This window comes from the organism of the source record quoted next, unplaced genomic scaffold (genome assembly GCF_019419815.1).
Source record: "Pyrus x bretschneideri cultivar Hongxiangsu unplaced genomic scaffold, Pyrus_bretschneideri_v1 Contig31, whole genome shotgun sequence".
Lineage (NCBI taxonomy): Eukaryota > Viridiplantae > Streptophyta > Magnoliopsida > Rosales > Rosaceae > Pyrus > Pyrus x bretschneideri.
The window spans coordinates 4,555,501-4,626,393 of record NW_025999624.1 but is presented as its reverse complement, the minus strand read 5'-3'; the positions used below and the strand labels follow the sequence as shown (position 1 = coordinate 4,626,393).

General features: G+C 37.0%; 5 protein-coding genes and 1 non-coding gene across 7 annotated transcripts; 3 read left to right on the top strand and 3 right to left on the bottom strand.

Moving 5' to 3' along the window:
* Positions 1-20,383: 20,383 nt before the first annotated feature.
* On the bottom strand, positions 20,384-25,396 carry LOC103963902 (1-acyl-sn-glycerol-3-phosphate acyltransferase 3). Its single transcript, XM_009376782.3, has 11 exons — positions 25,175-25,396; positions 24,159-24,281; positions 23,584-23,623; positions 23,353-23,426; positions 22,916-22,975; positions 22,501-22,578; positions 22,260-22,418; positions 21,985-22,110; positions 21,264-21,356; positions 20,967-21,053; positions 20,384-20,814 (listed from the first exon to the last, which is right to left on the bottom strand). The coding sequence occupies exons 1-11, from the start codon at positions 25,355-25,357 to the stop codon at positions 20,593-20,595; spliced, it is 1,245 nt and encodes a 414-aa protein (XP_009375057.3). The 5' UTR covers positions 25,358-25,396; the 3' UTR covers positions 20,384-20,592.
* A 2,170-nt stretch (positions 25,397-27,566) lies between these two features.
* LOC103963901 (polyadenylate-binding protein RBP47B') lies at positions 27,567-32,390 on the top strand. Its single transcript, XM_009376781.3, has 8 exons — positions 27,567-27,932; positions 29,529-30,012; positions 30,189-30,268; positions 30,359-30,489; positions 30,784-30,880; positions 31,041-31,202; positions 31,413-31,510; positions 31,941-32,390. The coding sequence occupies exons 1-8, from the start codon at positions 27,747-27,749 to the stop codon at positions 32,029-32,031; spliced, it is 1,329 nt and encodes a 442-aa protein (XP_009375056.2). The 5' UTR covers positions 27,567-27,746; the 3' UTR covers positions 32,032-32,390.
* A 2,439-nt stretch (positions 32,391-34,829) lies between these two features.
* On the top strand, positions 34,830-41,916 carry LOC103963900 (origin of replication complex subunit 1A). The gene is made up of 16 exons (XM_009376780.3): positions 34,830-35,794; positions 35,902-36,037; positions 37,467-37,619; positions 37,719-37,856; positions 37,940-38,091; positions 38,191-38,290; positions 38,401-38,523; positions 38,607-38,768; positions 38,926-38,983; positions 39,194-39,372; positions 39,469-39,583; positions 40,508-40,578; positions 40,679-40,774; positions 40,926-41,002; positions 41,464-41,547; positions 41,686-41,916. Exons 1-16 carry the CDS (start codon positions 34,950-34,952, stop codon positions 41,747-41,749), a joined length of 2,553 nt encoding a protein of 850 aa, XP_009375055.2. The 5' UTR covers positions 34,830-34,949; the 3' UTR covers positions 41,750-41,916.
* LOC125480078 lies at positions 37,527-37,604 on the top strand. The gene has a single exon (XR_007260487.1). It is a non-coding gene; the product is annotated as a small nucleolar RNA snoR28 (small nucleolar RNA).
* Positions 41,917-42,584: 668 nt separating the features above from the next.
* On the bottom strand, positions 42,585-55,414 carry LOC103963899 (GTPase Der). The gene is made up of 12 exons (XM_009376779.3): positions 54,982-55,414; positions 54,633-54,700; positions 53,882-53,965; positions 53,419-53,712; positions 52,492-52,631; positions 51,730-51,817; positions 51,233-51,415; positions 50,091-50,252; positions 49,112-49,305; positions 43,537-43,687; positions 43,127-43,292; positions 42,585-42,980 (listed from the first exon to the last, which is right to left on the bottom strand). Exons 1-12 carry the CDS (start codon positions 55,364-55,366, stop codon positions 42,913-42,915), a joined length of 1,983 nt encoding a protein of 660 aa, XP_009375054.2. The 5' UTR covers positions 55,367-55,414; the 3' UTR covers positions 42,585-42,912.
* Positions 55,415-57,378: 1,964 nt separating this feature from the next.
* LOC103963898 (tRNA-specific 2-thiouridylase MnmA) lies at positions 57,379-63,979 on the bottom strand. 2 transcript variants are annotated; one of them, XM_009376777.3, is made up of 11 exons: positions 63,436-63,979; positions 63,136-63,210; positions 62,686-62,739; positions 62,264-62,342; positions 62,039-62,166; positions 61,664-61,747; positions 60,794-60,877; positions 60,465-60,616; positions 59,081-59,231; positions 57,904-58,284; positions 57,379-57,718 (listed from the first exon to the last, which is right to left on the bottom strand). In XM_009376777.3, exons 1-11 carry the CDS (start codon positions 63,790-63,792, stop codon positions 57,656-57,658), a joined length of 1,608 nt encoding a protein of 535 aa, XP_009375052.2. In that variant the 5' UTR covers positions 63,793-63,979; the 3' UTR covers positions 57,379-57,655. The 2 variants fall into 2 exon arrangements, with proteins under 2 accessions (XP_009375052.2, XP_009375053.2); XM_009376778.3 differs by having other exon boundaries at positions 57,379-57,813; positions 63,436-63,977.
* Positions 63,980-70,893: the final 6,914 nt, after the last annotated feature.

Sequence of the window (70,893 nt, the reverse complement as noted above, 5' to 3'; positions counted from 1 at the left end):
ATGTACATGTAAAGACCGAACAAATATAAAACTAATTTATATTACTTACAATGTTTCATGAAGTTTTCTGAATTAGTGTGGTAGTTGTTTTATTGCTTTTGTTCATTCCTCAATCACGATGAAAATGGTTTACAACTCAACGCAACAAAGCGAAGTCGTAACAAGGCATCAAATCAAATATATCAAAATTTTCTTCTAACTCATGAAACATCCCACAAATTTATTAGCCCTAGAGAAGTTCAATTCTCTCTTTAAGATAGAGAAGAAGGAGGTGGGACCGAATTTACAATTATACAATGATTAAATACTCGGTCAGCCCTGGCTTGAATAGCGGTTCTGTTCCCGGTGTGTTCATAAGTAAAAGTGTTGTTCACGAAAACATTATGGCACGGTCTTCCCAATGCCACAAGAGCCCGGCAACTACCATCACCAATTTTCTTTCCTTTGAAAATATAGTTGTACACGTCGAATGCATACTTTATGCTGAAATGTTTTTTGCACTCAACCACGGCCGGTGAGTCATCCAAATGAGCCAAAGTTGGAGGTGTGCAACTCGCCAAAAGCAAAATGACCACAATTGGAAACATGTTTAGTCCGGCCATAATTGTGGAAAGAATGCTTAACTTTTGATTTTCTCAGAAAATGATCCTTAGATGTTGTTGGACTTCGACGCAACGAGTTCTACACTTATAATAGATGAGGCAACGGTGGGAGTTGTTCGTGAGATGAAAAACGCATTTTCCTTTAAAACTACTGTTGCAATGTATTTATTGGTGTGAGGTACCAAAGACGAGAGTTTCTAAATTTGGGATTTATTTCATACGATAAAAGCAACTTACCTGTTCCCATAAATTCTTTAAATACCAACAATCACATAGCTATTTATTATTTCACACAAATATTGCTTATTTGCAATTTAATTGATTGACTAGTTTATTACAATAGAGTTGCGAAAACTATGAACTGAACATGAACGCTTGTCCTGTTAGTGGCTATCATTGCGTGTAAAAGGTACGACAAGCAAGAAAAAGAACGTTACTGGCCTTAATTGTTCTGCTGTAAAAAGACAATAGCATTTCTCAGGCGTTATTATTCCTGCTATCGCAAAATGAAAATGTGATGTATGAGATTAAATTTGTTGAGAAGCGAAGAATTATTGAAGTACAATAGATTAAGAAAATGAGCCCTGCTTTCTTGTAAACACATTTTAGCACAAATATAATATCGCACCCTAGTGCATATGGCACAATACTAGTGTTCCACATTGTTGAATGTAACATTAACGAGCTGCAATGGTGTCCATGACAAATGTCAAATTGTTCAACAAATATTTTAGTTTTGGTTATTCAGAGAAAACATAAAGATTAAAAAAAACAAAAAAATATGCGGAGGTGTGTAGAATGAACACACTTTTACAAATGGCAGCATGTGCATAACAACTTGAATTAAAATTTTAAAAAGGGTCAATCAAGAGTCTTTCATAAACCTATTTCAGCATCGTTTTGTAAGAATGTTGAGCAATACGATATTGTGAAGTTTCCATCTTTCACGACTTTGATCCGGAAACAATAAAGAGGGCACGCATGACTATTACATGAAAGATTGCGATCATACGAGTAGCCATATACTGGACAACAGTTTCGCACAGGCCTGAATTTGGTCATGCAATATAATTTTTTAAAAGATAAGCATGACTTATCAATATGCGATGTAGCAGCAATAGCGGAACGTAATGTACATGTAAAGACCGAACAGATATAAAACTAATTTATATTACTTACAATGTTTCATGAAGTTTTCTGAATTAGTGTGGTAGTTGTTTTATTGCTTTTGTTCATTCCTCAATCATGATGAAAATGGTTTACAACTCAACGCAACAAAGCGAAGTCGTAATAAGGCATCAAATCAAATATATCAAAATTTTATTCTAACTCATGAAACATCCCACAAATTTATTAGCCCTAGAGAAGTTCAATTCTCTCTTTAAGATAGAGAAGAAGGAGGTGGGACGGAATTTACAATTACACAATGATTAAATACTCGGTCAGCCCTGGCTTGAATAGCGGTTCTGTTCCCGGTGTGTTCATAAGTAAAAGTGTTGTTCACGAAAACATTATGGCACGGTCTTCCCAATGCCACAAGTGCCCGGCAACTACCATCACCAATTTTTATTCCTTTGAAAATATAGTTGTACACGTCGAATGCATACTTTATGCTGAAATGTTTTTTGCACTCAACCACAGCCGGTGAGTCATCCAAATGAGCCAACGTTGGAAGTGTGCAACTCGCCAAAAGCAAAATGACCACAATTGGAAACATGTTTAGTCCGGCCATAATCGTGGAAAGAATGCTTAACTTTTGATTATCTTAGAAAATGATCCTTAGATGTTGTTTGACTTCAACGCAAGGAGTTCTACACTTATAATGGATGAGGCAACGATGGGAGTTATTCGTAAGATGAAAAACGCATTTTCCTTTAAAACTACTTTTCCAACGTATTTATTGGTGTGAGGTACCAAAGACGAGAGTTTCTAAATTTGGGATTTATTTCGTACGATAAATGCAACTTACCAGTTCCCATAAATTGTTTAAATACCAACAATCACATAGCTATTTATTATTTCACACAAATATTACTGATTTGTAATTTAATTGATTGACTAGTTTATTACAATAGAGTTGCGAAAACTATGAACTGAACATGCACGCTTGTCCTGTTAGTGGCTATCATTGCGTGTAAAAGGTACGACAAGCAGGAAAAGGAACGTTACTGGCCTTAATTGTTCTGCTATAAAAAGACAAAAGCATTTCTTAGGCATTATTACTCCTGCTACAGCAAAATGAAAATGTGATGTATGAGATTAAATTTGTTAAGAAGCAAAGAATTATTGAAGTACAATAGATTAAGAAAATGAACCCTGCTTTCTTAGTAAACACATTTTGGCACAAATATAATATCGCACCCTAGTGCATATGGCACAATACTAGTGTTCCACATTGTTGAATGTAACATTAACGAGCTGCTATGGTGTCCATGATAAATGTCGAATTGTTCAACAAATATTTTAGTTTTGGTTATTCAAACAAAACAAAATGATTAAAAAAAAACAAAAAAAGATGCGGAGGTGTGTAGAATGAACGCACTTTTACAAATGGTAGCATGTGCATAACAACTTGAATCAAAATTTTAAAAAGGGTCAATCAAGAGTCTTTCATAAACCTATTTCAGCAAAGTTTTATAAGAATGTTGAGCAATACGATATTGCAAAGTTTCCTTCTTTCACAACTTAGATCCGGAAACAATAAAGAGGGCACGTATGACTATTACATGAAAGATTACGATCATACGAGTAGCCATATACTGGACAACAGTTTCCCACAAGCCTGAATTTGGTCGTGCAATATAATTTTTTAAAAGATAAGCATGACATATCAATATACGATGTAATTGATATAGCGGAACGTAATGTACATGTAAAGACCGAACAAATATAAAACTAATTTATATTACTTACAATGTTTCATGACGTTTTCCAAATTAGAGTGGTAGTTGTTTTATTGCTTTTGTTCAGCCCTCAATCACGTTGAAAATGGTTTACAACTCAACGCAACAAAGCGAAGTCGTAATAAGGCATCAAATCACATATATCAAAATTTTATTCTAACTCATGAAACATCCCACAAATTTATTAGCCCTAGAGAAGTTCAATTCTCTCTTTAAGATAGAGAAGAAGGAGGTGGGACGGAATTTACAATTACACAATGATTAAATACTCGGTCAGCCCTTGCTTGAATGTCAGTTCTGTTCCCGGTGTGTTCATAAGTAAAAGTGTTGTTCACGAAAACATTATGGCACGGTCTTCCCAATGCCACAAGAGCCCGGCAACTGCCATCACCAATTTTCTTTCCTTTGAAAATATAGTTGTACACGTCGAATGCATACTTTATGCTGAAATGTTTTTTGCACTCAACCACGGCCGGTGAGTCATCCAAATGAGCCAAAGTTGGAGGTGTGCAACGAGCCAAAAGCAAAATGACCACAATTGGAAACATGTTTAGTCCGGCCATAATCGTGGAAAGAATGCGTAACTTTTGATTTTCTCAGAAAATGATCCTTAGATGTTGTTGGACTTCGACGCAAGGAGTTCTACACTTATAATGGATGAGGCAACGGTGGGAGTTGTTCGTGAGATGAAAAACGCATTTTCCTTTAAAACTACTGTTGCAATGTATTTATTGGTGTGAGGTACCAAAGACGAGAGTTTCTAAATTTGGGATTTATTTCATACGATAAACGCAACTTACCTGTTCCCATAAATTCTTTAAATACCAACAATCACATAGCTATTTATTATTTCACACAAATATTGCTTATTTGCAATTTAATTGATTGACTAGTTTATTACAATAGAGTTGCGAAAACTATGAACTGAACATGCGCGCTTGTCCTGTTAGTGGTTATCATTGCGTGTAAAAGGTACAACAAGCAGGAAAAAGAACATTACTGGCCTTAATTGTTCTGCTGTAAAAAGACAATAGCATTTCTCAGGCGTTATTATTCCTGCTACCGCAAAATGAAAATGTGATGTATGAGATTAAATTTGTTGAGAAGCGAAGAATTATTGAAGTACAATAGATTAAGAAAATGAGCCCTGCTTTCTTGTAAACACATTTTAGCACAAATATAATATCGCACCCTAGTGCATATGGCACAATACTAGTGTTCCACATTGTTGAATGTAACATTAACGAGCTGCAATGGTGTCCATGACAAATGTCGAATTGTTCAACAAATATTTTTGTTTTGGTTATTCAGACAAAACAAAAAGATTAAAAAAAACAAAAAAATATGCGGAGGTGTGTAGAATGAACACACTTTTACAAATGGCAGCATGTGCATAACAACGTGAATTAAAATTTTAAAAAGGGTCAATCAAGTGTCTTTCATAAACCTATTTCACCATCCTTTTGTAAGAATGTTGAGCAATACGATATTGTGAAGTTTCCATCTTTCACAACTTAGATCCGGAAACAATAAAGATGGCACGCATGACTATTACATGAAAGATTGCGATCATACGAGTAGCCACATACTGGACAACAGTTTCGCACAGGCCTGAATTTGGTCGTGCAATATAATTTTTTAAAAGATAAGCATGACTTATCAATATGCGATGTAGCTGCAATAGCGGAACGTAATGTACATGTAAAGACCGAACAAATATAAAACTAATTTACATTACTTACAATGTTTCATGAAGTTTTCTGAATTAGTGTGGTAGTTGTTTTCTTGCTTTTGTTCATTCCTCGATCACGATGAAAATGGTTTACAACTCAACGCAACAAAGCGAAGTCGTAATAAGGCATCAAATCAAATATATCAAGACTTTCTTCTAACTCATGAAACATCCCACAAATTTATTAGCCCTAGAGAAGTTCAATTCTCTCTTTAAGATAGAGAAGAAGGAGGTGGGACAGAATTTACAATTACACAATGATTAATTACTCGGTCAGCCCTGGCTTGAATAACGGTTCTGTTCCCGGTGTGTTCATAAGTAAAAGTGTTGTTCACGAAAACATTATGGCACGGTCTTCCCAATGCCACAAGAGCCCGGCAACTACCATCACCAATTTTCTTTCCTTTGAAAATATAGTTGTACACGTCGAATGCATACTTTATGCTGAAATGTTTTTTGCACTCAACCACGGCCGGTGAGTCATCCAAATGAGCCAAAGTTGGAGGTGTGCAACGAGCCAAAAGCAAAATGACCACGATTGGAAACATGTTTAGTCCGGCCATAATCGTGGAAAGAATGCTTAACTTTTGATTTTCTCAGAAAATGATCGTTAGATGTTGTTGGACTTCGACGCAAGGAGTTCTACACTTATAATGGATGAGGCAACGGTGGGAGTTGTTCGTGAGATGAAAAACGCATTTTCCTTTAAAACTACTGTTGCAATGTATTTATTGGTGTGAGGTACCAAAGACGAGAGTTTCTAAATTTGGGATTTATTTCATACGATAAACGCAACTTACCTGTTCCCATAAATTCTTTAAATACCAACAATCACATAGCTATTTATTATTTCACACAAATATTGCTTATTTGCAATTTAATTGATTGACTAGTTTATTACAATAGAGTTGCGAAAACTATGAACTGAACATGCGCGCTTGTCCTGTTAGTGGCTATCATTACGTGTAAAAGGTACAACAAGCAGGAAAAAGAACGTTACTGGCCTTAATTGTTCTGCTGTAAAAAGACAATAGCATTTCTCAGGCGTTATTATTCCTGCTTCCGCAAAATGGAAATGTGATGTATGAGATTAAATTTGTTGAGAAGCGAAGAATTATTGAAGTACAATAGATTAAGAAAATGAGCCCTGCTTTCTTGTAAACACATTTTAGCACAAATATAATATCGCACCCTAGTGCATATGGCACAATACTAGTGTTCCACATTGTTGAATGTAACATTAACGAGCTGCAATGGTGTCCATGACAAATGTCGAATTGTTCAACAAATATTTTAGTTTTGGTTATTCAGACAAAACAAAAAGATTAAAAAAAACAAAAAAATTATGCGGAGGTGTGTAGAATGAACACACTTTTACAAATGGCAGCATGTGCATAACAACTTGAATTAAAATTTTAAAAAGGGTCAATCAAGAGTCTTTCATAAACCTATTTCACCATCGTTTTGTAAGAATGTTGAGCAATACGATATTGTGAAGTTTCCATCTTTCACAACTTAGATCCGTAAACAATAAAGAGGGCACGCATGAATTTTACTTGAAAGATTGCGATCATACGAGTAGCCATATACAGAACAACAGTTTCGCACAGGCCTGAATTTGGTCGTGCAATATAATTTTTTAAAAGATAAGCATGACTTATCAATATGCGATGTAGCTGCAATAGCGGATCGTAATGTACATGTATAGACCGAACAAATATAAAACTAATTTATATTACTTACAATGTTTCATGAAGTTTTCTGAATTAGTGTGGTAGTTGTTTTATTGCTTTTGTTCATTCCTCAATCACGATGAAAATGGTTTACAACTCAACGCAACAAAGCAAAGTCGTAATAAGGCATCAAATCAAATATATCAAAATTTTCTTCTAACTCATGAAACATCCCACAAATTTATTAGCCCTAGAGAAGTTCAATTCTCTCTTTAAGATAGAGAAGAAGGAGGTGGGACGGAATTTACAATTACACAATGGTTAAATACTCGGTCAGCCCTGGCTTGAATAGCGGTTCTGTTCCCGGTGTGTTCATAAGTAAAAGTGTTGTTCACGAAAACATTATGGCACGGTCTTCCCAATGCCACAAGTGCCCGGCAACTACCATCACCAATTTTCTTTCCTTTGAAAATATAGTTGTACACGTCGAATGCATACTTTATGCTGAAATGTTTTTTGCACTCAACCACGGCCGGTGAGTCATCCAAATGAGCCAACGTTGGAAGTGTGCAACTCGCCAAAAGCAAAATGACCACAATTGGAAACATGTTTAGTCCGGCCATAATCGTGGAAAGAATGCTTAACTTTTGATTCTCTTAGAAAATGATCCTTAGATGTTGTTGGACTTCAACGCAAGGAGTTCTACACTTATAATGGATGAGGCAACGATGGGAGTTATTCGTAAGATGAAAAACACATTTTCCTTTAAAACTACTTTAGCAACGTATTTATTGGTGTGAGGTAGCAAAGACGAGCGTTTCTAAATTTGGGATTTATTTCGTACGATAAATGCAACTTACCAGTTCCCATAAATTGTTTAAATACCAACAATCACATAGCTATTTATTATTTCACACAAATATTACTTATTTGTAATTTAATTGATTGACTAGTTTATTACAATAGAGTTGCGAAAACTATGAACTGAAGATGCACGCTTGTCCTGTTAGTGGCTATCATTGCGTGTAAAAGGTACGACAAGCAGGAAAAAGAACGTTACTGGCCTTAATTGTTCTGCTATAAAAAGACAAAAGCATTTCTTAGGCATTATTATTCCTGCTACAGCAAAATGAAAATGTGATGTATGAGATTAAATTTGTTAAGAAGCAAAGAATTATTGAAGTACAATAGATTGAGAAAATGAACCCTGCTTTCTTAGTAAACACATTTTGGCACAAATATAATATCGCACCCTAGTGCATATGGCACAATACTAGTGTTCCACATTGTTGAATGTAACATTAACGAGCTGCAATGGCGTCCATGATAAATGTCGAATTGTTCAACAAATATTTTAGTTTTGGTTATTTAGACAAAACAAAAAGATTAAAAAAAAAACAAAAAAATGCGGAGGTGTGTAGAATGAACACACTTTTACAAATGGTAGCATGTGCATAACAACTTGAATCAAAATTTTAAAAAGGGTCAATCAAGAGTCTTTCTTAAACCTATTTCAGTAAAGTTTTATAAGAATGTTGAGCAATACGATATTGCGAAGTTTCCTTCTTTCACAACTTAGATCCGGAAACAATAAAGAGGGCACGTATGACTATTACATGAAAGATTGCGATCATACGAGTAGCCATATACTGGACAACAGTTTCGCACAAGCCTGAATTTGGTCGTGCAATATAATTTTTTAAAAGATAAGCATGACATATCAATATGCAATGTAGCTGCAATAGCGGAACGTAATGTACATGTAAAGACCGAACAAATATAAAACTAATTTATATTACTTACGATGTTTCATGAAGTTTTCTAAATTAACGTGGTAGTTGTTTTATTGCTTTTGTTCAGTCCTCAATCACGATGAAAATGGTTTACAACTCAACGCAACAAAGCGAAGTCGTAATAAGGCATCAAATCACATATATCAAAATTTTATTCTAACTCATGAAACATCCCACAAATTTATTAGCCCTAGAGAAGTTCAATTCTCTCTTTAAGATAGAGAAGAAGGAGGTGGGACGGAATTTACAATTACACAATGATTAAATACTCGATCTGCCCTGGCTTGAATGTCGGTTCTGTTCCCGGTGTGTTCATAAGTAAAAGTGTTGTTCACGAAAACATTATGGCACGGTCTTCCCAATGCCACAAGTGCCCGGCAACTGCCATCACCAATTTTCTTTCCTTTGAAAATATAGTTGTACACGTCGAATGCATACTTTATGCTGAAATGTTTTTTGCACTCAACCACGGCCGGTGAGTCATCCAAATGAGCCAAAGTTGGAGGTGTGCAACTCGCCAAAAGCAAAATGACCACAATTGGAAACATGTTTAGTCCGGCCATAATCGTGGAAAGAATGCCTAACTTTTGATTTTCTCAGAAAATGATTGTTAGATGTTGTTGGACTTTGACGCAAGGAGTTCTACATTTATAATGGATAAGGCAACGGTGGGAGTTATTCGTAAGATGAAAAACGCATTTTCCTTTAAAACTACTTTAGCAACGTATTTATTGGTGTGAGGTATCAAAGACGAGAGTTTCTAAATTTTGGATTTATTTCGTACGATAAACGAAATTACCAGTTCCCATAAATTGTTTAAATACCTACAATCACATAGCTATTTATTATTTCACACAAATATTACTTATTTGCAATTTAATTGATTGGCTAGTTTATTACAATAGAGTTGCGATAACTATGGACTAAACTTGCACTCTTGTCCTATTAGTGGCTATCATTGCGTGTAAAAGATACAACAAGCAGGAAAAAGAATGCTACTGGCCTTAATTGTTCTGCTGTAAAAAGACAAAAACATTTCTCAAGCATTATTATTCCTACTATAGCAAAATGAAAATGTGATGTATGAGATTAAATTTATTAAGAAGCGAAGAATCATTTAAGTACAATTGATTAAGAAAATGAACCCCGCTTTATTGGTAAACACATTTTAGCACAAATATAAGATCGCACCCTAATGCATATGGCACAATATTAGTGTTCCACACTGTTGAATGTAACATTAACCAGCTGGAATGGTGTCCATGATAAATGTCGAATTGTTCAACAAATATTTTAGTTTTGGTTATTCAGACAAAACAAAAAGATTAAAAAAAAAAAAGAAAAGAAAAAAAAGATGCGGAGGTGTGTAGAATGAACATACTTTTACTAACTGTAGTATGTGCATAACAACTTGAATCAAAATTTTGAAAAGAGTCATGATATGAGCATATTTATGCGACTTAGTTGGCTTGTTCTTGTGCATTTGTGTTGCTATTTCTTAGTTAATGTAGTATTTTAGTCATTTTCGTGTGTTTGTAGGTCCAGAGGGTTAAAGTACCAAGAAAGTGCATTTTGGGGCACTTTGGAGCAGTTTTGGGCACTAAATGGATAGCACATGTATGGGCCAACATGGATGGACGAATTTGGAGTTCAGAAGGCTAGAAATCTGATAAGAAGATGAAGAAATTAAATTAAAGACAAAAAGGATAAGGAATCAACTCAAAAGAGGAAACATTATCCAAAACCTTATCCAACCTTATCTTATCCAAACCTTATCCTATCTTATCCTAACCTAATCTTGTTCCACCTTAATCCTAGCTGCAAGTGGACCTAAAAACATGATTTCTAGAAGCCTTACTTGACAATAAAAGGGTGACGCATCCTTCCCCCTTTTATCTCTCCTAAAAAACCCAAAATCAGCCACAAAACACCTAGTTTCTGGAAGGCCCAATTTTGGACCAATTTCCTAAACCTTTTTCCTTTTGGATTCTGATTTGTTAGGCCTTATTCCTTGTGGATTTGGGTTATACAAATCCTTTTCTGAAATTAATTGGGCCAAACCCTCTCCTAAGTGGATTTTAGTTACTTGTGCCGAACCCTAGGGCCCTAATCCATAAAATATGCTAAGTTGTAACCCTAATTTAATTAACCCTAGGACTATATATACATATTTTCAGCCACAAATTCGCATATACCCCTTATGCCATTCAGAAAATCCTTGCCGTAAGACCTAGCCACCATTCTACATCATTCATTTAATCCTCACACTTCCATACGCAATCTGCCACAACCTTCCACCTTCATCAGCCACCAATCATCATCCTAAGCAAGAATACACCATTCAAAACCCCCAAAACCACCACCCATACCTTGTACCGCAGCAATGAAGAAGGAGGAAAGCCCTTAGACGTGCATGCCATTCAACTTGGGGTTGCTGGACGTTTTAGGTGTAATCTTTCTTGTGTTTTCAATGTTTAAATTCAATAATCTTTGTTTTGTGAGTATGAGGAACTAATCCCCTCTTAGCTGGGGGGGAATTTCGAAACCATGGCTATATTTGCATTATGATTTAATTACTTCCAGTTGTGATTTCTTGAATTGTGAATTCAATTTACTTATCTATTTGAATTAAAACTTGTTTGTGTATGTGGGTTGAGAGTGCACACTTAATTTGCATGCATAAATCTGATGCTAGGATATAAGGAAGCTTCACCTAATCGTTGTCAACTTATAATCATAAGTAGTAAAGGTTGTTAGTCACAATCATGTTAAGTAAATTTTTGGCATAAGTATCATGCGCTTTCATAGTTACGAATGCCTCGTCAACACTTATGATTTTCATAGAAATTAATGATCTTTGATTGTTTCTCTATTATGTGCTTTCATGTAGGGAACTTTTGAGGAATAATTTGATTGTAATGCGCTAATTCCATTCAATTCAATGACTTAAGGAAAATCTGAGGGTTAATTTAAGCGTACCTAATTAACTTGGGGTGTTGAAGATCATGGTTCGTTGAAAAAGCAACTGGAGATTGTTTTGTATGCAAGTATGTCATGTGTGGAGAGAGACCTCCTAGCTAGCCCATCATCCATCTATTTCCACGGCAAATCTACCTAGTTCTAATTTCTGTTTTGGTTACTTTATTTTCGTCCAAAACCAAATCCCCATTTATTTTAGAGTGTCTAAATAGTTAGAATCTGTTTTAGATTGTGTTTTCAAGTGATTTGAGTCAAGTTAAAACCAAAATTCATCCAAAATTGTGTTTAGAGTCAAATCTACCCAGTTTGTGCTTTTAGGCAATTTTGAGTGTTTTTAGCTTATTTTGAGTCTTGTGAACATGTTTTGAGTTTTTTTAAGTTGAGTTAAGTGTTTTAAAATTTAGTTTTATCTATTTGAGTCAGTTTAAAGTGTTTAGCAATCCCTCCTAATCACCGGTTTAAGAACGATCCCTACTTACTTATATACTACAATTGTCAAAAGAGGATTTAATTTGTGTGTTAAGTTAATTTTCGCATCAAGTCAATCAAGAGCCTTTCATAAACCTATTTCAGCATCGTTTTGTAAGAATGTTGAGCAATACGATATTGTGAAGTTTCCATCTTTCTCAACTTAGATCTGGAAACAATAAAGAAGGCACGTATGACTATTACAAGGAAGATTGCAATCAAACAAGTAGCTGTATACTGGACAACAGTTTCGCACAAGCCTGAATTTAGTCGTGCAATATAATTTTCTACAAGATAAGCATGACATATCAATATGCGATGTAGCTGCAATAGCAGAACATAATGTACATGTAAAGACCGAACAAATATAAAACTAATTTATATTACTTACGATGTTTCACGAAGTTTTCTGAATTAGCGCGGTAGTTGTTTTATTGCTATTGTTCATTCCTCAATCACAATGAAAATGGTTTACAACTCAATGCAACAAAGCGAAGTCGTAATAAGGCATCAAATCAAATATATAAAAATTTTATTCTAACTCATGAAACATCCCACAAATTTATTAGCCCTAGAGAAGTTCAATTCTTTGTTTAAGATAGAGAAGAAGGAGGTGGGACGGAGTTTACAATTACACAATGATTAAATACTCGATCAGCCCTGGCTTGAATGGCGGTTATGTTCCCACATGTGTTCATAAGTAAAAGTGTTGTTCACGAAAACATTATGGCACGGTCTTCCCAATGCCACAAGAGCCCGACAACTACCATCACCAATTTTCTTTCCTTTGAAAATATAGTTGTACACATCGAATGCATACTTTATGCTGAAATGTTTTTTGCACTCAACCACAGCCGATGAGTCATCCAAATGAGCCAACGTTGGAAGTGTGCAACTCGCCAGAAGCAAAATGACCACAATTGGAAACATGTTTAGTCCGGCCATAATTGTGGAAAGAATGCTTAACTTTTGATTTTCTCAGAAAATGATCCTTAGATGTTGTTGGACTTTGACGCAAGGAGTTCTACACTTATAATGGATGAGGCAACGGTGGGAGTTATTCGTAAGATGAAAAACGCATTTTCCTTTAAAACTACTTTAGCAACGTATTTATTGGTGTGAGGTATTGAAGACGAGAGTTTCTAAATTTGGGATTTATTTCGTACGATAAACGCAACTTACCAGTTCCCATAAATTGTTTAAATACCAACAATCACATAGTTATTTATTATTTCGCACAAATATTATGTATTTGCAATTTAATTGATTGACTAGTTTATTACAATGGGGTTGCGAAAACTGTGAACTGAGCGTGCACACTTGTCTTGTTAGTGGCTATCATTGTGTGCAAAAGATACAATAAGCAGGAAAAAGAACGCTACTAGCCTTAATTGTTCTGCTGTAAAAAGACAAGAGCATTTCTCAGGCATTATTATTCCTACTATAGCAAAATGAAAATGTGATGTATGAGATTAAATTTGTTAAGAAGCGAAGAATCATTGAAGTACAATAGATTAAGAAAATGAACCCCCCCTTTCTTGGTAAACACATTTTAGCACAAATATAATATTGCACCCGGTGCATATGGCACAATACTAGTGTTCCACACTGTTGAATGTAACATTAATGAGCTGCAATGGTGTCCATGATAAATATCAAATTGCTCAACAAATATTTTACTTTTGGTTATTCAGACAAAACAAAAAGATTAAAAAAAAAAAAAAAAAAAGATGCGGAACTGTGTAGAATGAACACACTTTTACAAACTATAGTATGTGCATAACAACTTGAATCAAAATTTTAAAAAGGGTCAATCAAGAGTCTTTCATAAACCTATTTCAGCATCACTTTGTAAGAATGTTGAGCAATACGATATTGCGAAGTTTCCATCTTTCTCAACTTAGATCCGGAAACAATAAAGAGGGCTGATAGGAGCATATTTATACGACTTAGTTAGCTTGTTTTCTTGCATTTAATTAGCTAAACTATGTTAATTATAGTGTTTAAAGTTATTTTCGTGCAATTTCAGGTTTTAGTGTCAAAGTATGCAAAAAGAAGCAATTTGGAGCATTCTAGAGCATTTTTGGGCCAAGATTGGATAGTGCAAGCATGGAGGCATGAGGATGGACGAATTTGAAAGGCTTGGATTCAGTTAGGGAGTTGCAAGGGGGCCTAAAAACCTGATTTCTAGAAGGCTACATTAGAGCCACATGCACTTCCATCCTTTAAGCCATTCCACATGCAATTCCAACCTAATCCACATGCATTCATCATCATAACCTAGCTGTCATTCCACCTTTGTGCCATGCTTCCCCCTTTGTTCCAGCCACTCCACATGCATTTCCAACCCACATGCCCCTTTAATCATTCAAACATGCACCCTTTATTCTTTCATCATTCCAGCCACTCCACATTCATCACCAACACAATCATCAACAAAAGAACTTTTCCTAGCTGTTTTGCACATGCATTCCCTTAATTATTCCAACCACATGCACCCATAATCATTCACACCTTGCAGCCACATGCACATTCACCCCTTTCTCTCCCTATAAAACCATGCAATGCATTCATACAAACCATTCTCATTCATTCACCATTCACGCCAGAAATTCATCCCCTCTCTATAACACATCCATACTTCACCATTCTTCATATTTTCTGCCCAAAAATAAGCCTTGAAGTCCCCAACATCCATCCCTATCCTAAACACATCATTCTACACCATCCATAACCCCCAAAACCTATCCTTAGACCTTATGCCGCAACAAAGAGGAGGAGAAGGGCCTAAACGTTCATACAATTCAAGTTTGAGTTGTTGGAATTTTTAGGTGTTTCTTTTCCTTGATTTCAATGTTTAATTTTAATTCTCTTTGTTTTGTGCGTATGAGGAACTAAACCCCCCTTGTCTAGGGGGGATTCGAAATATATGCTTATGCTTGCAATATGATTTGATTACTTCTAATTACGTTTCATAAGTTGTGAATTCAATTTGTTTAACTGTTTGATTGATAACTTATTTATGTATGTTTATTGAGAGTGCACGCTTAATTTTCATGCATGAATATGACGCTAGAATATAAGTGAGTTTCACCTAATACTTATGAACTTATATTCACAAGTAGTGGAGGTTGCTTATAAACAATCGCGTTAAATGAATTCTTGGCAAGAGTATCATGCATTCATAGTTACAATTGCCTCGTCAACACTTATAATTTTCATAGAGCATAATGATCTCTCATTGTATCTCTTCTATGCATTCATGTTGAGAACCATTGGAGAATGATTTGAATTGTCGCATGCATCATCCAATTCAATAACATAAGGAAAATTTGAGAGTTAATTAGTGCATCACGGTTAACTTGGGGTGTTGAGCATCATGGTTTATTGAAAAGCAATTGGAAATCGTTTTATATGCAAGTGTAACATGTGTGGAGATGAACTCCTTAGCTAGCCATCCCATCCATTCAATTCCATCAAATTCATCTTTAGAATCTGCCCTTTATTACAATCTGTGCATTTAGTTTAATTTCGTCAAAACCTCAATCCCCCTTTACTTTAGTGTCCAATTTAGTTAGAAAGTGTCTTAGTTTGTGTTTTTAAGTGTTTTGATTCATTTTATTACCCAATTTCGTCCAAAGTAGTCAAAGTGCTCAAAACTGCCCAGAAAGTGTTTTTAAGGCTGTTTTGAGTGTCTTGGGTGCTGTTTGAGTCTTTTGGTTTGTTTTAGTGTTTTAAGTGTTTAGTTTTGCATTCTTTGAGTCTAGTTTAGTGTTTTAAACTTTATTTTACGTTTTTGAGTCAGTTTCCAAGTGATTTTGCAATCCCTCCTAATCCCCGGTTAAGAACGATCCCTACTTTCATACTTACTACAATTGACAAAAAGAGGGTTTAATTTATGTGCGTATAATTCTCGCATCAAGGGCACGTATGACTATTAAATGAAAGATTGCGATCATACGAGTAGCCATATACTTGACAACAATTTCACACAAGCCTGAATTTGGTCGTGCAATATAATTTTCTAAAAGATAAGCAGACATATCAATATGCGATATAGCTGCAATAGCGGAACGTAATGTACATGTAAAGACCGAACAAATATAAAACTAATCTATATTACATATGATGTTTCATGAAGTTTTCTGAATTAGCGTGGTAGTTGTTTTATTGCTATTGTTCATTCCTCAATCATGAAGAAAATGGTTTACAACTCAATGCAACAAAGAGAAGTTGTAATAAGGCATCAAATCAAATAGATCAAAATTTTATTCTAACTCATGAAACATCCCACAAATTTATTAGCCCTAGAGAAGTTCAATTCTCTCTTTAAGATAGAGAAGAAGGAGGTGGGATGGAATTTACAATTATACAATGATTAAATACTCGATCAGCCCTGGCTTGAATGGCGGTTCTATTCCCGGTGTGTTCATAAGTAAAAGTGTTGTTCACGAAAACATTATGGCACGGTCTTCCTAACTCCACAAGAGCCTGGCAACGACCGTCACCAATTTTCTTCTCTTTGAAAATATAGTTGTACACGTCGAATGCATACTTTATGCTAAAATGTTTTTTGCACTCAACCACGGCAAGTGAGTCATCCAAATGCGCCAACGTTGGAAGTGTGCAACTCGCCAAAAGCAAAATGGCCACAATTGGAAACATGTTTAGTCTGGCCATAATGGTGGAAAGAATGCGTAACTTTTGATTTTCTCAAAAAAAATTCCTAAGATGTTGTTGAACTTTGATGCAAAGAGTTCTACACTTATAATGGATGAGGCAACAATGGAGTCATTTGTCAGATGAAAAACACATTTTCCTTTAAAACTACTTTAGCGACGTATTTATTGGTGTGAGGTATCAGGTACGAGAGTTTATAAATTTGGGATTTATTTGGTACGATAAACGCAACTTACCAGTTCCCATAAATTGTTTAAATATCAACAGTCACATATCTATTTATTATTTCGCACAAGTATTTCTTAATTACAATTTAATAGATTGACTAGTTCATTACAATAGAGTTGTAAAACTGTGAACTGAACTTGCGTGCTTGTCGTGTTAGTGACTATTATGGCGTGTAAAAGATACGACAAGCAGGAAAAAGTACACGACTAGCCTTAACTGTCCTACTGTAAATAGACAAAAGCATTTCTCGAGCATTATTATTCCTACTATAGCAAAATGAAAATGTAATGTATGAGATTAAATTTGTTAAGAAGCGAAGAATCATTGCAGTACAATAGATTAAGGAAATGAACCCCCCTTTCTTGGTAAACTCATTTTAGCACAAATATAATATCACACCCTAGTGCATATGGCACAATACTCGTGTCCCACACGCTTGAATATAACATTAACGAGCTGCAGTTGTGTCCATCATAAATGTTGAATTGTTCAACAAATATTTTACTTTTGGTTATTCAAACAAAACAAAACGATTAAAAAAAAAAAAAGATGTGGAGGTTTGTAGAATGAACACACTTTTACAAACTGTAGTATGTGCATAACAACTTGAATCAAAATTTTAAAAAGGGTCAATCAAGAGCCTTTCATAAACCTATTTCAGTATCGTTTTGTAAGAATGTTGAGCAATACGATATTGCGAAGTGTCCATCTTTCTCAACTTAGATCCGGAAACAATAAAGAGGACACGTATGACTATTACAAGGAAGATTGCGATCATACGAGTAACCATATACTCGACAACAATTTCGCACAAGCCTTTTAAAAATCCGTTACCCGGTGGATATGGTTATGGATAATCCCTGATGGTTAATTTGCGGTTATGGATATGGTTAATTTTCGTGGTTATGAGGATGAATATAGTATTTCTGTCCCCAAATCGAACCGTTGTCATCCCTAGTAATTAGGTTATAGCATACCATGATGATACCCACTGCTGTATTTTATTAAACAACACCAAAAGATTTAATTTTTCTGGTAATTTTGTGAGCTGGAGTTACTGTGCATTTGATAATTGGCCAAAAAATTGAAGTATTGTGGTCGGTGAATTTCGGTCAATTCGTAACTTGGTGCCCTTGGTGTGTAAATACATATTCCTATCCTTTTATATATAATCACGCTCAATAAATCATCCCGGATTCAATTATCAAATTTATCAAAGAGTAACCTAGTAATTATTATACGAGGAAAATTATCAAACCAAACAGAAGAGTGACAATGGTTATCTGCGGTTAACAAGGGTTAATTGAGTTGGTAAAGATCGTTCTCTTCACCAGACCAAAGTTTAGAAATGAGTCTTATTGCCGGCAATCTCTCTTGATGGGTGATTTGTAAAAAATCCAAAAAGGTACTAAGATCCCCTACTTGAGTACTTAAAGAGGCTTGTTGTATGCCCTAATCCTAGGATGGGGTAGCCCTCCCCACTCCTTCGCTAATTGGAACCTAATGGATCGTACACCAAGTAACGATGAATGTGAAGAAATATCAATGAGATGGATAAGGAATTAAATAGTTTAATTGAACTTGGTCAAGATTAATTAATTAGTTAATTAATCATACGAAAGGTTTGTATTGGCTTTTTAAGTTACTTTTGGATTTTGATCCACAAGGCACATAGAGTTTAAGTTGTATGACAACTAAAATGAAATGAGCAATTAACCTAACTAAAACGGGGAGACCGGCCATGCTAAAAAATTATTTAGTTAAATTTTTTTTTTTTTCAATTTGCAGAGGCTTGGATCGTCGGATTTGCAAATCGATTTCTATTGATCTCAGAAAATCAATGACAAACTTGCAAACGCATCTTCCTAGCGGAGTGCTTAATGGTGTCGAGAAGGATGCGATGGTCGAAGAAGAAAAGCTTAATGGTGGTGGGTTGGAGATCTGTGGAAGACGACTAAGAAAGTCGAAGCCTCAGCACGATGATGATGCGAAGCGTTGTTCTTAGCAATCCAACCTTTCTGCCCGGCCTCACTAAGCCCAGCTAGTGAAGAGTTTAGTTGGAACGAGTCCAAGCTAGTTACATTAAACTCAGTCCTGGCTTGCACCAAACACGGATTAATATTTTTAGCTAAGCCAGTCTTATCTAGTGAGGTTTAGTGAGGGCAAACAAACACGCTATTTAAGTTAATAACTTAAAAAATAAATTTTTACACTATTTATATAAAAACACGTGATGTATCACTCGTGTTCCAGTCATAATAAAGATTTTCTCCCCTATCACTAGTACTGTCATGATTATGACCGCAATTCTTGAAGCATATGTCATTTATGTCCTTGCAAACACAGGTTTTGTCATTATAGATACTTATTGTTTCTGAATCTCACTTATAATGACCAGGTATTTTCCTTTTTGTTATGTTTAGCATCCTTACAATCTTTGTCAACATTGGAGAAAGTGGTAACCACGACATTACCATAGTTCCCGGCAGCTTGGTAATAAACATAAGTACCAAGTCCTAAGATAAAACTCGCAACTAGATTTCATGAACTGTGGTCTCAGAGCAAGCAAGCCGCAATTTCTACAACGCATAATAAATCATTTTCATAATTTGATGTTCCAAAAAGTAAACTTGTCCCTTTACTAAATTGGATAACATTATGTCATATCATATCTCTCCGGAACTCTTTTATTGAAATGCTATTTAAGATGAAATGATATATTATTGGCACATCACTCACATTTAGAGTTGTCTGGAACTCTATGTTTCTAACCAATTAATGCCATGATAAGTTTTTGAGCTTAACAACATAGTGAATTGTTTGATCTCGTCTTAGGGTACGTAGGCAGTCTAATCTAAGGGTTAGATGCGGTCATGAGATGAAACAAACGAAGGGACGTTACATTGAAGTAATGGTTTGTTTTTTGGTACTTCACTTGGTGAGACTACTGGCCTTTTTTAGTAGGTGCTTTGCGTATTTATGTTACTGAAGTACCGACCTCACGAGATTATTCTAGATTATGATAGTGTTCTTGAAGACTTGATGTGACGACGTCTTAAGTTGATCCATCGCATGACACTCGGGTTAACAATTATTGTACCTGCTAAGAACGGACAACAACAACCGCCATCTCCAAATCAATGAAGACTTGATGCGACTACTTCTTAAGTTGTTCACACTCAAAGGGGAGTGTTGTAAATACTATTATTAATTAGGAATATGATTGTGGAAACTTCAAGTAGAATCCCAATAGAATTTGGAAATCAAATCCTTATAAGCTTTGTATTACTTATAAGGTAAAAAAGTCCATCATGATTAGTATAAACAAAAAGTACAAGGCCGGTGATGAATATACAATTCTCACACACCCGAGCCCCTCTCTACCGACCCTCTCTCTCTCACCACCTCTCAAAGTTAGTTTTACAACAATCTGTATATTTTATATTTATATATTTCCAAAAAAGAAAGAAAGAAATACATGATCATACATGTGGATTGGCTGTTGTTAGTCCTAAATATATATACACATGAAGATCATTTCTGAATGAGTCGCTGCTCTGATGGGTCTTTTGGGGGTACCGTGAGAGGTGTAGAACGCTCTGACTCAGATGACTGGATGAGAATTTGCATGACAATTACAACAAGGACCAAGAATGTTGCTGAAAATGCAATGCCTTCCCATGAGGCTAGGAGGGCAGACCACTGCACAAATTTGTAAATTCCATAGGCGAGGAGGATCGACCAAAGTACGACAACCTATATAATTGTAATAAGAAAATGTGAGTTATCAAGTCAGTTGGTCAAGACAATGTATCCCATTCGGTTCCTTAATTGCAAGAAGCCTCTTCCTCCATAGATTAAAAGATAGAAAGAGGGAAATGGTAATTTGGTCAGTTAAAAGATCTTACAATTAAGGACTTGATAGGTCTGCCAATGTTTTGAAGTTGTTGTTCACTGAAAGAACCTTTGGCAAAGTACTTCTCCAATAAGGCATCCTGGTAGTTGGAGAGTTTAAAAAAGAAGAAAATAACATCAAATATATAGTCACAACGAAGGGCATTGTAGCTCAATCATTCAGCCCTGGGCTCTAGGTCCTGTGTTCGTTTCCGCTCGCACCAAATATTGCTTGTATGAAAAGTTTCAAGCACGGGAAAATTCCAGATAAGAAGAGAAAAAGAAAAGAAAGGTTGCATCGATTACTATACCTTGGTAACAAACACATCTTTACACCATTGTCCAATTCCATCAGCCGTTTCTGGCAACTCCTGCATTGAGTGTCTCCTGATTTGTAATTTTAACTGCAACAATCGGAATTCCTTATAGTTAGTAACATTATTTCTGAACCTATTCCCACAACTGTTGGCCTCAGCTCTACGTGGAAGCAGATACAGTTGATAATATGTCAGCCCCATTTCATTTTTCCAGAAGTTATGGCCTAGAATTTTAACAGAAGCATAAGTCCCATAAACAAGATCATGCATAAGGATGCAACGGCACACCAGGCCAGCACGAAATGCCACCTTCTACAGAATGTCTGTCCTGTTTCTGCACACTCATGAGTACTTTGTATCTTCCTTTTTGGTTCCCCAGTTCTGGTAGCATCCTTAATGTTTATTGTGGTTATATGCTAAAAATTCATTTCACGTGTTATGCATACGGTTCATACATCCAATTACATGTCATGTTTACAACTCTCACGTACGTCCTAAATGATGGATTCAACTAATGTGATCGTATATTAAAAAGGAACTTATTTTAAAGAGAATCTGAAAACAGAATAAATGACATCTGCAGGTAATAAGGATTACAGAAAGTGTGATGTTTCCTATGAGAGACTAATGATGCAGTTAGGAACAAAATATGGTTAATATCATCTAATCACAAGTAACTTCATTAGCATATGAAGAAAGAGTTATGTGGTCCTACCACAGAAGATTGCCCTCTGAATATTCTCAACAATGTAGGTGGTGGCTGATTGTTGGGGACGGCCAGTGTACAATCATAAATTGCTGGAACGAAAGAGCGCATATGGATTACTGATGAAACAAACCCCTGCAAGTACAGAAAAAATTCAGAAAAGAAAAAAATGGTGCAGCTAAAAACATATAATGTGGCAAGGATGCATTGCTCTTTCTTTTACTTCAAGTAGGTCGCATATTAAGGATTCTGTCAGACTTCACTTCTAAATACAGCATATTTACCTTCGTCCGTGGAAGCAAGACGTTCCTAGGAATAGGCAACCCTCTAGAAGCTGCAAACTCTTGAGCTACCGTTAGCTTTGCCTGCGTAAATCGTGTTCCTTCTACAAAGAGAGCCAACCAAAAAGGCATGGGGAAGTCCTCTAGTCTTCGAAAACCTGACTGTAGTGGAGAACCGATGAGTTATACCATGACAAAGAAGAAGGCTGTGTCAACATATACATGTAAACAAATTTAAAGATACCTTCAATGTGCTTTCATCTTTTGTCCATCTTCTTTCCAAGAAGACATAATCAGAAAACCACATTGACCAACCGATGACCTGTGTGCATGTACCATGTTATCAACCCTTACCGAAAGATTTATCACAATACAAATTAGATGAATGAGTAGAAAAAGGGCAATCTGAATGAGTTGGTAACAGTTGGAATGAGGAGAGTGACAAGAATTCAACTAAATAATCGAATAAAAAAAATTAAGAAAGTTGATAAATCTTAGTTGGAGAAGCAAATAGCTTAATCTGGCATAATTAGTAATTCAGCAGAGATTCTGGTTTTCTTAATCCTGCTAATTATGGAAAGCGTAACTAAATACATGCAGCATAAATCCATCACTAACTTCAATAGGAACAGAAAGATACATGTTGAGAGAAAACTCACTGGGAGGAACATTATTTCTTTCTTTATGATGGCTAGTGCGCTACCAAGGCAACCTGTGCGCTGTTAGCAACATATTGATACCGATCAGTGAACTAGAAATAACACAATCGAAAACATATAGGAGGTTCATAAATTTCTAACTCTGCCAACTTCACTTCAAATCTCATTTTCACTATAGGGGTGCGGTCTGAGGTGTTTTGAATAAAGGAAACAAAAAGACACAAGATACAACATGAGTATATTGTTTTCTGAAAATTTTTGTTGAGGTTAACAGTTGAAAGACACAAAGGGAGGGAGGGAAGGTCGCAGACCCCATGATGGTAGCTTGTTTTTCATGAAGTCAGAAAATTATATGCTTTTAAAATACTGTCAACAGTTAATATGCTTGTTTAACATCATGCAAATGACTGCTAGAGATATATTTGGAAAATAAGCACCTGAGCTACAAGCCATCCAACAAGCCAATCAATGTCGCTTTTGTGATTGGAAATGACAAGTGCATGTTCTTTACCTGAAAATTCCTCAAACAAGGAAACAGTCAGTCGACGTGAGAGATTTGTAAATGTAAACAAAATTCAATTTCTCTTTCTTTTGCCATCAAAATCTTAATTCCCTCTCTTCAACTGAAAGAATTCTGGCATACAACCAATTAATAATTGTCACCTCACCCATTAATTGAAAAGTTTTTGAATCTACATACAACTCAACCTGCAGAAGAAGTTCCAACCAGTTAGACCGTGATTTGAGATTGCAAGGTCAGCACGGAGAAATGTAGTCACGAGTATGTTTCTTCTGCATATATGGCAATCCATGGCAACTTGGAGTATGTAAAAAGAAAAACCATTCTAAAATTAGAATATAGAACATGGTTTTCAAAGTAGATTTTGCATCATGGTGTACGTTAGTTTCCTCCTTCGCTGCTCATTTTGAAGCTTCAATAAATATTTAGCTTTTGCAGAACCACAAAGATTTAGATTTTCATACAATCGTTTAATTTGTCTCTATTCATACAATCATGCTCTTCCAATAACTCAACAATCCCCACAAATTGTAAGCATACTAAAATTTTGAGATTATCAATTTGTCCCAAGATGTGTATGTATTGGTTGATCAATCATATAGATCCTACCACTGTGCGTTTATCTCGAAAAAGCTACGACTGCCAAAAGATAGGTCTGATAATATTGATGAGCAAATGAGACTTAAAGGCATAAACATGAACAACTTTAAGAAGGAAGCATACCCTGATTCCTGCCCACCAATCAATGAGCCATATGAGCTCCAACCACAGCAATTCTGCTACTACTTTGTTGATCTTTCTATACATACTCTTTGACACAGGACGAACAAGGAGGAAACACACTATCTGCAAGCACATATTGAATAATCAAAGGAAAATGCCATTAATTAGTTTAGTGAGGTAAACCCATGTTCGAAGTCACTGGATGAAATGGAACGATCTATAGGACATAAAAGCATAGAGCATGTAAAAACGATATGTTTGTCGGATTTTCATCCAACATACTTGTATGCGTCTATGTGTGCGTGCATGTGGCATGGAAGTGCAGGGCCTTATATGCAGCAAGGATGCCATACTTTGAGCCAAAACATATTGGAAGCAAGCACCTATTGATGGCATTATTTTCTGACGGTGATAAATAGGTCGAAGGTTTAAGCCTTATGGTAGTTACTTCTGTTCAATTAATTTTCTCATTGAGATATAAATTAGTGTCCTAATAATTCATCTTTGCAATTTTTTCATGTTAAAACATATTAAGCAACTCATAATTTTGTACCATTGTCTTCCAAACTTGTACCATTGTGTTTCATACTTACAATTACGATCAAATTACTCGAAGTAACGGAGGCATTACAGAAACCCCACGGCTGTATAATGAATGCACATTAAAGTTGATTCTTGAGACCCTGGCATTAATTCATGCTTACTCCGATTCTTAGGTAGCAAACACGCCTTGATATCAATATTTTACGATTATCCGATCTATCAAAATTACGTGATGGGTTTGAACCTCGAATTCCTTTACATGAAATAGAGTCATTGAATTACCACAAATTCTCATCATTCACATCATGCGTTATGGCATATATTAGGTTTCAGAAATCTCAACATTCTCCATAACATGCAATTGGATCATTCAATTTCCATGCAACGATCAAAATGGATGACAACTTTTGTTTTCCTTAAAAGTGAAGCAAGTTTTATTTAGTTAATGTCATCAGACGGGTCTGCGTATGTACCTGCATGAGATTAACAATGAGGCCAGAGAGAATGAAGAGAACGCCGACAGGTAAGATGGCAACTACAGCTGGGATGGCCATGGATTGTGAGGCGGAGCCGGCAGCGGCAGTTTTGGCTTTGAATTTGGAGACAGAGAGACACAGATTCAACGGGAGACAGAGAGGAGACCGTTTTGGGGTCATAATGAAACAGGAACATGGCGTGAGACGCGAACTGGAAGCCGCTTCAAACGCTCCATGTCGTTACACAATTACAAAGGAACCATTATTATATGAAGCGCATGCATTTTGGCAAATTTCTAATCCAATCACTTTTCTTTTCCAGCAAAAATAAAATACAAATCTAATCATGGTTCTAAAGGGAGAATGACTTATATGAAACGATTCACCACTGTATGGTGTCCTAATTCAATAAAACAATACATCTGTCACCTAGGATAAAATTAATGTTATTTTAAGGGCTGGATAATTAAAAGGAGGAGATATTTAATCAAGAAAAGTGATTGAAGAATTGGTAATACACGAGTTAAAGGTTATTTGTTGTTAGCATATCCCGGAGGTGGATGTTTTGGACTTTTTAGGTTGTTCACATTAACGCAACTTTTATTTGGAATGTCAGTTTTGAGCCTATTACAAGACTTGTTGCAATAAGCCTAGTCAGAATTCGCCCCAATTGCAACTTTTACTAGTCCAAAACATCCACTTTGAAGAGATGCTAGCAACAAATAACCTCTTAACCCATAATTACCAGTTCTCCAATCACTTTTCTTAATTAAACGCAACCTCCTTCTTTTAATTTTCCCGAGCCCAAAATAACACCAATTTTGTCCCAAGTAACTTTCATTTGACATGTCAATTTTGGGCCGATTATATATGGATACGAAGAAAACGACCAGTCCAAAACGAGATTTTAGTATTTTAGGATCTATTTTACATTTTGTTATCTTTTTTCCCTACTTGGATTCCTAGAGTTTTAGGGTGCGTTTGTTGCACCGGATTAACTCAGACTGGACTAGCTTTAGGGACTAAGCTGGATTGGCTTAGACTAGATTAAGCTGGACTGATTTAGTGAAGCATTTAGTAGAGTGCCGAACTAAAAAAAAGAATAGTTAACAACTATAACTTTATATCATTAAATACACATTTAATAATATTTTGTTATTAACTCAATAATATTTTATTTTTTATTCAAGCTTTTTCTTTGTGTTTGTGCTTGGGACGCTCTCCTCTATCTGGACTTTCTCCTTGGGAGTTCATTCTTTTCTTCCTCGTTAGTGTCGTCCCCCAGCACTCATTTTTTCCTGCAAAACAATATCCTTCAAAGTGATTTTTCCTGCAAAATCGTCCCTAAAGCTACTCTCTCCTCCATCTTTCCATGTTTCTTTGTACCAAAGCTACTCTCTCCCTTTCTCTATCCATTTCTCGGGAATTTTCTGGGAAAATGTTTTTTTTTTTGGGAATTATTGGGAATAAGGAAGAATTTTGTATGGGGATTGTTGTTGTTTTTATTTTGAATTTTTTTTTTTTCAAATTTTGGTGTTGAGATTTAGGCAGTGGATGGGCTGGATTTCAAATCTGGGAAAGAGAGAAGCAGATAGATGGGCAAGGGAGAGAGAAGCAGATAAAGCAGATGAAGCAGAGCAAGGGAGAAAAGCGGACGAAGAGAAGCAGATGGAGTGAAGCAGCGAAGGTCTTTGCAATCCAATGCCTTTTGATGAGACTCGCTAAGACCGTCTAGCGACGTCCTTTGTCGAGGCGAGTCCCGGCTAGTTCCACTAAAGGTTGTCCTGCTGTGTAACAAACACGGTATTGCTCTAAGTTTTAGTCCAGTCCAGTCGTCCAATCCCACTTAGTGAGGGCAAACAAACGCCCCCTTAGGGTTAAGTACATTACAAATAGGTCATCTTGCCTTTAGGTTGTAATCCTATCATATTATTAATCAAAGTTAAAGAACTTTTCTCAATTTTATAGTGTTCCAGAAATTCAAGGGTGAACGTTCGTAATCTCTTGTATCTATAATTTCTTACGTGTCAATATGTAAATTTCTCATGTGGCTTTGTATTATTAATTTGGACGTCACATGATGATGAACATGTTTCATGTAAATTGATTTTCCTTTTAAGAAAATGTGACCTCGAGACCTGAAAATAATTATAAAAAAAATCCCTAACCCCTGACCTCTCACTTCGTTTCATTCTTCTTTGTGTATCACCGCTTAAATGAAATATATAATCACAAGAAAGAGAGAAAAAGATTATTTAACTTTTTATCAATCATAGTCAAAAATAAAAGATCGTAAATTTGATTCTCAACAAACACAAATTCGACCATATTATTACAACCCATTGTAAGACTCACTCTAATCTCATTCTTTCAAAAAACAAAAATAAAAAAATAAAAAAAAATTCTCCACCCTTCTCGTGGGCTAGAAAGTAGAAAGGGGTTCAGTTTTCGGAGGGGGAAGCAAAAACGGAGTGTGGATTGATTTAGTCGGGGCAACAACACGCTGTCGCCAAAGCTGTTATTACCGGGTGGTGCTGGGTCCTTCTTTGTTCCCGATACCGGTAGAAAAATGATGAGCGCTCAGCCTCAGCCGCCGAGTAGTATGATGGCGGCGGCTCCTACCACGTCTTCTCAGGGGTACCAGCATCATCATCAGCCAACTTCAGTGGAGGAGGTCAGAACCCTTTGGATTGGGGATTTACAGTATTGGGTCGACGAAAACTACCTCAATACCTGCTTTGCTCACACCGGCGAGGTCTCTCTCTCCCCCTCCCCCTCCCCCTCTCTCTCTCTTCATGTGTGTACTATCTGTTAGGGTTTTGGTTGGAAATTTTGTGTTTAATAATCATATTCACTTGGAAGAAAAATGGGTATTTCGCGTTGTGCTTGTTGTTATGTGTTGTTTGGGGTTGCCTGGAATTGCTTTCTTCCAAGGGTTGATTATATTTTTGGAGTATATAAGTATATATGTGTTACAATTACAGACTGGACTGATGTAGGACATGTCTTTGGTTCAAAAGTTGTTTGCTAGGTTATTGATAAACCATGGATTTTGTGAATACGTATTTCGGGCTTTGTGAATACATATTTCGGGCTAATTTATAGGTATAGGGTGGGGCATTGAATCTACGAGAAACACGGAAATTTATCGTCTTTGTAGCTGACTATTGTTGTTTTGTTAACTGAAGTGATGAGGGTGGGTGAGGAAAAGTGTTTGGATTAGGCTGGGTGAAGGGTTCGATTCCCTTCCGTTGTAACCCAAACTAGGGAAAGAAAAAAAACAAAAAATAGGGAACTGACATTTTTTCAGTGAGGATGAGGATATGTTGCATGTCGCTTTGTAATTGGAAATTAAGTTGGTGTAGAGCGCATGGCTAGTGTCTAAATGATTATCAAATCATATGTGATTGGAGTCTTGTGAGCACTAGATGGTTAATAGTCCATTTTTTGAAAAGGCCAAGTGAAATTGCCAATATGATTTCGACGGTTCTATTCAGTTTACTAGATTAAACTTTGTGGTTATGCTAGAAGAGTTAAGAGAGCAAGCCACACTTCTGATATTTAACATTTTGGCAATTGTTTCTCGATCCCCTTCATGCAATTTGAAGGGCCAAGGTACCTCCCAAGGTATAGGGGTTTGCTTGGATCATAGCTCATGGGAGGATACGTACTTGTAAATACGGTAAAGAGGAAACGGCCTTGGTGGTGTTCATTGTTCTATTGTTTTGATCCTTTGATCTTGTGGAGAAAACTGTTTAGGGAGGTCCATTCAAGCTTGTGACTCCAGCTTCTTGCGCTGCTTTACTGTGTTAAAGGTATAATTTTTTATGGAAAAAAGATGGACATGATGTTAGGGAAATGTCGGTCCTCGGAAATATTTTTGGGGTGTGGATGGAGAGGAATAGAAGGAATTTTTGGGAGTAAGAGAGGAGGAGGCTGGACCTTCAATGGGGTAGACTTCGTTTTTGGGCTTCCCCTTCAGCATCGGTAGCTTCAGAATTTAGTGATAGTTCTTTTCAGGCTATATTGGTTGAAATTCTGTGGTACACTAGTCTTGGATTCTGTTTAAATTTGTTTGAATGAAATAATAGAGTCTGATGATAGGGTGATGGAAGTGGATATTTTATATTAAAGAATTTAGTTTTGCAGGTCTCAACATAGCTGGACATCTCATCCATCTTTGGTTGTATTTCTTCTTTATATTGCTTAATGAAATTTTTTGTGTCCCACACTCCCATCCACAAAAGAAAACAAAGCAAGCTTGATAGGTGGCTTAATTTAAAGTTTAAACTAAGCATGCAATTCTATAACAGTGTGCTATTTTTTACTGTTAGATGATTACTTTATGCAGGTGATTTCAATAAAGATAATACGTAATAAAATCACTGGCCAGCCGGAGGGTTATGGGTTTGTGGAATTTGTTTCTCATGCTGCAGCGGAAAGGGTTCTGCATGCTTACAATGGGACACAAATGCCTGGAACTGAACAAACTTTTAGGCTTAACTGGGCTTCCTTTGGTATTGGGGAAAGACGTCCTGATGCTGGGCCTGAGCACTCTATTTTTGTAGGCGATTTAGCCCCTGATGTTACAGATTATATGCTGCAAGAAACCTTTCGAACTAATTATCCATCAGTTAGAGGTGCCAAGGTTGTGACTGATCCTAACACTGGACGCCCAAAGGGATATGGGTTTGTCAAGTTTGCTGATGAGACTGAAAGGAACCGAGCTATGTCAGAAATGAATGGTCAGTATTGCTCAAGTAGACCAATGCGTATCAGTGCAGCAACACCAAAGAAAACCACTGGTTTTCAGCAACAATATGCTGCTGCAAAAGGTAAGATCATATCATAATCTGGTATAGCAATAAATTCAAGTTGTGGCCAGGATGTGCTCCTTTTTGTCTTCATGGATTAAGCTCATGTAGTATTATTTCTATTGCCTCCACAATGCTCTCTTGAAAAAAGTGTAGTTAACCTGACTCAATGCACTTACCTGTAATTTTTCTGGCAGCGGTATATCCTGTCCCAGCATACACTACACCAGCAGTTCCCGTGCTTCCTACAGCAGATTATGACGTAAACAACACTACTGTAAGTCTGACATGCTTAACTTTATTACTTTATTTCGTTTTTGTGTCTAATATATTACTCTTACGACCTACACGATTATGTCCTGTGCAGATTTTTGTTGGTAACTTGGATCCTAATGTGGCGGAGGACGAACTCAAGCAAACTTTTATGCAGTTTGGAGATATTTTCTATGTCAAGATTCCTGTCGGCAAAGGATGTGGTTTTGTACAGTTTGGGACAAGGTTCGTTTAGCATTTAGGCCTTCCCTTGATTGTTCCATTTTCTTAAGAAATGCTTTGCCCTCCATCTTGGTCCCTCCTACTGATTCCAAATACATGGCTAAATAGAGTTACACTATTGGCTTATTTAGGCTAGCCCTTGTCGAGTTTCTCCTTTGCTTGAACAAACCGCATCGCATAAGTATGCGGGAAAGAGGCAAAAGAATGTTGCAATGTCTTTGTCTGGCCATCCAACTTCCCGAAGAAAGACAAAATGTTAGTTTTTGTTGTTTATTGGTTTCACTTCTGTCCATACAGGGCATCTGCTGAAGAAGCTATCCAAAGGATGCAGGGAAAGATGATTGGTCAACAAGTAGTCCGTATTTCTTGGGGCAGGAGCCCAACAGCTAAACAGGTGATTTAATTTTTGCCTGATATCGTTTTTCTCTATTTATTTCTTCTTTCCTCAATGTACAATGCATGGAAGAGAACTCTAGTTTATTACATCCACTTACAGATGCATAAAAGAGACATTTATAGTTGCAAGCATAACATGAAAAACTGCCTCATTGTAGGACGTACCTGGTACCTGGGGTCAGCAAGCAGATCCAAACCAATGGGCTGCATATTATGGTTATGGACAAGGCTACGATGCCTATGCTTACGGGGCAGCGACTCCTGATCCATCATTATATGCATATGGTGCATATGCTGGCTATGGCCAATATCCTCAACAGGCGAGTGTATAAATTCAGTTTCGCATGTATCCTGTTATCTGTTATTGTTTCTTTAAAGACCTTTCAACTTGTAGTCTTTCCATATTGTTCAGCTAAGCAAGCTAGTACTGGAGTACTTCATCTACAACTGGGACTAGGAATTGACATGATAGTTTAACGATTGCAACTTGTTTGCTTTTCTGAGTATATTTTTGGATGTTCTGTTTTCAGGTTGAAGGTCAAGATGCTGCAGCTGCGGGAGGTGCTATCCCATCTGTTGAACAGAGAGAAGAGTTGGATGATCCCTTGGCTACACCGGACGTTGATAAGTACATCTGCTCACCTTTTCTGTTAATGCAACATCTTTTAACTGAATCATAATTAATAAATTAAAGTTGAACGAGTTAATATATAAACATATATTTTGTCGATTTTAATCTTGTAACCATGTGAAAAGGTCATTGTATCAACTATCAACCATTATGGAAATATTCATGAACTGTTAAAAAATGGGCCTCGCATGACATGCATTGCCTCTGTTGAAATGCATAGACATTTTTATTTTTTTTTATTACGTTACTTGCATTAATGGTTCTTCTAAGGCAAGAAAGAACCGAACAAAAACTCCCTACTTTCAAAGACCGAAGTTGTGAATTGTCATATTACATTCTCTTGGCACCATTTGTACACAGAGGAAACCAGTATATTTATATACATAACTGTGTATTGACTTGTTCTCTTCTCTTGGTTGATTGCTAGGTTAAATGCAGCTTACCTCGCCCGCCATGAAAGGGCCATCTTATGCCGGCCTTTGTGGCTGAGAACATCATCATTTACGCAGCAAGCTTAGTCATGTTTCGTATAATGTTTGGTTCCAAGAGAAGAAGCGATCAGGATATGGCTCGCCTTTATAAACAATGGAGCGAAACCGAGGCCGGGAAGAGTACAGTGGTGCACTCCGCTTTGATCCAGTACTCCGTAGGATCTAATCATAGTGTGGCGATATGGATGTCAATATGAAATTGTGTTACGTTGAGACCTGGTGCTTATGCCATAGGTTTAGGTTGTTTCTGAGATTTATGGGACCTTTTTTTCTTTGTTTCAAGTTTTTTTAATTATCAAACATTTTGCATCTATATCCTCGTGAGCTAGGTCGATTGTTAAGTTTAAAACACTATTAAGGCAGATGTTTTGATTTTGTTTTTCTTATTCTATATATTTTTGAGGAAAAAGGGATTAACTTGGCTAATCGAGATGAGGAGTACCTCTTTAAATACCTTGTGACCGATTCAAAGTTTGGAATTAACTTGGCTAATCGAGATGCGGAGTACCTCTTAAAAAGGGATTAACTTATGTTATGAACGGTTCTGATTATAATTACAAAGTTTGAAATCCGTCACGAGATGTTTTTAGAAGATATTCCTCCTCAACCGTGAGAAGCTAAACATTATTATTACCAAAACTTTCAAAATTTGAAAGAAAAAAACACTCAAAGCACTACTAAAAAAAATATGATTAATTGATTTTGATTGCTATAAATGTCAACATTTGATTGTTATATTGTGAATTTTTATTGCTATGTGGTTGGATTTGATTATGACCAATTAAACAATTGAGATTTGATTTGATTTTTGATTATTTTAGTCGATATATATCATCATTATTTAATTAATATATTGCCGATATTTGATTATGATCAGTTAATATTAGAGATATGACTTTTAGTTAGGGAAATTTTATCATATAACTTTTTTCTACATCCAATTTACTCTTTACACCCTCATTATTTTCAATTAAACAATCAATATCTCTTTAAACCCAATTTTACAACTTAAACTACCCTTACAAACCCAATTCAATATAAGCTTTTTAGCCAAAATGATTCCTGAGACTTGCATAACTCCTTATTTTGGTCGCTGAGATTTGAAATCAATAAAATTGGTTCCTAAGTTTGTCCACAATCAATCATTTTGGTCATTTCATGAAAAATCTCCATAAAATAAGGATAAAATGACAAAAATACCCTCAATTTTGGTCAAATCATTTTGGCCTATTGTTTATTAAATTGAGGGGTAATTTTGTCATTTTGATCCTTATTTAACATAATTTTTCATCCAAGGACCAAAATGATTGATGGTAGACAATCTCAGGGATCACTCTATGAATTTCAAATCTTAGGGATCAAAGTGAGGAGTTGTGCAAATCTCAAGAATCATTTTAGCTAAAAAGCCTTCAACCTTCAATATATATGTTAACTTATCTTTACACCCATTAAAAAAATAAAGTAAAAAATCAAATTCAAAATCAAAGCATTCTCTGCTCTAGCATTCTCTCCTTCCAATAGTTGTTTTTGATGGAGTCTTCATCATCCTCTACAACATTGCTCGATAATCTCTGGTTGCCTTGCGTGACGATGTATGTTACATATGAATTTGAGTTTTTTATGTTTTAGATGATTTAAAGACTTCTATAAGTTATAACCTATAAGCATATATAGGTTATAGGTGAAATGATAGGAAGTCTTTTGTTTCTTTTTTTTCCTTTTCTTGTAATAAGTAATGTACTTTGGGGAATAAAGTTGCGAAGTAAAACTAAGACAAAGGTGAAATGACAAAATTTAAATCGAGGGACAAATGAAAAATGGAAAATATAAACGTTGATATATATATATATATATATATATATATATATATATAATTTTTTTTTATTGGCTTTTTCAATTCTAGAAGAACCTGCAAAGAAAATTAACCAAAAGAAGGCGGTCCAATGAAGAGAGTGAAAGTGGTGGTGTAATGAAGAGAGTTAGACTGGTGGTGAATTGAAGAATCAAATGAAAAGAGTCGGGAAGAATGCAAAAACAATGAAACAAAGTATGTAGCTATAGTTATCCAATAAAAGAAAGCAAGATGTCATGATTATGTTATGTAAATTAAGTAGAAGCCTTGGTAAATAGTGTCCAAAATGAACATGAAAAGACTTGGGAAACTTGTACAGCCCACAACAATCATAACGTTAGTATATGACATATAAACCAATAATTCAACTCTTGCATAAACCGATTCATGCCTTAGTTAGAGGATCCAAAACTTCAAAATTAACGTTTATCCAACAAAAAGAGCTTGTTTTTCCTCTATGAGAGCATCTTAGGATTTTTGCTATAGCAGAACGAAGGAGAAAAATTAAGTGATGGTTAGGGTTTCATTATTGGGTTTGAGTTTATAGATAAATCTTATTTTTCTTGTTAATTTTCTTTTGTACTTGATGGTAATTATGTAATAGGGTAATATATATTGTCAAATTCAATTGTGACCAGTTAAATAATTGAGATTTAAGTTGGTGTGGATGTCAGACTCGTGACTAGAGAAGGCTGACATGTTTTTGTGAGTCTTCTAAACCTCCGAAATAGATGAATAACCATAGATTGTCACTAGTTGTTTTCTTAAAAAAAAAAAAAAATTGTGATACGATATTAATATATATATATTTTTTTTTTTTATCACAAATAGTCTGTAACCCTTGGGTACTCACGACGGAGAAAATTGTCATTCCAAGGGTGACTTGAAAAATGGGGAAAGAGAGCAATGGGCCAAGTAGCAGTAGCTGGTGGGCCATCAAGGTTACCGTATCAGATTCAGATCTCATACTTTCCCTCCGTAGCAATTTTCCCGCCATTTTTCAACCCCTAAATTCTTTCTCTCTGTCCGTCTCGAATCATTTCTTCTCCAATTACATTGCCTTCGTTTCTGCACGCTTGGAGTCTGAGCAGCCATGGCAGACACTCCGAAGAGGGTCCTGCAGTCCCCCAAGAAATCCAAGCGTTCCAATTCCAAGCCACCGCCGCCTCTAACTCCCACAACTCCACAAACCCCGACTCCCCGCCGGTCGGCTCGCCGGGCCTCGCTGCAGGCCGGTTCCGCCACTGCCCAGAAGCTATTTGAAGACTCGCCGAAGAAAGATGTGACGCCTCAACATGAATTGCGAAATGATTCGGGCAAAACACGAAGAAAAGGGGGAAATGCGGGAACTGCAAAAACCCCAAAATCTGCTGAGAAGGGCAAGATGTGGAAGGATAAAGAGGAGGCTGATTTGACCGAGGTTGAAATTTCAATATCTCCTGTGACTCCAGGGCAGTCGGAGATTAAGAAGAGGAAAAGGGAGCAGAAAAGCACGGTGGTTACGCGTTCTAGGGCCTCGAAAAATGTCAATTTTGAGGAGAGCAAGAGCGTTAAGTCAGTGCCGAAAAGACGGGTTTATTATAAGAAGGTTGTGTATGATGGGGGTGAGTTTGAGGTGGGGGATAACGTGTATGTGAGGAGGAGAGAGGATGCGAGTTCGGATGAGGATTTGGATGAAGTGGAGGAATGTAGGGTTTGCTTTAAGTCTGGGAAGGTTTTGATGATTGAGTGTGATGATTGCTTAGGTGGGTTTCATTTGAAATGCTTGAAACCTCCACTGAAGGATATTCCTGAAGGGGATTGGATTTGCTGGTTTTGTGAGGCTCGCAAGTTGGGTAAAAAGGTCCAGCTTCCGACACCTCCAGAGGGGAAGAAGCTGGTTAGAACATTGAGGGAGAAGCTTCTCTCCAGTGATTTGTGGGCTGCCCACATTGAAAGGTAGATTTGTAATTTGATTTAATTTTGTGTACGGTGTGACATTTGCTGTAGTTTTTTGATTGTAATGCATGTGGACTTTGGTGCTTTGTGTATTTGAAATTGTGCAGCATATGGAAAGAAGTAGATGGAAGCTATTGGTGTCGGGTACGTTGGTATATAATCCCAGAAGAGACTGCAACTGGAAGACAACCTCATAATTTGCGGAGAGAAATTTATCGCACAAATGATTTTGCTGACATTGAGGTGAGAGATACTAACAAATCTTGATTATTGTTGTAGTAAGAATTATTTCTTGTATAGCTGTGATTGCTTCATGAAAGGATCCTTTTGTGTTTGAATAACCACTATGGGACATATGCTTAGACTGAGAGTAAAAAAGAATCCAAAATAGATTAACAAAAACATATTTAGCCAAAACCAATACATATAAAGTAGGATTAACTCTTGGTTTCAAAGGAGTTGATTGCACATTGGTTTTATAAGTTAAGTGATGCACACAGATTTTCACATTAGTTTTTGATGTTCAGTAATTTCTTTTCTCTTGTGACCCGCCTGCATTTCAAACGCGTCAGGTTGTGCAGTTTTGACTACTTTTATTGGCAGGCGATTTCTCTTAGTATCTTATGAGTTCAAAATAGTGCAAAATTGAGTATACCTTCATTTTCCTTATGGAGAAAGTTGGAGTTGGTCTTCCATGAAGTCATACTCTGGTGCAAAGGCAGACTCAGTTTATAATATTGTGGTGATTAAGTTTACAAAACTTTGCTGATTAAGTTCATAGAATTATGCTGATTAAGTTTACAGGATCATGCTGAATAAGTTGAAAACACTTGTGAATGAGTAGATGAGAACCATAAATCAAGCAACTTCTCTTGTTTAAGAGGTAACTTATAATTTTGAAAGGATCTCAGAGAAATGATTGACTATGTGGTCTTAGTAAAGTTTAGTGTTATTTTTTTATTTTTGTGTTTTGGGGTTGGGGGGGGGGGGGTGGGGGGGGGGGGTGTAAAGTCGAATAGGCTTGTATACCACTAGTTTTAGGTAAAGGAAGAAAGCTGGTTGGAGTGCAAATTCCTCATCCTCAAATCAGCTTTTTCTGGGGACCGCATTAGCTGTCCGCTTTCAGGTTGGGCAGTAAGGTTCGGAGAAGGGCAATCACTCATTCTTAAAACCAACATTCTTAAGACCAAAAAAGGAATATCAAAAATTCGAGTGCTGAAGCTGAAGCAGCTAGGGTAGTCGAATAGGCTTGTATACCACTAGTTTTCCTTCCTTTAGATAGCTCCTAAAGATATTTAAAGCTGGCCGAACATGCTAAAGGTGGGGTTCTTACTGGATATCTCTAAATTTATTTTGGGCTTTTCTAAGAGGGAAAGGCTAGTCTGCGGTGATTTGCATTCTTGGAGCTTAGAAGACATTGGAAAGTTGGAAGGCTAAGCAATAGGTGCAATTTTTAGCAGAAGTCCTATACTGAACTATTGCAATTTAACAACTCGATATGCAAATGAAGTGGTATGTCTTTGACTGGTAACTTTTTGGTGAAGTGCCTCTTACATTTCTGCACTGGAGGGCATGCTTTTTGTGCCGTCTAACATGGAATCTATTCTTCAACATTTTTGGTAGCTATTTCATTAACTTATAAAATTTCTGTGATGAATTTATATTTTCACAGATGGAATCTATTCTTCGACATTGTTTTGTGATGAATCCTAAAGAATATGCCAAAGCAAGCAATGAAGGGGATGATGTTTTTCTATGCGAATATGAATATGATATTCATTGGCACAGCTTCAAGCGTCTTGCTGAAGTTGATGACGGTGAAGGGGTAAGTGTTTCAGGCAATGAGAAGCAGCATTGAACATACTACATAAATCCAAATGGATTGAAATTGAGTTGAAATTTACGGGTTTTAACAATTTGGTAGGAGGATGATGAAGCTGGAAGTGATGAAGATTGGAAAGTTGGCAAAGACTTGGACTTTGATTCAGAAGACATGGACTATGACGAGGAAAGCATAAAAAGTATACTAGCTAAACCATTTCGAGCTCATGAGTTGGCTGCAGTATGGACACTACCTTCCATCTCATACCTGGGATTTAGTTTGTATTCTCCCTCAAACTAAACTATTCAATTGTGTATCTACAGAATTCACAGAAGGGGCGGTTCTTTGGACTTCAAAAGATAGGAATGAAGAAAATCCCAGAGCACGTAAGATGCCACAAGCAGACTGATCTTGAAATAGCAAAGGCAGCACTTCTGCTGTCATCCTTGCCTAAGTCTTTGCCTTGCAGGGATAAGTATGTGAGAGTCATTCGTTAAAGGTTTTTTTTCTTCTTTTTCTTCTTTTATTTGTATTATTGTAACATTGTTTGTAATAATGACCTGCTTGCATGCAGAGAAATGTTGGAAATAACTGCATTTATCAAAGATTCTATCTCTGATGATAAGTGTTTGGGACGTTGCCTGTACATTCATGGTGTTCCTGGAACTGGCAAAGTACGATCCGTTGATAAGTGTTTATGACGTTGCCTATAAATTTCTTATATGTACTTATGATGCATGATATGAGTTTAACTTATTCTTGTTGTATCTTTCTGTAACTGCAGACAATGAGTGTGCTAGCAGTAATGAAGAATCTAAGGTCTGAAGTTGATGCCGGAAGTATAAGACCCTACTGTTTTGTGGAGATAAATGGTCTAAAGTTGGCATCACCAGAGAACATCTACAGGGTAAAAATTATATTTAGACCTGCTATACCTTATCGTGCTGGCATGCCATTGTTACCTTGTAATACTTGTTGTGTTTCTCACAGGTTATATATGAAGCGTTAAGTGGGCACAGAGTTGGTTGGAAAAAGGCTCTCCACTTGCTAAATGAGCGGTTCTCTGAAGGCAAGAAAATTGGTAAAGAAGATGACAAGCCTTGTATTCTTCTCATTGATGAACTCGATCTTCTCCTGACCAGAAACCAGTCGGTAACTACTTTTTCTCCTATCAGTCTATCAGTTAGCAGTCTCTGCATTTTGTGATGTGAATATTTGTTAAATATTATCCCAGTCATGCAGTTATGTATGGTATAGATTGTTTTACTATGTGTATTCTTGAAATATACAAGTTCTTTTTTGGTTTCAGGTTCTATACAACATTCTTGACTGGCCTACTAAGCCACACTCAAAGTTAGTTGTAATAGGTAAACTTTATCTCCAGTACACATCCTTGTTGAATGATGATTGCACTCTTTTATCTCACAGTGATCCTTCTTTTCTGAGATAAATGGATACTCAAATACAGAAAGGCAAGTTGAAAAAAAAAAAAAACAGTTCTTGCAAAAATAACGACGATGACTATGAGATTTTATATGACTGGAGCATTAACTTGTCATAATAAAAAACCTGTTCAGGCATAGCAAATACCATGGATCTTCCTGAGAAGTTGCTTCCTCGTATTTCAAGTCGTATGGGAATCCAAAGGCTTTGCTTTGGCCCCTATAATTACCAACAGCTTCAAGAAATAGTTTCTAGCCGCCTTAAAGGAATTAATGCATTTAAACAACAAGCTATAGAGTTCGCTTCAAGAAAGGTGAGTCGTATGTTCTCTTTTTCATCATAAACTTTATAAAGTCATTACTGGATGCTTGCACTGGACACTCAGCCTATTATTTGAATGTATATTCAGGTGGCAGCTATTTCAGGGGATGCACGTCGTGCACTGGAGATATGCAGGCGTGCAGCAGAAATCACAGATTATCGACTAAAGAAACTAGCCTCAACCCCTAATGATGCATCTGAAGGTATTGAACTTTAACCATTGATTTATCAGGCTAGCGTATTCATAAATTGATTGATGGTGCAAGGTAAACAATGAGGAACAACTCCTTTAAACTAGGAAACTTGAACTGAAAGATCCTTGCTTTGTTATTTTGGTAATCTGTCCTACACTCCCCGCTCTCCCTTCAACTTCTATCACTATGTTTGATAAGCTTCAATTCCTGGAATGATCTAGTTGGGAGAAATATCTTAACTTATTCGTATTTGTCAATGTCCTGCAAATTTTGGAAATAGTGAGTGCTTTCAATCACAATTCACACTTTTGAACTCTCAACTTATTGCTTTCATTTAGTTCAAACTAATAAGTAATAACTAATCTCGGCTTTTAGTTTCCACTTACCACATGAACAGAACATAGAGTGATACTTTAACCATCCACGATCATCACTTGATACTCGGGCAGTAAAACTAAAAACCTTTCATTCTCCAATCTGTCTTGAAATATAAGTGTTGTGTTTCTACTTGAGGACTTCTTGATCACTAGAAACTGGGAACTGGGAAGATATGTCAATCATTCATGCACAATAGTTGTAAATTTGATTTGCTTGGTATGAATATTTTAATTTGCACCTTTGTTAGATCAAGGACACGAAACATTTGATTTTAATTGATGCATTGAAGTGGATAATTTGGTTCTAGAGATACACAAGCTCTTTCTCAAGGGAATTTTGATTTGCCTCTCTCCTCCAACATGGCCCCATATTGGGACCTCCTCAAAATATACAGGAAATTCAATTATATTCCTATGTATCATTCTGGAACATATTGAATAAACAGCCTTTTAACCAATAATCTTGAGATAATTCAACCAAGGAATTAAAGTTATTAATTTTCTTGTGAAGCTTTTTTCTCGTTGCTTACAGGATTTATATGTTTCCACTTTGCAGGAAAAACCCTTGTTGGTATGGCAGAGGTTGAAGCAGCCATCCAAGAAATGTTCCAGGCACCTCATATTCAAGTGAGTTAACTTATGCCAAATTGTTGATAAACAATGATTTCTGCTGTTCAAACTTATTCTATATTAACGTTAACTCTTGTCTTTGTTTTTGTCCTTGCAGGTGATGAAAACTTGTTCCAAACTGAGTAAAGTATTTTTGACTGCTATGGTGTATGAACTGTATAAAACAGGAATGGGAGAAACTACTTTTGAAAAGGTGAAGTATAATATAAGTAGACATCATTTTGTTTTTATTTTTTAGTTTACCAGTCTCTTTGATGCCTTTGCTGTAGACTTTCAGTGCTGAAGGTTTATGATTAATCTGTATGTAATAGTGTTTTCATTCTAGTTATGTTTTTTCGTTGCAGTTGGCAATGACAGTCTCATGTCTCTGTACCAGCAATGGAGAAGCATTTCCTGGACATGACACACTATTAAGGATAGGGTAAGACGTGTTATGATTTTAATTCTTCTCTACATACATTCATACGTAGGAACATAGTTGTTTATTGATCTCCTCTGTTTCTTATTGTCTTGTGAGTATTTGTCCAACTGCACCAGTTTTGGCTTTTGACTAAGAGAATATTGCGAGTTTTACAAACTTTTTAGCGCAATCCCAAGCTTATTCATAGGCCTTTCATTTGGAGCAATGGTCAAAATATGATATATTCCGTTTTAAAACAAGTGTTTTCATTTCTTGCGTATTTTGGACGTAACATTTATGACTGAGGCCCTTTGTTCAGACTGATCCTTGCAAAAGGATGATGTTATTTGTATCTGCAATTGTCTTCTTAAAGAATATTCACTGAGAACGAACGATTAGAGTTTAATTTCCAGAGTTGGCACCAATTAAGTTTTTTTATACTTACATTATGTGATATATCTCATTTGTATTGTTTTTGGCAGTTGTAAGCTCGGCGAATGCAGAATTATTTTGTGTGAATCAGGAGCAAAGCACAGGTTGCAGAAGTTGCAGCTCAACTTTCCAAGGTTAGTTTGTCTGTCCACTGTCCAGTCCTAGCATTGCAGCAACCGGTTAGACTCAGGTTGCTAGTCCGTAGGCTTTCGTGACCTTAGAAGTTGCAACGGCCTCGCTGCTGACATGATTTTGAAATGTCTGCGTTTCAGTGACGATGTGGCGTTTGCACTCAAAGACAACAAGGAGCTACCTTGGTTGGCCAAGTATCTCTGATTTTCAGATTCAATCAGTTTCAGAACCTCCACATTTACATACATTCTTGTCATAAATTCCTTTCGGGACTGACTATCGTCTTTTATTATTTTTCCTAAACTACATTTGTTCAAATTATTTGAGTGAGACTTGAGAAGTTTAAACAGAAGGAACATATTTTTTCGAAAGCATCTTTGTTTTTATTCTTATGTTTGGATATGTGAAACGAAGGCCTACAAACGTTCAGGGCCGAAGGGGTAGAGGAAGACCCAAGAAGACTTGGAAAGAGACTCTAAGAAAAGACTTGGAGTACTTGGATCTAACGGAAGACATGGCACAACACTGAGATCAATGACGTTCTAGGATTCATACAACCAACCCCATTTGGTGGGATAAGGCTTTGTTATTGTTGTTTTTATTCTTATGAATCGATGATTGTAGCCAGGAATGAGCTGAACTTGTTCAACCGTGAATCAATAGGACAGGCCCGAAGAAGCAACAAGACTGCTGCCTGGCTCTGCCCGGATAATACATGCCAGAAGTTAGTATTTCCTTTACCAAGTTTTCGATCTCAGGTTTCTGCACATAATCGGCTTCAGACGGAATCTGATGGCCATGTTTCATAAGAAGGCTACCTCTAATATCGTCAAAATATATCTGCCTGGAAGTGGAATTCCTTCATTTCTCACCTTCATCAGCATTTGATAGGTTATCGCATATACATGTCAAAACCATTTGGTTAAGTTTAACTTTCATTTCCCTTGAAGCCATTAGTTAATGGAACACAACATATCGATGTTAAATGTCTAAATAGTTTAGGAGACGGGATCAGGAGGAGACGGGATTAAGCATGTGCTGATCATCGATGACATCCTCTACGTCTGGATCTTCGTATCATATTTGTTATTTACATTGATTTCAAATTACAATTCAAAGGCCTAACTTACAGGTCCAAGCCATCAAAACTTGGGTACATACATGAAATTACAGTCCTTTTCCGTAGGATGGGTTGGTTGCATCCAAAATTCTTCCTACTACCAAGTCCGAAGCATGAACTGGAGAACAGTTTTACATCAACCACATTGCAAGTTTACTTCGGCATCTGATATTAACTAGTTTCCCCTGTGGACAAAGCCTTTCCAAAACAAATCCCTTGCTGGTTATGAGATGATATGACAAATGCTTCATGTAGCTAACTCCAATTTTCGGTCACTTGGCACAAGATTTGCCTGTGCTCGCATTGCAGCTCTTCCTGCAAACATATGATTTTACGGTCCTCAAAGGTGATTATTTGTCTTCTTCGGCATTCAATCATCTCAAAAACAAATAAATTCATGTAGGCACGCATGCAAGAAAAATGTATGTGTGAGCGTTACAACAGGCTATATCAGAACTGACCTTCCTCTTTTTCTGTTTTTCTCCTGTTAGACCATAGAAGCCTAATTGGAGTGCCTAAAAACCCAGCATCTGAACGGAGTTGCTTCTCCATATAACGCCGGTATGTCTCGGGGAAAAGTTTTGAATCATTGACAAAGAACACAAATGTTGGCGGCCTTATAGCTGCCTGTACATGAAACAAAGTAAATACACAATCTATTGCTATGTTCATAAGAAAATACCGGATATGTTGTTTATGACAGGCAATGCAAGTTCAAAAGAACAGATACTACCATAAAGATAGGCATGTTTATTCCAATAACTTCTCGTAATCTTGTGGACGGTAACATCCAAAGTTTGCATAAACAAGGGTGTCACTTGGGAAGATATGTAATGAACAGGAATGTAAGAGTCCTGCACAAAACAAGTACCTGAGTGCAGTAATAAATGCGGCCTCTTTTGCCACCTCGTGTCCTCGGTGGTGATTTAAAAGCTAGTGCTTCCTGGACCACTTGGTTTACTACAGAAGTACTAAGCCTTCGTGATCTTTCTTTCTCAACTGTGCTAGCAGCATCAATAATCCTAAAGCCACTCCACAAGCCAAAAATATCAGCAAATATGAAACGAATTCTTGGGGTTTACAAGAAGTTAGCTGAAGAATGCTGTTGAAAAAACCCGCACACTGGACCTTGTTCTTTGATGTAACCAACGGCAATAGACTAAACTAGCAAATATAGAAAACTTGGAAACACACAAGAATTATACTGGTTCGGCAGAACTTATGCCTACGTCCAGTTGTGATTTCCCTAGGTAGAGAAATCACCGCTTCTTTGATTAATAATAGAGATTACAGAACTTATGCAAACCCTAGAACTAATCTCAAAATTCTCTGCTGTTTGGCTGTTTTCTCTCTACTGAAAATCAGCCTTGCCGCACCCTATTTATAGATATAGGGTTGGCTTACATGTCCTTTACAGATTATAATTCCTATTCTAAGTGGAATAGGAAATTAGACTTCCTTTCCAATTCCAAATAGACTTCTAGGATTTCTAATCTAAATTGAATAAGGAAACTAAGATTCTTTCCTAGCCCTTTTAGGAGAAGAATTGGTGCACCCTTTTCCCTAAAACAATCCTAAACAGAAAAGGACACAAATTGACGAGCCAAAAACTAACAATCTCCACCTTGGTGAGTCAAACCAAGTCTTGATCGTTTGCACCCCAGAGTATCTTTGAACCTTCTTGAAGTAACTCTGGAAAACTTCAAGAGTCTTCACCTTGGCAACCTCCTTCTTGCCTCATTGCACCTCAGGTGAGGAGGTGCTCCACTTTAATCAATCAACGAGATTGATCAAGTTCAAACAATGCTTGAACTTCTTGGCCGGCACTATCTTTGTAAGGAAATCTGTGACATTGTCATCCGTATGAACCTTTTCAATCCAAATTTCCTTAGACTCCACCCAATCTCTGATTCTGTGATACCTTGCTTCAATGTGCTTTGATCTTCCAGAAAAAACCTGATTCTTTGCCAAGTGAATGGCACTTTGACTATCACACTTAAGCTTCACACAATCTTGAGTGATTCCCATTTGACTTACCAAGCCACTAAGCCAAATTGCTTCCTTTCCAGCTTCGGCCAATGCAATATACTCTGCCTCTGTGGTCGATAAAGCTGTAATTGGTTGCAGTAGTGCCCTCCAACTGATTGGTCCTCCTGCGCATGTAAACACATAACCAGAAGTTGACCTTCTCTTGTCCAAGTCCCCTGCATAATCGGCATCCACATATCCTAACACCCCTGCATTTTCCTTTTGCTTCTCAAACATAATCCTTTGTCGCCAAGAACCCTTCAAATAACGCAAAATCCACTTGACTACATCCCAATGTTGCTTTCCTGGATTTGCCATGTATCTGGAAACGACACTGATTGCTTGAGCTATGTCAGGACGTGTGCATACCATTGCATACATGAGGCAGCCCACGGCATTAGCATAAGGCACCTTCTTCATTTCTTGTTGCTCTTCCTCGGACGTAGGACACTGTTGTCCACTTAACCTGAAGTGAGCTGCCAAAGGAGTCGAAACTACCTTTGCTTCTTGCATGTTGAACTTCTCAAGAACCTTCTGAATATACTTGGCTTGTGATATCCAAATCCTTCCAGCGGTCCTATCTCTCTGAATTTCCATGCCAAGGATCTTCTGTGCGGCACCTAGATCCTTCATGTCGAACTCCTCGCTCAACATCCTTTTCAAGTCTTGAATTCTAGACTTGTCTTGACAAGCAATTAACATGTCATCCACATATAGCAATAGCAATATGATCATCCCATCTTGGAACACATGATAGTACACACAACAGTCATACAAACACCTTCTAAAATTAATTTTCAGCATGAATGAATCAAACCTCTTGTACCACTGTCTTGGAGACTGTTTCAGGCCATACAGGGACTTCCTTAGCTGACATACTAGGTTTTCTTTCCCGTATTCAACAAACCCTTCTGGTTGAGCCATGAATATCGTCTCCTCTAAATCCCCATGAAGAAATGCTGTCTTCACATCCATCTGCTCAATCTCCATGTCATGTTGAGCTGCCATTGCTAAAAGCAATCGGATAGAAGTATGCTTGACTACAGGTGAAAAGATCTCATCATAATCCACCCCTTCCTTTTGTGAGTACCCCTTAGCCACGAGCCTTGCTTTGAATCTCACGGTATCTTGTTCATGTAGTCCTTCCTTTTTTCTAAATACCCACTTGCATCCAACTAGCTTTCTGTCTTTGGGTTTAGGAACCAACTCCCAAACAGAGTTCTTGTAAAGAGACTCCATTTCCTCTGTCATAGCACTTATCCAACTATCTCGCTCATCACTTGCTATAGCTTCTCGATAAGTAGTCGGATCTCCTTGACTAATGTTAAGAGCATAATTAACTTCGTTTTGGTCAAACCCAAACCTGTCAAGTTTCTTCTTGTTCCGCTTAGGTTTGTCCAGTGCTATGCATCTTTGGAATGCAGGTGGATTGTTGGGTGGAGTTTGACTCCTTTGGGATATCTGGCGGATTGGAGTACCTTCAATCTGTCCTGTTTCTTGCTCCACCTGATTCCTAACTGGTGAATGATGCTGATGCTCTTCTTCTTCCTCAAAACCATCAGATTCGGCCTCTTGCTCAATTTGCTCCACCTGAGCTTCTTCTTCATCTGAACTGATTAACGGAATCTTTGTTGCTTCAATTTCAGCATCATCCTTCTTCTCCCTACTGCTCTCGACTTTATTCAGAGGCATGGTTGTCTCATCAAAGACAACATCTCGACTGACAACCTTTTTCCTGTTGTTGAAATCCCAAAGCTTGAAACCCTTCACTCCTTTCTCAAAGCCTAGGAATATGCAAAGTATAGACTTCGGTTTTAGCTTGGACCTTTCATCACTTGGAATATGTGCATAAGCACTACAGCCGAACACCCTGAGCTTGGAATAATCCACCGGCTTCTCAGACCATACCTCTTCTGCACTCTTAAAATCGAGAACTGTAGATGGTGATCTGTTAATCAAATAACTTGCATGATTAACAGTCTCTGCCCAAAAACTATCAGGCAATCCTGCATGAAATCGCATGCTCCTTTCTCTCTCCATGAGAGTTCGGTTCATCCTCTCAGCAGCTCCATTTTGTTGGGGATTCTTCTTTACTGTGAAGTGCCTTATGATGCCTTCCTGCTTGCAGTAATCGGTGAACTCATTACTTGTATATTCACCTCCATTGTCACTTCTCAGATACTTGATCTTTCTTCCAGTTTGATTCTCGGTCTCAGTCTTCCATTCCTTGAACTTTGCAAAAACCTCGGATTTCTGCTTCATGAAATAAATCCAAACCTTCCTAGAAAAATCATCCATGAAAGTAACAAAATACCTGGCTCCACCATTTGATTTAGTTGGAGCAGGACCCCAAACATCTGAGTGAATATAGCTGAGTTGCTCCTTACTTCGGCTATCTGCACTGCTACTTGCGAATGATACCTTTCTTTGCTTCCCAAGAACACAGTATTCATAAAAGTCCAGTTTGCAAGCTGACACGCCTTCCAACAGGCCTTGCTTGTGTAATTCTTGCAATCCCTTCTGGCTTATGTGCCCGAGCCTATGATGCCATAGTTCAGTCTTGTCTTCTATACTTTGATTTACAGAAACAGCTGCTCCCCCGACTATAGTGGTCCCAATTAACTTATACAACTTATTGGGTTGTAGGTCACCCCGCATTACCACTAGCGATCCTTTGGTTACCCTGAGTCTTCCTTTTTTAGACTTGTACCCATAACCGGCCTCATCTAAAGTACCCAAGGAAATCAAATTCTTTCTTAGTCTAGGGACATACCTGACGTTCCCCAGAGCTCGTATCATCCCATCGAACATTCTGATTCGAACAGTGCCGATTCCTCTTACAGGACATGAAGAATCATCCCCCATTAAGACTTCCCCGCTGCTGACTTCTTTGTAAGTATCGAACCATTCTTTTACTGCACACATATGAAACGTGCATCCAGTATCCAAAATCCAATTGAAAGCCTTGGAGCCCGATGTTACCGAAAGAAGTTCCCCGTCACTCTCATGTTCGGTGACTGCACTAGCGGAACCTGAGCTTCCTTCCATCTTGGCTTTCTTTTCTTTCCAAATCTTGCAGTTCCTCTTCCAATGATCGGCTGAACCACATTCGAAGCAACCTTCCTTCTTTTCCTTTTTCTTCTTGGATTTTGACCTACCTCTGTTGCCAGTTTTCTCTTCCCTTGTCTTTTCCCGCCCCCTCTCCTTGCCTTTGGCATAAAGGCCTTGAGAGCTTTCAGTTATATCATCTAGTTTAGCATATGACTGAAGAGCTTGAATTACGTCTTCAAGCTTCAAGGACTCTTTTCCAAACATTAGAGTTGTTCGAAAGTGCTTGAAAGACGAAGGTAGAGACCTTAGCAGGATGATAGCCATATCATCATCTTTGTAAGTTTCTTCGACTTTCTGAAGATTAGCTATGCAATTCTGGAACCTGCATACGTGATCTTCAATATCACCTCCTTCTTCTAGTCGAAGCCCGAATAGTTCATCCTTTAGAAAAAGTTTATTGGACACGGTTTTGCCCATATAAACATTCTCCAATTTTTCCCACGCTTCCTGGGCAGACATCTTTTCGATGATGTGTGACCGAACTGATCTTGTGAGATGGATCTCGATGGAACTCTTGGCCTTCTTGAGAACCTTATTCCATGCTGCTTCTGTCATGCTTTCCGGCTTCTTACCATCAAGTGCATCATCCAAATCCTGCTGTATCAGTACGTTCTTCATCATCCTTTGCCAGTCCGTGAAGTCATCCTTACCGTCAAAGGGTTTTAACGCAGGTCCTTGATCCGCATTCATCTTCCCTTTTAACATCGTAGAACACCTTGATCCTAGCTCTTGATACCAATTGTTGAAAAAACCCGCACACTGGACCTTGTTCTTTGATGTAACCAACGGCAATAGACTAAACTAGCAAATATAGAAAACTTGGAAACACACAAGAATTATACTGGTTCGGCAGAACTTATGCCTACGTCCAGTTGTGATTTCCCTAGGTAGAGAAATCACCGCTTCTTTGATTAATAATAGAGATTACAGAACTTATGCAAACCCTAGAACTAATCTCAAAACTCTCTGCTGTTTGGCTGTTTTCTCTCTACTGAAAATCAGCCTTGCCGCACCCTATTTATAGATATAGGGTTGGCTTACATGTCCTTTACAGATTATAATTCCTATTCTAAGTGGAATAGGAAATTAGACTTCCTTTCCAATTCCAAATAGACTTCTAGGATTTCTAATCTAAATTGAATAAGGAAACTAAGATTCTTTCCTAGCCCTTTTAGGAGAAGAATTGGTGCACCCTTTTCCCTAAAACAATCCTAAACAGAAAAGGACACAAATTGACGAGCCAAAAACTAACAAATGCAACTATGATGCAAGTTAAGATATAAAAGAGATGCTGTTTCAGAACGTACTTATCAACACTCTGACCAGCTATTGCAGTTGAATATACAATAGGTGCCCAACCAAGGATACGAAGCTTCTCCCTGACATCCTGCTCATAGTATGTTGCAGTCTGCTGGTTTTTATTTGGTACGGTATCCCATTTGTTTACAACTATCAGGCAACCTTTGCCTTCTCTTTCTATCCTCTCAGCAATCTTGCAATCCTAGGAGTTCAATACGGAAGGAAATATAGTTAAAAGAAATCTACTTGTGGAAAGTAAACATCTCATTTCATTGAAATTCCAAGATGCCGTTTAAATTTCAAATTTTATATAGAAGCTATACCGACAAAAATAAAATTAAAATCCTTAAAAATTGAGAAAAGAAAAGCTTTTTTCACTCTTGAAGATTTAGAGAAATACAATATGCAAAAGTTTGTTCATCGAAACTTATTTTAAAACCACCGACAAGATAAAACTAGAACAGCCACCAAGAAGGCGCACAAAAAGCTCAAATCGTTTCAAGAAAACCGCAACTTCCTTAAGCTCAATAGAAATTCTATTTCAGTTCACATGCATCACATGTGCAAAGTGCTAGATTGGCATGAATGAAACTGCCTTTCAAATCTGCTAGGGTATGGAGAGGAATGTGATTCCATTTACACAGTATTTTTGTTACAATTACTATACCAGAAAAGACGAGCTGAGATTCCTAGAAAATGGAGAAATCCTCCTGTGAAAAAGATTCAGCATATAGCTAAAACATCCATAAAGTTATATCATGATTATTTTGAGAAGTTTGTCCACCTTAACTTGATTTTTCTTTTCAAATTTTGGTTTCGCTTGGATGTGATTAATGTCTTGGATTTGTACAAACAAAAGTTTCAAACATTAATCAATATCTGACTTAGTTTGTACTTTTGTAACCATGCGCACATGCAGGCAGGAAACTGTAGGCATGTTCTCAGATATTTACAGAAATGATAACTCAAGAAGAATGGACAAAGTACCTGTTCTGTGATACAAGCCAGGGCCTCAATGACAAGAGCCACAACATCAGAACGACGAATGGCACGAAATGCTCGATTTACTGATAAAGCCTCTGTCATGCTACCTGATGAAGCAACGACGGCTCTTCTTCTGATTCCAGCAGTATCAATTAGTTTGAATTTCTGCAAGATAAGAAAAAAAAATAATGTTGCAATTATAAGTATCCAAGTAAATTTGAATATCAATAATGTATTGTCTTAACATCAAGAGGGAATCAGTAATAGATAATTGTTCTGACAGTTGTCCGCTAATATTTCAAGCATGTGAACCAAAATAGCTTTAGGATCCTAATTAGGAGTGCATATAAGTTGATCCGAACCAAGCTATTACTTGTTTGAGCTCGGCTTGGTATGTCGATAACAGAGCTGTACCTACACTTGGAGCTTGCGTAAACAGGCTCAAAATTGGCCTTGATGCAACTCCTAGGATCAAGATGCAGAATCAATAGACAGAAGGAGAAGATGGAGAGAAAGAGAAGAAGACAAAGGGAAGGGGAAAACAGATAAGACAGAGAAGTTAAAAGAGAGGCAAAAAGGATTTCGATATATCTATCGGCAAAGAATTAATTTCTAGACCGCCTACTGTTAGAATAATTTCCATGTGTCAATACCAAACAGAATGAAAATCCTGCATAAAAGCACACACCAATAGGCAGAGGAAAATAAACGAACAAGCTTTAGCTATCTGAGCTTGAACAACTTGAAAGTGGCAAGGCTCTTTTGTAGACCCAATTCCATGATTCAGTCAACAAAATCAGTACTTGAATTCAGTAAAAGAAGAATAATGAAATTCAAGTAAATGAACAGCTTATGCTAGAGATCAGATTCATGGTTCAGTCTCGACATACAAGTATGCAGTCAAAGTTTTGCTAATCATTGATTTCATTACAAAGTCTCTCGACATTCCTAGGCAGAAATCCAAAAAGGAAACTTATATATAACGTCAGTTAATATGGAGATAAATAATGGTATTAAAATCACCGAATCTGAAGTGTTATTCGCTGATTCTTCAGTTTCAGATTAATTATGTTACATAACAGATTTTTGTAATAACTGTCAACAATAGGTGGTATAGTAGAATGTAAATTGTAAACCAATCAAACCTGTCCATCTGGTCCAGTAAATTCCATATCAATAGCATCACGGGTTGTTCCACTGACTGGGCTAACAATTGTCCTGTCCTCTCGAACCAATGCATTCAAAATGCTACTTTTACCAACATTTGGTCGGCCAACAATTGCAATTGCAGGAACATACTCTTCCTGTTCAGCAAAATCCTCCGGGTCCTATATAGAAGCATAATAAACTAAATCATAAAGAAATGAAAATATTCATAAAACAAGGTAAGAAATTCATCTTTGGGCTTAATAGATGACGAAAAGCACCAAAAAATTCAAGTAAAGAACAAGAAGCATGAAAAGATTCTACTATTGAAACTGAAAAGTTCACTCACAAGCTCATAGTACTCTGAAAAGTGAGTAATATGTGGCAAAGTTAAGCCAAAGCCAATTGGCAATTGAAATTCAATATTCAACAAAAGACAGTCAAACTTAATTATTAATATACCCACATTAAAATTTCTGTGATTACTGATACAAACCTCATTCTTTTTCAGCCCTGAACACACAAGATCAAGAAGCTCTCCAGTTCCAGTTCCAGATATAGCAGATATAGGAAGTGGTGAAAACCTGGTCAACCAACCAAAAACCGTACCTTTCATAAATTAATATTAGTATCCTATTCTGTGTCCACTAGAGAATTGTTCATAAATTAATATTAGTATCCTATTCTGTGTCCACTAGAGAATTGAAATTTGTCTTGAGTTTTTTTTTATCGGAACAATAAAGATTTATCCTAGCATTAGTTCTTGTTTTTTCTTATCAGGATAGTTCAATATTCACAAGCCTAATTATAAACAAACAGATTAGTACAGCTTGAAACTTGCGAGATATGTCAAATTTTCCTTTTGATTATTTACCCTTTTTCTTGTGTCTTTAGAGTCTTGTCCAAGTTGGTAATAAAGCAGGGCTAAATTGAAACATTTACAAGACTATATCCGTGAAAAGTGTATCAGACATAACAAAAAAAAAAAATATTTACACCCAGGATAATGCTATCATGCATCACCTTAGCACAATCCTACACCTATAATCCACACCCCAGGTGTAGTAAGAAAGAAATAGAAAAATTTACTATCCAATCCTATGTTATTATGTATTGAAGAAAAACCAAGGTACCCTGAAGACAGTACTATTTATCAGTTTTACTTTTTACAAGAAAATAAAAACATTTAACCAGAACCCTTTTCTCAAAATTTAGTAAAGTAACATACGTGAACAAAATGGACAAGAGTTTAGCTTACCCCAATGACCAAAATTCTGATGCTTGCATGATCCCTTTACGTGGAGATTCACACTTGTTAACTGCAAGAATGATGTACTTATCTGAGAAGTTTTTACGTAGCCAATCTGAAATTTCCTCATCTGCTGCAGTTAGACCTGCCTGTTTAACACTGTCAATACCATGTACTAAAATCTTTACTATTATAAACCCAATATTCACCAAAGTATGTTTTAATTTAAAAACCTTCAAAAGTTCAAATACATACTTATATAAACTCATATCATCTGTACAATATGGTTATCATTGTAAAGACATTGAAACAATATAAAATGGTTATCAATCGAAAACAAAGTTTTAGGAACTTTTGTAATCATATTGCTCAACCTCATGAACAGTTTTTGACAAGTTCAACTACTCTTGGGAATATCAATACCTATTTTGTCAAAAAAAAAAGAAAAAAGAAAAAAGGAATAACAGTACAAGTAGCATGATGGGAAAATCCATCATAATCAAAACGACATAACTCAAGCAAAACCACGTTGCACTCAACTCAAAGTCCCACCAATCAAATGAATGGCACTTAAAAGAAATTTAAAAGTCTTTCACAAAGATCGCCAAAACCAAGCTATTTAATGACATCCAAAAGTCAAGTCTTGAAAAAAAAAAAAAGGTCAAATGACTTCCTCCACCTTATTATCGTAAACCCGTATCATGTGTATATTTTATACTATTGTACAATTTCTACGATCAACTTTATTCAGTATTTTCAATATTAAAATGTACTTGTTAACTTTTAAAAAGTTAACACTTGCCAATGCTTGAATATGAATATATTTAGAATTTCAAAGGAATTTAAGGTTATATTCTTTTTCAACACAAAGAAGCCGAAAGCCAAAACTAAAAGGTACATTGCAGTTGTCCTGCATGTAGTTACCAAAAACTGTACCTGGCCATCAACGAGGAATATAATGACAGATGATTCTTCAACAGCTGCAGTAGCTTGTTTCTCTATCATTGAGGGCATCCTAGCAACAGCTGCCTCCCTTGAGGCAAGTGGGATTCCATCCATACCAATGGTTGTTGAAATAGCTAATTCTTCCATGACATTAGCCTGGGACTTTGAAACTGTAAGTACACCACCAGTATCCACCACCATAAATTCATGGTCACCCCAAAAGGATCTACCATACAGGCGATCCCTAGTAACCCCTGGCTCATCCACTACAATTGCCTTGTTCCCCTGAGATACATAACAAATATAGAAATAGGAAAAGGAAAGCAAAGCAAAGGGGAAGTCAATTTATAGAGGTACAAACATAGATATGGTTACATCTGGAAGCTTGAAATTGTTAATTGTATAAAAGAATTGATGATGACTAGAAAATGAAAGGGCAGATTCTGGTAAGTACCGAGACAAGACGATTAAATAATGCTGATTTGCCAACATTCGGTCTTCCAACAATTGCAACCCTTGGAAGAAGATGGTCAGGGATCTGTAATTGAAATTTGAATGGTTTAGAGACTTATTGTTTTCCTTCATTCCAACACAATGACTCCCCAACTTACATCATTGGAAAATAATATTTGATTTTGATCCTATAATCAACAGTACACTTGGAATATAAAAAGAAAAATATAATAAAGTTCTCCAGAAGTATAAGATAAACAGAACTGAGGGCACATGCAAAGTCTCACTCCAAAAAATTGCTCATGATACCTATTTGCGAAAAACGAATAATCAAAACAATGGCTGCAGTAATTTTTTGAAGTCCCACCTACTTATGATCTTTCAAGTGAAGTATATTTATTTTTGTCAATTCCTAAGATAAAGGGCCTACGGTCCTAAGTGCTGAAAGCATGGTAACCACTGTAACGTGAAGATCTTGAACTCATTTAAACTAGCTTGGTCATGCCTGGAGACCTCGGTCACCCTACATCTGTTACAAGTTTCAACTAACTTCTTACAGTTTATGGTTCTGATATCTCATTCTTAATAGCAGCTCGAATATGCTTTATGGTTCTGACATCTCAATCTTAATAACACCAAAATTTTAGAAGGATACCGGTAATACCATTATCCGTGAGCATTAACCAAACATGAACTCTCATTAGTTTCTTCTGAATAAATAAATAATGAAATAACCATGAGAAGATACTCACAGTTTTAACTGAACTTTTCTGATTCCTCTGCTTTCGACCAACTTTTTCTTGGTCATCTTTGTCATCTTCTGAAACCATCAAGACACATTAGAAACTTAGCCATCAACAATCCCAAACTAAACGAGAAAATTCCACCAAAACCCAAGTTCACTATTTTGTCAAAGTTTAAAGGAGTAAAATTCTTAATGAAAATCTTTTTAAAATAAATATTTTGACACCCACTACTTAAAGCAGAAATTTTGGGAAAAATTCAGCAGCTTTCGGAATAACTCGATCGAATTACGAATTGGGTTTTGCAAATGCAATCAAATTATGAACTGGGTTTTTCCATTCGCAAGAAAAAACACACCAATTCTGAGTTGGGTGGACAAAGACGAAGAGAACTCTTCAACTAAGTATCGAGCGTCTTCTTCCAGGTCATCGACGTCGGCCGTCAATAACTCGCCACCGCCGCCGTCGGACTCGTCAACGAGCTCCTCCTCCTCTTCGCCATCGCCTTCTTGTTGTTGTTGGTCATCTGCTGTGGAGGAGATCTTGAATTTGTTGGCAGGGAGGCGGGAAACGAAGCGAGGAAGAGTGTGAAGAGAAGTGTGGAGAGAAAGGGAAGGAGTGCGGAGACTGCGAGAGAAATATGTGGGAATTGGAAATGGGGAAGAGAGGAGAGAGAGAGTTTTGGAGAGAGAGGGAGAAGTGGTGGTTCCTCTGTAGCACAAGAGCTTCGAGGGGGCTGCCATTTTTTTGTGTGAGACTTCGTTTTCGGCGTTTGGCGGGTGGGAGGTTTATCCAATTCCATTTTGGGGTTTATGCTTATTTTATAAATTGTTAAATACAATTAATCGTTAGCCAAATATGAGTTTTAACTTAAAATTTATTTTTAGAACATATTTATTTTTAGTTTTATACTAGCAGAGAGCATATATTTGTGTGTGAATAACTGCCCACCTCCTTCCACATTCTCTTCAAGCGCAAGCGCAACGACAACCACTCACCTTCCTCCACGTTCTCCTCAAGCTCAACTGCTTCAATTCATTCAAACTATAAAAAAAACATCATGATTTCACTTACATGTATGAAAAAATGATGGTGGGATAATTTCTCTTAATAAGTGCATATTTTTATCCTTTGTAAATATTTTGATACAAAATTACTATTTTGCCCTCTTTATGTAAATATTGTGTATCAAAAGTGAGAGAAAAATAAGAAAAAAAAGAATATGATTGTCATTTTATCAAAATGAACAAAATTACTATTTTGCCCTCTGCATCTCAACATTGTGTATTCAAAAGTAAGGGGCAAAATTGGAAAAAGTAGGCAAAAAGGTTGACAAGGTGTGTTCTCTTAATATATAGTATAGATTTAAGATAAGAAGTTAATTAATGATTAATAATTAAGAGATGAGACATATGACAAACAAATAAGTGTAGGGTGAACGTGCATTAAGGTTAATGTGGGTGAGAAAAATACACTCTTAATAAAACATAAAAACAATAAAGAAAGAAATGAACTGGAGCAGATACATTCGACAACTAGAGTGTACACAGCTCTGCTAGTTCACATATTGGACATGCATGCATGGTATGACTCACGGAACACCTAACTCAGCAACACGTTTTAAAGGTTTGGATGAAGTTTTGTGGACTGCCCGTACATACCAAATGTGAATCGTTGGATGAAATCTGAACGGCTGAAAACAATCAATCAAAATGAGCTTGGGGTGAAGCCTCGGTCATAAATGGCCCATCACTAATTCAAAATGGTACCCAACATCAATTCAAAATGTTTGGAATTTAAATTCCACCCCCCCCCCCCCGACATTAACAGTTACCATCTTAAATTTGCCTTTTCCTCGCAAAACTCTCGATCTCCCGCCAGTCCTAAAACATCCTTCCCGTCGAAAAGTTGTTTACTGTTCGAAAATTTTGTTGCCTTTCGAAACCCAGTCGTAGTTCTGTTGTGCTGTCATCTCCGGCCTTATTGCACTTCCACACAGAAGTTTAAAAACTCAGGCAAGTTTGTTTCAAGGGTGAGCAGTCGGTTCCACAGAAAAGTACATGGTGCTTGTTTGATTTGAGTTGGTTTCAGAGTCGTTGATTTCCCAATAGTCGACATCATACTTCATTCCCCAAAGTAAATTTGAAATTTGGTGAGTTTTGAAAATATGGAACCCTAGAAATAAATTTTGTTATTTTTGTAAAATTCATTAATTTGATTAATTATGCCTATTGGTAGGTAAAATTATCTAAAATTGGTGGATATTTGGGGAATTTTTGGGAATTTCGGTGGAGTGTGGGTTTATGAAATGTTGTTAGTAACTAATTAAAAATTATTTGAAGCTGCTGGCAAATTTGACAGCAACCCCTCCTGCTGCCTTTCCATGTCAAGCCATGTAGGATTTGACATTTCGATTGGAAAGTTATAATGCTGTTTTTTGTTACTGTTATTGATGATGTGGACCTTTTGACATCTCCTTTGGAGATGCTCTTAAGTTTTGTACGACCTTCTAATTTATTACTTTGATCTTTGAAATCAACAAGCTATTGCTGAGATGACCAATGGTGGAGTTGACAGGAGGATCACAAATCCCAAGTTTGTGCACAAGCAATCCTCTAAATCAGGTTAGAGTTACTTTATCACTGAAAGATTGCCTCCTCGCATCACCTCATTTTCTACTTATGCTACAAGCAATCAGGACTCAATTTTGAATCCCTGTGCAGGTGCATTTTAGCCACATCACCAACAACTACTATTGCTCTGTGGGTACAATTAAACAACCATCGTTCTCAAATTCATATGAAAAACTCATGCAAATGGTATATAGCTAGGACTTAAAAAACCACCCTTTTTGTTGTACATAAGCTCTTAATATAAATTCAATAGACTAAAGATGCAAACGGAAAGAATTATTTTATCGTGTGGATTCAGCTGCTTTGACTGGTTTCTTAATTATTTATAAATGGGTGTGTTATTGTTTTCTGCTTTGACTGCTTTGACTCATGTAAATGGTAGCCCTATGTATCCATGTGCTAAGAGATGGATCCATCAACGTCAATTTGTTTTCTACTTGGAACAGTTGTGGATCCTGCTGCCTGCACCTGCACCATATTTTTGTGAGCTGTATATGTCTATGTTGTCTTGTTCCATTTTAGCATGTCTGAAGCTATGACGGAATAAACGACAGTTGCTGTAAAAAGGAAAATGAAATAAGAAAGACATGGTGGTGAGAATAGTAAGCTAAGACGGAATAAACCACAGTTGCTTCTCGTGGAGATACCTGCATGGGCGTGGGATGTTTGACAGCAGCAATTCTAGAATTTTCCAGTCCTCCACAAAGTTCGGTACCATCTGCCTCACCAGACTCCGTTATAACATTCTCAGGCTTTACTTTAATCTTAACTGGTTTTCCGAGAAGTGATTTATCTTCCAGTCTTGCAATTTCAAGGGCTCTTGCACACACGGGAAAACCTTGATCATCCCAAGACTCCAAAATTACACCGGAGCCCAAGCAGGTTCTTCCCCGGTAGAAGGCTGCAAACTGCCCCGCTGCCAGGCCTTGATCATCTTGAGATAAATGGACAACTGCAACATCTTCGTGACCATCTTCACCGGGTTCCATTATTAAGCAACAATTACAAAAAGCAGGCCCATGCCTAACCTGAAAGGTTTAAAACATTTCAGCTCCCTCTGACTTGGATTCTAAACAGTAAACACTAACTACAAACCATGCATGGTTCAAAGCTTTCCTTGTGACCCTTCCTCGCGAGATTTATCAACATCCAAAACCATATGTGACACATTGGTCCACGTCTAATTAAAACTTGATGTAAGACTTTTATGCGATGAATGTGGTACAATAACTTCTAAGTGCTTCCAAGTGCAAGTTCCAACCCTAAACCCACAACTAAAACTAGTGGCATGTTTTCTAAGCTGCAGTCAAGAAAGTCATCACTTATCAGACTGCCATTAACATGAACTATGTCTTTCTTTCAAAACTCTAAACAAAAGAAAGGACAAGATAAACTAAAAGGCAAAGAAAAAACAAGATGAAACGAAAAGAAAGCATGTAACAACTCTAGGCTAGAACCATATACTTTTCATTTGTACAGATAATCTCTTTTTTCCCTTTGGAACGATGAGAAAACAGATAATTCCTCAACAGAACTATTTATATTTTATACCACATTAAACGTCTACAAAGTGGACCACGTCTCTAGTAGCAGTGGACCCACTTGTGGTCAGCAACGTGGTCAGTATGCATATGGTGATGTAGCATTTTGATAATATTGAGATCTTTGAGTTCAATACTACAGAGGAAATCATGTATAAGATTCGTTTTAGACCAATATTTACTCACAAACACTGGTCGCAAAATATTAGCATTGCATTTTGAAAAACTTATATACAGAAAGTAAATATAACAGGAATAACAGATCAAATTTTAATTCTTGTACCTTACACTCTAGCTGACTGATCTGGTTTGGGGGCAGACCATTTAGCCACTTCAAGGAGCCAACACGAAACAGGCGCCTTCTTTTTTCGTCTGAAAAGTAATTTCTTGACACAAAAACTACATTGTTTTTTATATCCTTCTCAACAACATACCTGCATAAGAAGGTACCACAGACAGTAAAGCTGAAAATCCTGTTTGAAGTGGTACAAGGAGACCCAAACATAAACTAATTTTGATTCTGAATAAAGAAGGATACAGCATAGTTAATGCACACACGTTAAACATTTGATATCATCCATGGTTGAATTTCTAGATGAAAAATGTAAGAATAGTCTCATGTTTTGAATAACAAAAATATGTTGCAAACCTTTGCTTTCAATGATTCTACTTTTGGAAAAAATGTTTTAGTGCGTGCTTAAATGGAATCATCCTGAGAGTCTACCTTTACAAAACAATATCTGCTACTCTGATCAATAGGTAAAGTTAATCATGATAATTCTTCTATTTTGAGTTTGAACATTTATTTCATTATAATATCCAGAGTAATTGGACAAAGACCATACCTAACTGTTACGATAATTATGAGTATCATTATTATGATATATTAGGGTTCTGTTGGTATTTCCAGCAGTGTCATTTGTGTTTTCAATTAGTGTCTATCGGTATTATTTATGCTAATTTGAGTATGAGCCTGCCTATAAAATGGTGTTTTAAATGCAGTATAGCAGCATGGTGAAAATAAACAATTATCTCGGTATGTAAGTATTAGGAGGTCAGATCCCCTCGAAGTGATCTAAACTATCCAAATTATCTCATTTGATAGCAGTGATCTTATCACTAACTCAAACCCAATGTGCTACGCCACTAGACGCCCATTGGCCCTTAAGCTGGTAGGGCATGATCCCTAAATTTAGGTAGTAAGTTGAACGAATGTTGCCCATTGACTGGTTGATGGCAGACAACACCGAGCATGGACCAGCTTCAGGCCCCATTTTGACAGGTCAAGCAGAGCTGACCAGTTCATGACCGTAAATATGTAGGTAGGCACAACCAACCTAATTATACAAATACCTCATCAGAACCATCCTTTCAAAAGTATCCATTCTACAAGGGCACAATCACATTTTGTGGGAATATCCACCAGGATTTTAGTAGCTATCTCAAGCAGAAATAATGAAATAAAAGTCATTATCATCCTTAATATTATACACAGTAGGATACGGATCTCCAAACCATATGGCAATTTAAAACGTATTGAGTATAACAAAAAAGTTGTCAGATAACCACTGTAATATTGCAATTATTGCTTCCCAAATGACCAGATTTAGGATTAAAACGACAACAGCACAAGTATCACCAAAAAACATTAGAAGTGATCAGCATACCAGGGTCCTCCAGGAAGGCGTAGACCTTGTCGTTGACCAATTGTGTAGAACCAAAACCCCCGATGATTTCCTAGGAAATCTCCTGACTCAGCTTCCAATATGACACCTTTGTTCTCCCCTATGTGTCTTGCGATAAATTCATTGAACTTGATCTATATTAAAAAACAAAAACAAAAAAATCCGAGTGACTGACGTTAGGAATTTTAAAATGGTCACTCAAGTAAACCCATAAAGAATCAAATCCACTCCAAGTTCTACCATACAAATTTTGGCACCCCCATAGGTAGTTGTGCCTTTCAAGAGATGAAATTATCTTCCACAAGGCATACCTTCCCTAGAAAGCATATTCCTTGTGAATCCTTTCTGTCTTTGTTAGGCAGATCAAACTTTGTTGCAAGTTTGCGAACTTCATCCTACAGAAATATTTAGAGAAAGGAATCAGTATAAAAGAGTAAAGAGTCTACAGAATGGACTGAAAATAACAAAAAATGAATTAAAAGGATTACATAACATAGTTAGTAAACTACGGAACGGGTATAGTACGTGGAAAATATGTACATGTATTATTCAGCAACTTTGCTAGAAAGATGCTTTGAAAATTTCGGCCATTTTTAAAATTTTAAAATTTATTTGCTTTCGTTTATAAATAATATGTTAAAAATAAGAATTAAATACATAAATTTTGTGTACTATTGAAAAGTGTGTCTAAATAATGTGTATTAAACGTGAAAATTACGTTTATCATAGTTGCATTTTAAAAAAAAACATGCAATTTAACAAATCAATAAAACGTGTACAAAGAAGACACAGCAAAACACAACAAAACTACGGAAGGTAAATATTTCTGAAAAATGCATAAGCACGTGTATTATACGTGACTTTACTAATTATGTTGCATAACATAAAGAAAGAATATAACGAAGCAGAGACTACAAATTACAAGAAAGAAAACTACACATTTTCACAAATTCACAACAAGGTAACAATATCATTTCATTTCTGTGTATTATACTATTATTGGAGAACTAATACACTAACGGTGAGACTTTCCAATATTTATAGACAATACATGCTTTACCTCCCAGCTGAATTTGTGATTCAAGAAATATTCAAAATTCAACAGATTAGCACATTTTACAATTAGCTAAGAGAAGTATCAAGTTAAGTATTGCATAGCATTCAAACTAGTACCCACTGACCTTTGACAGACAACCAAGTGGGAATATTAATCTCTTAAGCTGGGCCTGAGAAAGATGTGAAAGGAAGTACGTCTGATCCTTCACCTAGAAATTCAGAAGTTTGATGCTATTTAGAAAGAAAAATCAACATAAAAATATAGCAGGCAATGAGATGCAATACTGTGATGTTTCAAGGCTTATCATATCAGAAAGAATATATAAGAGGATGTCTGGTCACAGTAAAACTAACACACATGTCGACAAAGCAGAAAACCCTATTTGAATATGAAATGAGATAATATCAAACATAACAAGTTTAGCAAGCCAAGATTGATAATCCAAAAATGACAAAATGACAAAAATAAAAGTTTTCAAATGTTTATCAAATATAGGTACCATATCTTGTGATAGTTCTAGAACCGAATCCTTGTCCGTTTGACTTGCAGGTGGGTGGGCAACATTTGCGTAATGCCCAGATGCCACACGATCAAACTTCATACTGCTGATGGCATCCATGAATGAACCTGACAGTTTATATAAACTTGAAGAAACAAAAAACTAAAATTTCGATTCTGCATCATAAGAGTCAGAACTAAATCTTAAATTCAAGTCATTGCTTACCAAACTTTATTCTTGTATTGCAAAGAACATCTGGGTTAGGAGTTCTGCCACATTGATACTCTTCAATAATGTAGGATACCTGAAACATGATGGGACTTCAAAAGTTTCTTCCAGTAACCCAATAAGAAGGAAGCTGATGATGAAGACTGGCCGGTAATATAATTATTCATTTAAAGCTTCTTTTTTTGTTTTGACAAAGGCAATGATCTATGGGGAAGGGTGATTCGAACTTGAGTGCAAGGGGGTGGGAACACTGCTGACCAACTGACATTTGCTACTATTTAAAACTTTAAGCTCGCATAAATAATAGATTATGAAACAGTCGTGAGATACACGGAACATAAACTACTAAAGACTACATACAGATGTGACTACAATTCAAACATAACCTACAATTGAGACACTGGAAAAGTAACGCATACCACATTCTTCCAATATTCATCCGTCAAATGCACGACTTCTAGTGGGACATCAACCTGTAAACAAGTGTTGTTTAGTTTCAGTTGTAACACCCCCCGTTTGCATAACCTATACCAGAAACCAACATAAAGCTCTTCTATCACAAACAATAGCAAAAGGTTCCTGACAAACACGTGTACATATGGGATTCGATTCACATATATAAGGCAGATGGATGGAAAATGAGGATACATAAACCCAAGAACCAAAATGAACTTCAAAAGGGTTGGTGCATTTGTTGTGCCGCTTGTGTGTGTGATGTGTGCATGTCTGTGTTTGGAACTCAGCATCCCAGAAAATGTGAACACTCATAGTGAAGTCTCATTCAGAAAAATAAAATTAAAGATCAAATTATTTTCACCCCACTTCTGTTGGTAGTTTAGAAAAAGAGATTGCAAGTGAAATAAAGTGACCTGATTGCAGACAGCATTTGCATACTTCAAATCTTCTTCCCATGGGCATTCTGACCAAAAGTTCTCAAAGTCTTCCTACACAAAATCACACATCAGAAGCAGCTTTTTTTTAAATTTATATTCTCAAGATAATCAAAATTTTAAGACAGAATCAGATACACCGGAATCAGAACATCCGAAATAAAGGAATCCAATCAATAACCCAACAAGTTCACATTTTTCTCTGTTTCTACACTGCCCAATAGAAAGAATTTCCCAATTCTTCTAAAATTGTCGATATGGGATCTCATTCAGACATACTTGGAACCAAATTTTGAGGTAGAAGGCGGTGCAGGAGTGACCGGCGGCATGGAGGAGGCGGAGCGCGACACTGCTATCGACACCGCCGCTAAGCAAGACGGCGACTTTAAGACTCTGATGAGGCATAGAACAGGACAAGTAAGGGCCAACATCTCCATTCAAGCTGTTTGGAGGGCGTGGAGTTTGGGGAACGGCGAAGCAGTTGACGGAGCCGGGGGAGCTGTCGGCGCACGAGCGAGAGAAGGGTTTGAGGAAGAGGAGACTTGTCAGCGAGAGATAGGGCTTGAGAGGGAGAGAGAGGGAAGTGATGTGGGGGAGTAAAGAGGCCGCCATAGCCACTGGTATTACTCTCGCCATTGATTTCGTTGCATACACATTATGCACTGAACGACTGCGTTTTGGAAGCTGGAGGTTGGGGAAGCGTGCTGATTTGAAACTAGTGTTTTGGTTTTGGAGGGGAGGAAGAAATGGCGATATCAGTGGATGACGAAGAGGAGCTTCCAGATAATCCGGTACGAAGCAATTGGCAGCTGGCTTGGTATAGTTGTGCCTTTAAAAAAAAAAAAAAAAATGTTTTTGTTTCAGTTATATTTAGTAGAGTTGTAATTCTCGAATGATTTAACATATTTTATTACTATAAATAAATACACAATGAGATGATACAACTTATACCTCACAATTAAATCTCTTTTCTTTCTCTTGCCCTCGGCCTCTCTCCTTATCTAGTCCTAAATACAGTTCAGTCAAATAAGCCTACAACACGTTATCAGCATGCTCTTAGCCGAAACTAAGGAACTGAAGGATTGTAGGAGGAAGTTTTCTTTTACAAAATTCAAAGCTTTTATTTGTTTTCTGCTAATCAGGTACGTTTAAAATAAAATAAGATATTTGAAATGTCCACGAAACACGAAAACCTTTCCCATGATGCATGAACCCCTATGTTTATATTTTACTTCCGATATATATTGTATATGATTCATATATTTGTCGTGTTTCGTGGAATTTGTGAGTCAAAACATATAAATAAATTGGAAGCAAAGTAAGATATTTGAAATGTCCACGAAACACAAAAACATTCCATATGATACATAAACCCCTATACTTATATTTTACTTCCGATATATCTATATATATATATATTGTATATGATTCATATATTTGTCAATATATATACATACACACACTTTATGCATTATGCAATTATTGTTTTGTTATGTGGAATTTGTGAGTCAAAACATATAAATAAATTAGAAGCAAAGTAAGATATTTGAAATGTCCACGAAAACATTCACCATGATGCATGAACCCTTATATTTATATTTTACTTTCGATATATATATATATATATTGACAATATATATATATATACATGCTTTAAACATATAAATAAATTAGAAGCAATTTAGGGTTTTTCAAACCCTAATGATGTTTAAAAAAAAATGAAAAATATGTGGCAGCTGGCATGCAGCCCAGCTGCGTGGAGCACGCCGTCAGAACGATGTCATTGTGATATATGGACTATGGCAGCAGCCCTTTGGGCGTTGTTGTGCCTACATGGACACTAGGTTTTGGCATGGTAAAGGTTACCATGGCTCCACAGTCCTCTAAGCTTAAAACCAGCAACTTTTGAGTTGTTGGGCTTCGTTTTAAGTCCCTGGCCCAAATATGCAACAAGCTCGTAGCTTGCTGGGTTTACCCGTGCCCTAGACTCACTTACAGCAAGCCCGTATCTATTGATGGGCTTTGCCCAAGTCTTGGCCCACTTGCCCACAACTTATGCTGTTGGGCTTGACTTGCCCCTACCCAAAAACCCAGGAGCTAGCCTTGGCTGGGCCTTCCTCGCACCAACCCGCAAGCCAGCTTTAGGCTGGGCTGGCCCTGTGCCTTTTTTTTGGTTGAAACCAGCAACTTTTGCTACTGGGCTCCCCTATGCCACATGGCCTAAAGGTCTATAGCCCTCTCACGGCCTAATGGCTCGTAGTTGTGCTGCAGGACCCGTCCCCACATCGTAGCCAGCCCATTTTTGGTTGGGTTGATTTATTTTTTGACCCAATGCCAATTTTTGGCATCCCTGCGATATAAATCATGCCCAAATATTTTTTTGTGTTACTTTGGTTTAAGCTAATTAATTCTAATTTAATTACCACTTGGTTTATCACCAACCAAAGCTAATCTGAGCCGTCTGTCATTATTTTACTTCCATGATCGACCCCGTTTGGTCCCGATCTATTGAATTAATTAAAAGTGACATGTAATCCATTAATTTGATAATTAATCCAAAATTATTAACCTGAAGATCACTTTTGGACATTAACGATTTTAATAATTTATTCCTCTACTTTGAACCGTTGACCTCCCTTCGTAGTCCTGAAGCTCTCACATTTGAGTTCTCGAAGCAACTCAAAGACACTACACTTAAGTCAGCATATTGCATTCTATGTTCTTGCAGGAACCTCTCCTTTATGAACTAATCGATCATAAAACTAAATTGAACTTGTAGTTTCATATTTAGGCCTTTGAAACCTGAAGTTTTTGTTCAAAACTTACCATATGAAACCTGTAGCTTTCATGTTTAAATTAAACCAATACATATGTATAGAACCTGAATGTTCTATGATGTATCTATATGGATTACCATATGACTAACCACGTTTTATAGTACCCTTCGTTTTAGGGACAAGTCGAACTTTAACAAGCTCGATTTTATCGCTTTGAAAGTATTTGGAAGTACCTACCTAAAGTGGGTTCAAGATGTGAAGCTCCATCTTACTGCAAAAAGGTATTAGAGACATCATCGAGGAACCTACAGATGCCAAACACGTTGATGAAGTTCAGAAAGCTATTGTAATGATCTTCATTCGAAGACACATTCATGATGTACTGCAGACCAAGTACCTCATTGAGGAGGACACACACACCCTTTGGTTTACTCTGGCTGATCGTTTCGATCACTAGAAAGACATTTACTTGCCTGAAGCAAAACATGACTGGCAACATCTACGCTTCCAAGACTTTAAGTTTGTGAATGAATACAACTCTGAAGTTTGTAGAATCAGATCACTGCTTAAGTTTTGTAAAGTGGACTTAACAGATGCAGATATCTTGGAGAAGACTTATTCGACCTTTCATGCCACCAATATTGTCCTGCAGCAACAATGTAGAGCACAAAAGTACACCAAAGTTTCGGATTTGATATTTATTTTACTTCTCGCTGAAAAGTAGAACCAGCTTTTGACGAGAAATCATCAACCTCGACCCATTAGCTCGAACACTCCGCTTGAAGCACATGCAATAAAAACATCATCATGGTCGTGATAATGGGCGGCAAGCCCACCCACGGGTCCAAGGTCAATAGAGCCAAGGGCCACCCAATGGAGGAAATTTAACCCAGAAGAGCCAACCCCTTGCTCCTAAGGCCCCAAACTTCAAGAACAAAGGAAAAGCTACTGTTCAATCGGTTTCCACTGAAATGGACATGTGTTACGGCTGTGGATCAAATGATCATTGGTCACGCGTATGCAGAGCTACCCCTGAGGCTATTGCTAAGTATCATTTCCATCATGAGTCTAACTTTGCCTATGTGGAACATCCCGAAGATGTTACTACATCCATGGAGATAATAGATTTTCAGGAGGCATAAACTCCAATGGACAAATAAGTTTTATTCTTCTAGACATATTTTTAGGGTGTTTTTACCCCTAGTGGGTTCGACTAGGAGTTGTCGGACCCCCTCTATTTTTAGGTTTATGGTTTAATTTTTGGACAATTTTTCTAAGTCTTTGAAATAATTTGTTCGGTTTTGGTTTTGAATTACAGATAATTATTTTATGGATATTATTTCTCAATTGATTAATTGAATGAATGGATTTAAATTTATGCATATGGCCAATTCAATTAATTTATTTCTAGGTATGACTAGTGGGGAAATTAGTTGTTTGGCTGATAGAACTATTACGCGCACCATATTGCGTGGGCGACATTATTTTACTAACTTTGTACCTAAGAATGCACCTTTGACAACCCTCTCAGGCTCATCCAACATGATTGAAGGATACGAAAATGCCCATATAATGTTGTCTAATGGTACTGTCTTAACCATTAAAGAGGCCCTCTATTCTTCACGTTTTGGAAGAACGTTGCTGAGTTTTACAGACATTCGAGATAATTAATATCATGTTGAAACCACTGAAGAGAATGGTTCTGAATTTCTTCATATCACTTCTTATGAGTATGGCCAGAAGCTTATTCATGAAAAGCTAGAACGTTTCCCGAATGGATTGTACATCACAACCATTCCCGGCATAGAGACCTACCATGTGGCCAGCCTTAAGCCCAAGTACGAGGGCACTTTCCTACTATGGCATGATCGTATGGGACATCCCAGACGTGACATGATGCACCATATCCTAAAATCATCACATAAACATCATTTACCTCCCTATGTTGGATTCCTGCAATGCAAAGCCTGTTCATTGGGGAAGTTGAATACTCAACCCTCAATTACAAGGATTATTCACAACCCTCCTAAGTTTCTTCAGAGGATTCAAGGGGATATTTGTGGACCTATCCAACCATCATGTAGACCATTTAGATACTTTATGGTGTTGGTTGATGCGTCGACACGTTGGTCATATGTTTGTTTATTGTCCACATGCAACACTGCTTTTGTGAAAATCCTAGCGCAAATTATTAAACTTAGGGCTCACTACCTTGATTATCCAATTAAGTCAATTCAATTGGATAATGCTGGAGAGTTTACGTCATAGACTTTTGATCACTATTGCTTCTCAGTTGCGATTGAAGTTGAACATCATGTACCTTATATTCACACCCAAAACGCCCTGGTAGAAGTTTTCATAAAGCGCTTTCAATTGATAGCTCAGACTTTGATTATGCGAACTAAACTGTCGGTATCTGCTTATGGCAATGCAATATTGCATGTAGCTATGTTGGTCCTCCTGAGACCTATCGTTATAGTTGGTTATTGGATATGAGCTTAACGTCTTGCATTTATGTGTGTTTAGGTGTGCAATCTATGTGCTAATAGAGCTACTACTACGTACCAAAATAGGTCATTAGAGAAAAATGTGAATCTATGTGGGTTATGATTTGTCATCAATTATTTGCTACTTAGAGCCCTTGATAGAAGATCTCTTTACCGCATGTTTTACGGATTGTCACTTTGATGAGACAGTTTTTCAATCTTTAGGGGGAGATAAGAATATTAATGTTCCTGTAGAATGCTACGAATTATCGTGGTATGCTCCCACTATATCTCATTTAGATCCCTGCACGGCCCAGTCTGAAACTAAAGTGCGACGTATTCTAGATTTTTAGAGCATTGCTTAAAGTATGCCGGATGTTTTTACTAATCTAGCAAAGGTAACGAGATCACATATACTCGCTATAAAAGCACCTACAAGGATCGACGTACCTAGAGTACGCCGTAATACCGCCTCGAAATGTTGCACCTTCCATGTGGCCTAGTACATTGACGGCTAGCCAATCATCTGCTCCTACCTTGAAGCGTGGCAGACCCTTAGTTCAAAGGATTCACAACCTCAGAATAGGAAAATAGCACAAACTAATGACCCTTGTTTGAATCTAACCATCATTTACTCATCTGTTCCAACACATGAGGTTATTCTAGATTGCGGTGATGTCTTAGATGAGATAACCTGGCCTCCCAAGAATTGCGAGATTTCGGTCCACTACACAATATTGGATGAGGTTTGGAATCAGAATGAGATGATCGTCGATGGTGCATTTGTGTATATAGTAGCTACTGACATCATGCTTAATGATGATATTGAACCACATTCCGTTGATGAATGCCGACGTAGAAAGAATTGGTCAAATTGGAAACAAGCAATCTGGGTCAAACTTGATTCACTTGCAAAACGTAAGGTGTTTGTGTCTATCGAACCACACCTAAAAGGTGTTGCGACATTTTAATGAGGATAAAGCGAAACCTTCAAGTACTCTTATGGTCGTTTGGATCTAGATGCTAAACAAGATCCCTTTTGTCCCAAGGAGGATGAATAAGAGATTTTGGAGCCTGAAGTTCCATACCTAAGTGTAATTGGTGCTTTATTGTACTTGGGTTAATGCACTAGACCTGACATCTCATTCCCTATTAATCTTTTGGCTAGACACAGCAATGCGCCTATACGCAGACACTGGAATGGTGTTAAAGACATTTTTTGCTACCTCAAGGGTATGATAGATTTGGGTTTGTTCTACACCCATAAATCCTCGAGAAGAGCCGTCGCCCTCTTCGGTCCTTGAGTTCTTGCTTTGTTGGTTACGCATATACTAGTTATTTGTTTGACCTACATAGGGCACTTTCTCAAATGGGCTATGTCTTTACCATTAGAGACACCGCTATATCTTGGAGGTATACCAAGCAAATGCTAGTTACGACTTTTTCGAACCATGCTGAGATCTTCGCCTTGCATGAAGCATTGCGTTAGTGCTTTTGGTTGGGAGCAATCATGGAACATATTTGAAGCACTAGTGGTCTTACTATCGTCGTTGACCTTCCTACCACGATCTTTGAAGAATGCAGTATATATTAAGCAGTTAAAGAAGGGATACATCAAAGGAGACAACACCAAACACATAGCACTGAAGTTCTTTTATTCTCACCAGCAATAACAGCATTAGAACATTGAAGTCAAGCAAATCCGTTCCCAGGACAACCTGGCCGATCTTTTTACCAAGGCATTGCCCAAGTCTATTTTTCAGAAGCTCATATGATGAATCTATATGCGTAAATTATCTGAGTTGAATTGCTTGTATTTCTCTTATTTGGAAGTTATGTCTAACTTAGGGGAAGTATCTTGAAGCATACTTACTTGATCTTTATGTACTTTTTCCCTACGATTTGGATCATTTTTCCCACAAGGTTTTTGCTACCTAACGAGGTTTTGATGAGGCACCCATTCTAGGATGATCATACTTCACTGAATTCACTACTTTCGCCTTGTTTGACTTTTATTTTAGACATTATGCATACTTCTCACGTTTTACCTTAGTTTATGGGTTTTCACCTACCTTAGGTTTTACCATAGCCAGGTTTTGTGAGTTTTACTACCATTGCCTACTTTCTTTATATTAGAGACTCGCATTCGCCTGTTGTGCCGCCGACTTCATCAATTCTTTGCCTCAACTGCTGAAGATTTGATGCGATGTTTTGTTTAAGTATTTCCATGCTCAAGGGGGAGTATTGCAATCATATTTAGAATAGGAATGTGATTGTGTAAATCCTAGTGTATTTAAGGATATCTTGGAATATTCTCCTTAGTAGATATTATCCTATTAGAGTTGTAATCTTATTAGGGTAAGGATTTAACCTATCCTACTACTATAAATGAAGGCACAATGAAGGGACACAACACACACCTCACAATTAAATTCTCTGTTCTTTCTCTCTTGTCGCCGGCCTTTCTCCCTTTC

Bases quoted from the DNA above. Each gene is read 5' to 3' on its own strand.
- LOC103963901 (XM_009376781.3), top strand. From the start codon at position 27,747: ATGATGAGCGCTCAGCCTCAGCCGCCGAGTAGTATGATGGCGGCGGCT. The intron at 27,933-29,528 runs GTCTCTCTCTCC...TACTTTATGCAG, and splicing joins GCTTTGCTCACACCGGCGAG to GTGATTTCAATAAAGATAAT. The intron at 30,490-30,783 runs GTTCGTTTAGCA...CTGTCCATACAG, and splicing joins TTTGTACAGTTTGGGACAAG to GGCATCTGCTGAAGAAGCTA.
- LOC103963899 (XM_009376779.3), bottom strand. From the start codon at position 55,366: ATGGCAGCCCCCTCGAAGCTCTTGTGCTACAGAGGAACCACCACTTCT. The intron at 53,713-53,881 runs GTACTTACCAGA...TATGTATCTCAG, and splicing joins TATTTAATCGTCTTGTCTCG to GGGAACAAGGCAATTGTAGT. The intron at 43,688-49,111 runs GTACGTTCTGAA...GAGTGGCTTTAG, and splicing joins GCTGGTCAGAGTGTTGATAA to GATTATTGATGCTGCTAGCA.
- LOC103963898 (XM_009376777.3), bottom strand. From the start codon at position 63,792: ATGGCGAGAGTAATACCAGTGGCTATGGCGGCCTCTTTACTCCCCCAC. The intron at 62,343-62,685 runs GTATGCGTTACT...ATCATGTTTCAG, and splicing joins ATGAATATTGGAAGAATGTG to GTATCCTACATTATTGAAGA. The intron at 60,617-60,793 runs GTATGCCTTGTG...TTTTTAATATAG, and splicing joins GAATATGCTTTCTAGGGAAG to ATCAAGTTCAATGAATTTAT.
- LOC103963900 (XM_009376780.3), top strand. From the start codon at position 34,950: ATGGCAGACACTCCGAAGAGGGTCCTGCAGTCCCCCAAGAAATCCAAG. The intron at 38,524-38,606 runs GTAAAAATTATA...TGTTTCTCACAG, and splicing joins CACCAGAGAACATCTACAGG to GTTATATATGAAGCGTTAAG. The intron at 38,769-38,925 runs GTAACTACTTTT...TTTTGGTTTCAG, and splicing joins TCCTGACCAGAAACCAGTCG to GTTCTATACAACATTCTTGA.
- LOC103963902 (XM_009376782.3), bottom strand. From the start codon at position 25,357: ATGACCCCAAAACGGTCTCCTCTCTGTCTCCCGTTGAATCTGTGTCTC. The intron at 22,111-22,259 runs GTAAATATGCTG...CTGTACTTGCAG, and splicing joins TCTTGCTTCCACGGACGAAG to GGGTTTGTTTCATCAGTAAT. The intron at 21,054-21,263 runs GTATAGTAATCG...TCCAACTACCAG, and splicing joins AAGATGTGTTTGTTACCAAG to GATGCCTTATTGGAGAAGTA.